The 60,948-nt window shown below is 40.3% G+C and overlaps 4 protein-coding genes across 7 annotated transcripts in view; 1 reads left to right on the forward strand and 3 right to left on the reverse strand.

Annotated features, from left to right (window-relative positions):
- Positions 1-644, reverse strand: part of cdc6 (cell division cycle 6 homolog (S. cerevisiae)) — an 11,297-nt gene extending 10,653 nt beyond the window's left edge. Inside the window, exon 1 of the mRNA XM_022196519.2 lies at positions 502-644. The gene's annotated coding sequence lies outside the window, so the exon portion shown is untranslated. The remainder of the gene's footprint in view (positions 1-501) is intronic.
- A 20,101-nt stretch (positions 645-20,745) lies between these two features.
- wipf2a (WAS/WASL interacting protein family, member 2a) lies at positions 20,746-49,757 on the reverse strand. The gene is made up of 8 exons (XM_022196542.2): positions 49,230-49,757; positions 40,036-40,180; positions 37,867-37,999; positions 37,176-37,307; positions 35,097-35,771; positions 32,706-32,951; positions 25,940-26,041; positions 20,746-22,997 (listed from the first exon to the last, which is right to left on the reverse strand). Exons 2-8 carry the CDS (start codon positions 40,096-40,098, stop codon positions 22,954-22,956), a joined length of 1,395 nt encoding a protein of 464 aa, XP_022052234.1. The 5' UTR covers positions 40,099-40,180; positions 49,230-49,757; the 3' UTR covers positions 20,746-22,953.
- A 2,953-nt stretch (positions 49,758-52,710) lies between these two features.
- mrpl21 (mitochondrial ribosomal protein L21) lies at positions 52,711-53,548 on the forward strand. The gene is given in 2 exon segments (XM_022196538.2): positions 52,711-53,135; positions 53,138-53,548. Coding segments are annotated over 2 exon segments (585 nt in total). The 5' UTR covers positions 52,711-52,756; the 3' UTR covers positions 53,344-53,548.
- A 691-nt stretch (positions 53,549-54,239) lies between these two features.
- On the reverse strand, positions 54,240-60,583 carry c3h6orf120 (chromosome 3 C6orf120 homolog). Of its 4 annotated transcripts, none has more exons than XM_022196539.2 (2): positions 60,488-60,583; positions 54,240-57,140 (listed from the first exon to the last, which is right to left on the reverse strand). In XM_022196539.2, the coding sequence occupies exon 2, from the start codon at positions 57,104-57,106 to the stop codon at positions 56,558-56,560; it is 549 nt and encodes a 182-aa protein (XP_022052231.1). In that variant the 5' UTR covers positions 57,107-57,140; positions 60,488-60,583; the 3' UTR covers positions 54,240-56,557. The 4 variants fall into 4 exon arrangements, with proteins under 4 accessions (XP_022052231.1, XP_051801657.1, XP_051801658.1 ...); XM_051945697.1 differs by lacking the exon at positions 60,488-60,583 and adding an exon at positions 59,290-60,471; XM_051945698.1 differs by lacking the exon at positions 60,488-60,583 and adding an exon at positions 58,256-59,283.
- Positions 60,584-60,948: the final 365 nt, after the last annotated feature.

Genomic DNA, 60,948 nt, shown 5'->3' on the forward strand with positions numbered 1-60,948 from the left:
ACCGAAAAAATACTTTTAATGAGTCCTTTTTTAGAACGGGGCCAACGTGGTCCTCAACAGAACAGGAAGGTTCTTATCTTACATGACCAACTGCTCTGGGAGCTCGAAGGTTTGCAAATTAAACACGTAAATCAGTCGCATTAAACATGAAAGCAGCCTAACGGAGTGCCACGGCTCTCTGGGATGGAACTAAAGAGTTTAAAGTTTGATTTATTCCGGATTTCCTTCAGTTTCCTTCATTTTAAACAGCAAACAATACAGTGTGCTCCAGTAATGGCGCCAAGCACCAGACTTCTGCATCGATGCGCCACAATCTGCGCATTTAAACGACTGGAGCTGAAGGACAAACATGTCTGGTCAACGTTAGAATATATTTTTGTCGATACATACATGAAAAACAAGCTACTTGTGGTATTTCAGACGATAAACATCAACCAGCAGAGGAGGCCCAGCAGCTCAACTCTCTGCCGTCCGTCGCTAACAAACTATTTCAGGTCTTACCGCTTTAATGCAGCGCGTTGAAGAAGGAGGTTCGTTGGTAAAAAGTTTTTTAAAGTCTTCTGAGCTCAGAAAGCAGCGGCTCCTCGTCTCTTCTGTCCTCTCCGGTCCGAAACTGAAGCCAAACTTGCGCCAAAACGTTTCGCGCCTCCTCCTCGATCAGCTGTGTTCCCGCCGCTGCTTGCTGATTGGTCGAGGCAGCAGCTTCCGCAACGCTCATTGGCTCAGCCTGCCACGCACGGATGTTACGTCACTGTTGTTGTGCCTCCGGTGGCGGGAGTTTGAACAGAGCTGTATTCACGGTGTGGTGATTTAATCACACGTGATTTAATCAATTAAAGACGTGAAGGGTGAAGAATGAAAGCTGATTTTACAAAGTGTTGTGTGTCTGAGTTTATAGTAATATCTGCTAAAATCTAAACTTGCAATAAAACTATTTAATACTCGATTACAAGTGGATTCAAATGGATTAACTTCACTGAGAACTTCCCTTTATATTAAAAAAAATCTCAAATAGATGTAAAATTTAAGTACTCACACATGCTCAAATACAAAATAAGTATTTGCATACCTTTAACGCTGTAATCATCTAAATAACACTAAAATACATAGTAGTATGAGATAAAGAGCTCAAATGGATCCTTTCACTTTTCCTTCATTTATTTCATTAGAATCTGAATTTTCCACACATCACAACCCACTTTTCCTAAAGGTTTCATCTGTTTGCTATCTAGTAACTTGCTCTCCCTTCACGTCAGTTTCTCACAACATTGGAATTATTCTCGTTGATCCAAAACTAAACTTTCAGAATGACCAAATCTGAAATCCCAGTGCTCTAAATGGACTGCATATCCATGTAGACAACGAGCTACGTACAGAGAAACAGGCAGAACAAGCAGCACAGAGTCAGTTCAAGTGTTTTTATTTGAAAAGATAGAAAAAGGCACAATAAAAACATTTTGTTTCAGTTAAATAGACTTCATAAGAAATAAAAATAAATAAATACAAACAATCAAACATGCACAATTATATATATTAACATGATTTAAATCATCGAAAGGCTTTCTACTCTATAAATATACAGTAATAAGTTTCAATTCCATATGTTAGCATTATTTTTCAATTCTGTCCAATCCCACCAGGTTAGTATCAGTAAACTTATCTGTGATATAAATAAGGCTCAGACCAGCTGACAGACTTACAGAGAATAAGTAGAAATTTTCCTGAATATATTGTCACAACTGGAAAAACTAATGTGAAGAGAGGACGAGGCAGACAGAATGAAATGACCGAAGGACTGAGATCATGGCTTCACATGGAACGATCAACCGTCACAATTCAGAAAGAAAAAGATCAGATTAGATGAGAGAAATGATCGCCTATGGAATGAAACATGATTGACTAAAAGTCAGAGCAGTGATCTAAAAACAACAGCGCTGTTTCCTTCTCAGCGTTTGTCTGATGGTTTTACTGTGGAGCTGAGCATCCCATAATTTAAGGCTGGAGGATGACTGATGCTATGGAGACTAAAAGTGTTGCTTTTAAAATTATTCTGTTTGTTTACATAAAACCGATTTAAAACACTTTGGACATCCACTCAGAAGACGGAGGATTTGAGCTGCAGGTTTTCTCCACAGCGTTTGTTGTTCTAACTAAAACTGTACTTAAAGCTCAGATGCACAGAAACATGTTTGTTGTGTTTGTAGATCAGGACGGTTGTGATCATGACGCTCTTCCTTTCATTCATCACTTCTCTGCTGGAGCTTTCTCTGCTCGTTTGCTGCACCATCGACCGTTTCATCACTTTCTGCTGCTTCGGTCCTCAGAGTTTCCATTTCACGAGGATCTTCTTCATCCCTCCTTCCTCGGAGCTTCTCACAGAGCCCTGTGAGAACATGAAAACCAGTCACACACTCAGTTTATAGTGTTCACGTGTTTATTAGATGCTGACGACAAAATGACATCGTCATCACAAAGTTCTAAACAATACTGTGTAAAAACACTTCAGTGTTTGTAAAACGACCAAACTGATGTTCAGAGAGGTAAAATGTGCTCCACCGTCTTCAATTACACCACGCCAAACTCCTCCATCCTTAAATAAAAGTGATCTAAATCAGTAAAACTGAAATCCTAAAGCAAAGCAGTGATTCTGCATGTGATTGAAATGTTGTGAGTCACAAGTGGCTGTTTAACCATTCCATCATCTGTACACCACTTAGTCCTCATTAGGGTCATGGGGGGCTGGAGTCTATCCCAGGTGACTGAGGGTGAAGACAGAGGACACCTGGACAGGTAACGGTCTGTCACAGGGCTACACAGAGACAAACAATCACACCTACAGACAGTTTAGAATCACCAGTTAACCTCAGCATGTTTCTGGACTGTGGGAGGAAGCCGGAGAAGCAGAGAAAACCCACGCATGCACAGAAAGAACGTGCAAACTCCATGCAGAAAGATCCCAGGAAGGCCGGGATGCGAACCAGGAATGTTTTAGCTGCAAGGCGACCAGTAATCTAACCAGTAATCCACTGGATAGATTACAGCATTTTCTAAACATTTTGTCAATACCAAAAAAAAACTCCTTTATTTTTGTATCCAGACAGATCACACAGCATCACTCTAGCTTAGCAGAATGATTACGAGCAAGCACTAACTCATGTGTGGATCATGTGACTAAAACAGACAGAAAAAAACATGGAATCCATAAAAGCTGTTTTTGGCAGAACAATGCCATAACTAGTGATGGAAGAACTGAAGTGATTTTGGTTATCAGGAAAATCATGAAAAATGTCTAAATATCAGCTCTTAAATTAAACTCTTATGAGCTATTTTTGTTGTTATCATTATAATTGTCTAAACAAATGTACAATTACTGGGACCAGGCATTAAAATGGAAAACAAAGGTGGTCTAAAACTACAAAACAAGACATGAAATAACTCACCACAATTCAAGAAGATTGAAAGTCACTGGTTTAACTTTTAAACCTTCAAATGCACAGTATTTTTATGAGTTTTTATAAGCTTGTGTCTTAATGAGGATGGATTCTTCCTGTTATTAAAGCTGTCAAATGCAGTGGAGTACAACTATTAGGCATCATAAAATGAAAATACTCAGTTCAGCTTCAAAACTCTTCCCAGGTGAAACATTTGAGTCCATGCGCAGTGTTTTTTAAAGAATGAAAACGTAACTCACTCTTGTTTTTGAGTTTCCACAGAACTCTGATGGCAACGACCACGAGAACAACAGCAGCAGCAGCAGCAGCAGCAGCAGCAGCAGCGATGACAAACAGAATGACAGCGATCTGTCCAGGAGGTTTCTCTGTTCCTTCATCTGTAGGAAAAACGGTACACTGCTCATGACTTCAGCACATTTTATCCTGTACTCAAACAAAGCGGTCTGTTGTGTACCAAAGTCATTTTTCTGGAGAAAACAGAAAATCAGCCTCACCTGGATTTGTTGTTTCTTCCACCAAAGCCGTCGTCATGACAACAACAACTGTCCAGTTCCATTTGATTACTGTTTGAAATGAAAAAGAAATGTTTTATTATTATTTAGATTTTTTCTTCATTTCTGACAATTTCCTCGTCTGTTATGGAACTTCACATGCATCCCACACTCAAACTTCCTGTAAAAATCAATAACAGCATCAAATTCATTACACTCACCTGTAACAGTATAATAGCAGGTGATCCTCAGCTTTGGTATAAAACATTTGTACTGTCCACTGTCATTCAGCTGCACTGAGGAGATCTGTAGAGTCAGGAAACCTTTGCTCAGGTTTTCAAGGACCAGATGTGTTCGGTTTCTGTATTGCTCTGTCTGTGGTTCTGGATTTTCCTCTCCATATCGACGGGAGTAGACAAATCGGTTGGAGTCATTGAAGTTGCCATCAGTCCTCTTACAAGTCAGTAGATAACTCTTCAAGTCGGTCGGGGAATCGGTGCGGCACTGAAGAGTGACTTTATCACCTTCTTGTGCTTCAATAATCTCAGTCTGTGGAGCAGCTTTTCCTGTTGAAACAAATAAACCATAAATAGTTGGAACACTTCTAAAACACTAAACTGTTATTACATCATGCTCAGTCATCGTGGCAGGTTGTAAAATGTTTGTCTGTTTGGCTCCGGTGGTGTCTCTGACTTTAACATCAGTGATCCTGGTTAAATGGAACCACAAATGTGATCAACAACAGGCTCAGTGAACTCTGGGTAAATTTACTCCAGCAGCTCAGAGGTTCATCACATCCAGGGGTTAAAATGGTTTAATATAACCACACTAGTTAAGCAGATAAGAGCCATGCAAACCGTACACAATGTGCCATTTATCACTGGACTTTATAAAAACTGCATTTTCAACATGTGCTTCATGTATGGTTGCATATTATGATCACTTTCACTGTCAGATCATTTTGAGATAATTACTCTGCCAAGGAACACGATGGAGTTAAGTGACGATCAGCGTTGGTTTGTCCGTCTGTTGGCAACATTACTCAACATCACTTTGGAGGAAATTTTCAGGGAAGATCAGAAATGACATAAAGACCAAGTGATTAGATTTTGGCAGTGATGCGGCTTATAGTCTGGATCCACAGATTTGTTAGAGATTTCTGCGTCATTGTGAGATAGCAGCACTGCATCACTGTAACCATGACAACAAGTGAACACTACATCAGCTGCCGGCTGCGATCCTACTACAAATCCACTGTTGCGGACCACAATTTTTTTTTTAAATTTCATCCATCAGAAATGATACGTCTGAGCAGCCCTGGTGGAGTGCTGCACTCAGAGGGCTTCTCTTGTTTACTTACTGCGTTTTATGTAACTATAGCCACATGTTAATGATACATTTATAAAACATGTCCAGTAGTAAAAAAGTTAAACTACAGGCTGTGTCCTCCAACATATTTTCTGGTTTACCAAAAGTCCAAACCACCAAAACAAAGTACTACAACTGATGGAAAAGAAAATGCACAAGTCTGAAATGAAAAGCTGGAAATTGTCCCATTCTTGTGATCATCTCTTACAAATATAGACTAACAATAAAAGCAAAAAGATTGCCCCAAAGTTTCCATGGAGGGCAATTGGACTTCCTCTATTCGGTCTTTGGCTTCAAGAGGCCTCAGTTCTTGTAATGAACTACAGTAATAATCTGGATGAGAGGTGAAATATCTTCAAGAACCAGAAACAGAAGCCCAGGTGTTTTTTCTGACGAGGACTACCATGACTGGATGACTGACAATCTACACAGATAAACAGTTAAAGTTAACAAAAGACTAGTATAAAACTGCTCCTGCAGAAGAAACAGGAAGTAGAAAAGATGGGATCAAAATGTCACATCTGGGAGATCAGTGTCTGGATGGTTTAATCTGAAAAAAGCACCTAATGCTGTCATTGTGTATTTCTTGCGGTTTCCTTACTAATCAGTGTAAACAGTAAGGTGTGTTTTAACAGTAAGGTTGTGTGTTTTAATCTAACATAACTTTGATTTAAATTAAACGCAGAGAAGTCCAGGATTGTTTTCAAATGATGGCGAGGGCTTCCTGCCGAGTCCAGGTGGAAATATTTTCCACGAAGGTTACACAAGTTAAAGAAACAAAATACGGAAGCATCCAACTCCCAGAATGAAACAGATGTACAGCAGGAGTACGTACTCTACATTCTGTCTCTAGAAGAGAAAACTGTTGTCGGACGAAGCAAAACCCTCCAAAAATAAGTTTGTCCCGTTGGCAGCCATCTTAGCGTCACGTACCATTTGTTGCACCAACTACAAAATGTGGAACCATTTCCACCTTGTCAGAACCTAATATCCAGTACAAGGTAATCTAAGTAATGTTATATTTCGTTGTCTGTCGTCAGTGACGTTATTCTTGAAATAATATATACATCATGACAACGATACGGAAAAAACAAGGCAAACATCAGAAAAAAATAGTTGACGGCGCGTCGAAATGGAAACTTACCGGCTCCGACAGTCGACAAAATGCCGAAGAAAACAAACAGAGTGAACTTCATTATTCCACCGAGCAGAAAAGAAAACGTTACCGGAAGTTTTGTGAGCTGTCTAATGGCTAGATGTCAAACGTGCGCGGCTGACGCAGCTGACAGAGGGTTTAACAACACAAACACGACTTTTCTACAACTTCGCGCCAGTTCAGCCCATATATGCTTCAGCCAATCAAAACGGCGGATCGAAAGACATTTGACCATAGACTGTAAGTGACAGAGCTGTAGGGGAGGACCAGCTGTTGTTAAAGACCTGTGTTAGAGTGCCCTCATCAAACAGCTCAATCTTTAAATTCACTGCGTGTTTATTCAGGAAACAACGACAACTGTAAGTATTTAATATGGAATTCTTTGTGTTATAACACCGCACTCGGCTTGGAGAAGTCACGAAAACACCCCTACAAGCCAGAATGGTTTCGTCTATGCTGTTCACGTTTCGCGCAGAAGCTTCCAAAGAATTCCCCTCATTCACAGAAAAGCTGGAACCTCAAATAGACGAATCACTCCAGCTCTGGTCTGCTGAGAGTTCCGTTACTCCGTGAATGAAGATTATAGTAAAAAAAAAAAATCCACCGAAAAGTAGATTATTTCTGCAGCAGAGCGGAAAACAGACATGAAATTGATCCTTGATGGGGATTATTTCACCAAAATGTTAAACGAATCTTTTGCTGGGAGAGGATTTAGTCTGCATTGTTCCTCCTAATAAAAGTCTGTCTTATGTTATTCAGAGCTGGACTGAAAGTACAATTTAATCATTTTTGGATTATCTATGATCCTGCCATCAGGGAGTCATTTATCTGCATCTCCTCAACAGTTTTGCTGTAGACATTCAGTAGAGCATCTCCAACAGGAGGAACGTTCACTTAAGAAATTCCTCAAGAACTTATTTTCCAACAGAAGAACCAAAAGTAAGCAGACTTTTGTGAAGCAGCAGATCCTGATAAAATGCCACCTACAAACACAAAATGTCTTCAGATGATAGTTTTCCTTCAAAACACTGCAATGCAGCATTAAGTCACATTAAATACTTTCCCCACCATTCAGTGCACATGCATGACCACCACTCCCTAAAGTACGTTACTGTTTTCAGCATTAATTAATCACATTAGATTGTCTAAAAATGCTCTGATCAGCATTTCTAACATTCATTAAACTGATTAAAGCCACAATGATGCAGCCACTTTTCACCAGACAAAGGAGTTTGTAAGTTTATACTTTTACCTGGTCTGCAAGAAGTTTTTTCCAACAGTCCAACAGATCACTCTCACAGAATCTGATCAGCTCTTCTTCTTCTTCTTCTTTTTGTTTAATGGCAGTTGGCACGCAACTTTTAGGTGCATTCTCTGATCGGCTCTGTCTGGTGTGCAAGGCAATAGCGCGCGAGAAGTGGCCACGTGGTGCCGTTGTCCGCCTCTTTCAGCAAGATTTCCCGCCGTTTGGGGGCTCATTGACTAAGAGCAACGCTCATTGGTTCAGCCAGCTACGCACGGATGTTACGTCACTGTTGTTGTGCCCCCGGTGGCGGGAGTTCGAACAGAGCTGTATTTTGGCGGAATGTAAATTTTCTGGGTTGTCTTGCTGCGTCATCTTCAAATGCGGCAAAGTTTTCCTGTTTTCAATATCAGAGTTTCTCCGAATGATTCACTGTGTGATGATTTAACGACATTTTATTTAATCAATTAAAGACATGAAGGGTTAAGAATGAAAGCTAATTTTACAAAATGGGTCTGAGTTTCTAGTGATATCTGCTAAAATCTAAACTTGCAATAAAACTATTTAATACTCGATTACAAGTGGATTCAAATGGATTAACTTCACTGAGAACTTCCCTTTATATTAAAAAAAATCTCAAATAGATGTAAAATTTAAGTACTCACACATGCTCAAATACAAAATAAGTATTTGCGTACCTTTAACGCTGTAATCATCTAAATAACACTAAAATACATAGTAGTATGAGATAAAGAGCTCAAATGGATCCTTTCACTTTTCCTTCATTTATTTCATTAGAATCTGAATTTTCCACACATCACAACCCACTTTTCCTAAAGGTTTCATCTGTTTGCTATCTAGTAACTTGCTCTCCCTTCACGTCAGTTTCTCACAACATTGGAATTATTCTCGTTGATCCAAAAGTAAACTTTCAGAATGACCAAATCTGAAATCCCAGTGCTCTAAATGGACTGCATATCCATGTAGACAACGAGCTACGTACAGAGAAACAGGCAGAACAAGCAGCACAGAGTCAGTTCAAGTGTTTTTATTTGAAAAGATAGAAAAAGGCACAATAAAAACATTTTGTTTCAGTTAAATAGACTTCATAAGAAATAAAAATAAATAAATACAAACAATCAAACATGCACAATTATATATATTAACATGATTTAAATCATCGAAAGGCTTCCTACTCTATAAATATACAGTAATAAGCTTCAATTCCATATGTTAGCATTATTTTTCAATTCTGTCCAATCCCACCAGGTTAGTATCAGTAAACTTATCTGTGATATAAATAAGGCTCAGACCAGCTGACAGACTTACAGAGAATAAGTAGAAATTTTCCTGAATATATCCTCACAACTGGAAAAACTAATGTGAAGAGAGGACGAGGCAGACAGAATGAAATGACCGAAGGACTGAGATCATGGCTTCACATGGAACGATCAACCGTCACAATTCAGAAAGAAAAAGATCAGATGAGAGAAATGATCGCCTATGGAATGAAACATGATTGACTAAAAGTCAGAGCAGTGATCTAAAAACAACAGCGCTGTTTCCTTCTCAGCGTTTGTCTGATGGTTTTACTGTGGAGCTGAGCATCCCATAATTTAAGGCTGGAGGATGACTGATGCTATGGAGACTAAAAGTGTTGCTTTTAAAATTATTCTGTTTGTTTACATAAAACCGATTTAAAACACTTTGGACATCCACTCAGAAGACGGAGGATTTGAGCTGCAGGTTTTCTCCACAGCGTTTGTTGTTCTAACTAAAACTGTACTTAAAGCTCAGATGCACAGAAACATGTTTGTTGTGTTTGTAGATCAGGACGGTTGTGATCATGACGCTCTTCCTTTCATTCATCACTTCTCTGCTGGAGCTTTCTCTGCTCGTTTGCTGCACCATCGACCGTTTCATCACTTTCTGCTGCTTCGGTCCTCAGAGTTTCCATTTCACGAGGATCTTCTTCATCCCTCCTTCCTCGGAGCTTCTCACAGAGCCCTGTGAGAACATGAAAACCAGTCACACACTCAGTTTATAGTGTTCACGTGTTTATTAGACGCTGACGACAAAATGACATCGTCATCACAAAGTTCTAAACAATACTGTGTAAAAACACTTCAGTGTTTGTAAAACGACCAAACTGATGTTCAGAGAGGTAAAATGTGCTCCACCGTCTTCAATTACACCACGCCAAACTCCTCCATCCTTAAATAAAAGTGAGCTAAATCAGTAAAACTGAAATCCTAAAGCAAAGCAGTGATTCTGCATGTGATTGAAATGTTGTGAGTCACAAGTGGCTGTTTAACCATTCCATCATCTGTACACCACTTAGTCCTCATTAGGGTCATGGGGGGCTGGAGTCTATCCCAGGTGACTGAGGGTGAAGACAGAGGACACCTGGACAGGTAACGGTCTGTCACAGGGCTACACAGAGACAAACAATCACACCTACAGACAGTTTAGAATCACCAGTTAACCTCAGCATGTTTCTGGACTGTGGGAGGAAGCCGGAGAAGCAGAGAAAACCCACGCATGCACAGAAAGAACGTGCAAACTCCATGCAGAAAGATCCCAGGAAGGTCGGGATGCGAACCAGGAATGTTTTAGCTGCAAGGCGACCAGTAATCTAACCAGTAATCCACTGGATAGATTACAGCATTTTCTAAACATTTTGTCAATACCAAAAAAAAAACTCCTTTATTTTTGTATCCAGACAGATCACACAGCATCACTCTAGCTTAGCAGAATGATTACGAGCAAGCACTAACTCATGTGTGGATCATGTGACTAAAACAGACAGAAAAAAAACATGGAATCCATAAAAGCTGTTTTTGGCAGAACAATGCCATAACTAGTGATGGAAGAACTGAAGTGATTTTGGTTATCAGGAAAATCATGAAAAATGTCTAAATATCAGCTCTTAAATTAAACTCTTATGAGCTATTTTTGTTGTTATCATTATAATTGTCTAAACAAATGTACAATTACTGGGACCAGGCATTAAAATGGAAAACAAAGGTGGTCTAAAACTACAAAACAAGACATGAAATAACTCACCACAATTCAAGAAGATTGAAAGTCACTGGTTTAACTTTTAAACCTTCAAATGCACAGTATTTTTATGAGTTTTTATAAGCTTGTGTCTTAATGAGGATGGATTCTTCCTGTTATTAAAGCTGTCAAATGCAGTGGAGTACAACTATTAGGCATCATAAAATGAAAATACTCAGTTCAGCTTCAAAACTCTTCCCAGGTGAAACATTTGAGTCCATGCGCAGTGTTTTTTAAAGAATGAAAACGTAACTCACTCTTGTTTTTGAGTTTCCACAGAACTCTGATGGCAACGACCACGAGAACAACAGCAGCAGCAGCAGCAGCAGCAGCAGCAGCAGCAGCAGCGATGACAAACAGAATGACAGCGATCTGTCCAGGAGGTTTCTCTGTTCCTTCATCTGTAGGAAAAACGGTACACTGCTCATGACTTCAGCACATTTTATCCTGTACTCAAACAAAGCGGTCTGTTGTGTACCAAAGTCATTTTTCTGGAGAAAACAGAAAATCAGCCTCACCTGGATTTGTTGTTTCTTCCACCAAAGCCGTCGTCATGACAACAACAACTGTCCAGTTCCATTTGATTACTGTTTGAAATGAAAAAGAAATGTTTTATTATTATTTAGATTTTTTTCTTCATTTCTGACAATTTCCTCGTCTGTTATGGAACTTCACATGCATCCCACACTCAAACTTCCTGTAAAAATCAATAACAGCATCAAATTCATTACACTCACCTGTAACAGTATAATAGCAGGTGATCCTCAGCTTTGGTATAAAACATTTGTACTGTCCACTGTCATTCAGCTGCACTGAGGAGATCTGTAGAGTCAGGAAACCTTTGCTCAGGTTTTCAAGGACCAGATGTGTTCGGTTTCTGTATTGCTCTGTCTGTGGTTCTGGATTTTCCTCTCCATATCGACGGGAGTAGACAAATCGGTTGGAGTCATTGAAGTTGCCATCAGTCCTCTTACAAGTCAGTAGATAACTCTTCAAGTCGGTCGGGGAATCGGTGCGGCACTGAAGAGTGACTTTATCACCTTCTTGTGCTTCAATAATCTCAGTCTGTGGAGCAGCTTTTCCTGTTGAAACAAATAAACCATAAATAGTTGGAACACTTCTAAAACACTAAACTGTTATTACATCATGCTCAGTCATCGTGGCAGGTTGTAAAATGTTTGTCTGTTTGGCTCCGGTGGTGTCTCTGACTTTAACATCAGTGATCCTGGTTAAATGGAACCACAAATGTGATCAACAACAGGCTCAGTGAACTCTGGGTAAATTTACTCCAGCAGCTCAGAGGTTCATCACATCCAGGGGTTAAAATGGTTTAATATAACCACACTAGTTAAGCAGATAAGAGCCATGCAAACCGTACACAATGTGCCATTTATCACTGGACTTTATAAAAACTGCATTTTCAACATGTGCTTCATGTATGGTTGCATATTATGATCACTTTCACTGTCAGATCATTTTGAGATTATTACTCTGGAGGAGCTCCGGAGGATAAATAATCAAGGAACACAGCAGAGTTATGCGACAATCAGTGTTGGTTTGTCTGTTGGCAGTATTACTTCAGCATCACTCTGGACGAAGTGTTCATCTGCGTCTAATAAACAGCAGTGAACACAGCCTTTCTTATCAGTTCCTAGACTAACCAATAAAGGTTTCCATCGACTCACTCTCTGTGGTGTATGACTTCAAGAGCCTCAGTTCTTGTAATGAACTGCAGTAATCATCTGGATGAGAGATGAAATGTCTTCAAGAACCAAAACAGAAGCACAAATGTTTTGTGGGTTTTTTTCTGAGGAGGACTACCATGACTGGATGACTGACCAGATGGTCACAGCTAAAGTTAATAGAAGACTCGAAAAAACAGCTAAAGTTAATAGAATACTAATGTAAAACCTGAAAGCAGAAAGTAGATAAGATGAGACAAAATGTTATATTCTGGGAGATCGCAGTGTCTGGATGGTTTAATCGAAAAAAGGACCTGTTACTGCCATTGTGTATTTCTTGCGGTTTCCTTACTAATCAATGTAAACATTAAGGTTGTGTGTTTTAATCTAACATACTTTGATTTAAATGAAACACAGAAGTGCAGTATGCTTTCAAATGATGGTGAGGACTTCCTATCAAGTCCAGCAAGGATGAGGACGAGGCATCTTGGTGTACACTTACCGACGGTGACGGTGGACAAAACGCCTGAAAAAAACTAACAGTGGCAACCCCATTTTTCCAGAAGAAGAAAGAAAAATGTATCGAGAGTCTTGTGAGCTGCCTAATAGATAAATTTTGTCAAATATTGCGCGACTGATGCAGCTGACAGAAGTTTAAAAATCCCAGCACTGATCAACGCGAGAACGACCCGCCAACAACTCTCTCAACTTTCGAGCGGCAGGCTGCCGGCAGGATCCAACCCCCTTCGGCTCTGTTGTCATGTGACAGAGCCGTAGGGGAGGAAGAGATGTGGTTAAAGACCTGTGTTGGAATGGCGCGATCAAACAGCTCCATCGTTAAATTCACTGCGTGTTTATTCAGGAAACAACGACAACTTTAAGCATTCAATACTGAATTATTCCTGTTATAACACCGCACTCGACTGGAAGAAATCCCCCTACCAGTCAGATTGGTTCCGTCCATTGTGACGCTTCAGACACGTTTAGTGCAGCAGCTACCATTCGTGTTTCTGCCTCCGTGTTATTTTACTACAGATAAACGCAAAATGACTTAATTTCCGAAAGAATTTACCTCATTCACCCAAGGCTGGAACCTTAAATAGACTTATCACTTCAGCTTTGTTCTGCTGAGAGTTTATTTGCTCCATGAATCAAGATTATAATAGTTTTTAAAAATACATCCACAGAAAGTAGCAAAGCAGAAAACAGACATTAAGTTGATTCTTGATGAGGTTTATTTCACCAAAACGTTACTGAAATCTTTTCCTGGGAGATGATTTAGTCTGCATTGTTCCTCCTAATTCAGAGCTGGTTTGAAAGTACAATTTAATCATTTTTGGTTTATCTATGATCCTGCCATCAGGGAGTCATTTATCTGCATCTCCTCAGCAGTTTTGCTGTAGACATTCAGTAATGAAGCTCCGACAGGAGGAACGTTCACTTAAGAAACTCCTCAAGAACTTATTTTCCAACAGAAGAACCAAAAGTAAGCAGACTTTTGTGAAGCAGCAGATCCTGATAAAATGCCACCTACAAACACAAAATGTCTTCAGATGATAGTTTTCCTTCAAAACACTGCAATGCAGCATTACGTCACATTAAATACTTTCCCCACCATTCAGTGCACATGCATGACCACCACTCCCTAAAGTACATTACTGTTTCCAGCATTAATTAATCACATTAGATTGTCTAAAAATGCTCTGATCAGCATTTCTAACATTCATTAAACTGATTAAAGGCACAATGAAGCAGCCACTTTTCACCAGACAAAGGAGTTTGTAAGTTTATACTTTTACCTGGTCTGCAAGAAGCTTTTTCCAACAGTCCAACAGATCACTCTCACAGAATCTGATCAGCTCTGTCTGGCGTGCAAGGCAATAGCGCGCGAGAAGTGGCCACGTGGTGTCGTTGTCCCGCCTCTTTCAGCAAGATTTCCCGCCTTCCGGGGCTCATTGACTGAGGGCTGTAGTCTAGACTTGCTGCAATAAAATATCCAGTGTCTTTAAATGTGCAGCCATCAGAGTCTCTCTGGATGCTGTTATGAAAATGATGCTTTGATTGACAGAAAAAGGGGAAAACAGATGCAGCTACAGAGAGAATACTGGAATATGGAGACAGCATAGAAGGAGAAGATCTTTAGATTCTGTAGATCAGCTGGACTTGCAATGTAGCCGCAAGGGGACACAATGCCAGTGTCTTATTATGCCGGTCCCAAGCCCTGATAAATACAGAGGGTTGTGTCAGGAAGGGCATCTAACGTAAAACTTTGGCCAAATAAAACATTTGAATCAAATGTATGACTTCCATACCGGATCGGTTGAGGTCTGGGTTAACAACGACTGCCATTGCTGCTGTCGACCTACAGGGTGCCAGTGGAAAATGGACGACTGTTGTCGAAGAAGGAGGGGAGGAAGGTGTGTTCGTAGGAAGAGAGAGAGGAGGCACACCAAGAGTCTAGGACTGAGAGTAGGGACTTTGAATGTTGGAACTATGACAGGAAAAGGTAGAGAGCTGGTTGACATGATGCAGAGGAGGAAGGTGGACATACTGTGTGTCCAGGAGACCAGGTGGAAAGGTAGTAAAGCTAGAAGTTTAGGAGCAGGGTTCAAGTTGTTCTATCATGGTGTAGATAGGAAGAGAAATGGAGTAGGAGTTATCTTGAAGGAGGAGTTTCTTAGGAATGTCCTGTGGCTATGCTCCACAGGGAGGATGTGAGCTGGAGGAGAAGGAGAAATTCTGGTTGGACCTTGATGAAGTGATGCAGAGCATCCCTAGAAGTAAGAGAGTTGTCACTGGTGCAGACTTTAATGGACATGTTGGTGCAGGAAACAGAGATGATGATGAGGTCATAGGCAGGTTTGGTATCCAGGAGAGGAACGCAGAAGGACAGATGGTGGTTGACTTTGCAAAAAGGATGGAAATGGCTGTAGTGAATACTTCTTCCAGAAGAGGCAGGGACATAGGGTGACCTATAAGAGTGGAGGTAGGAGCAACACAGGTAGACTACATCTTGTGTAGACGGTGTAATCTGAAGGAGATCAGTGACTGCAAAGTAGTGGTAGGTGAGAGTGTAGCCAGACAGCATAGGGATGGCTGGTGTGGTAGGATGACCCTGGTGGTGAAGAAGATGAAGAGGCAAAGGCAGGCAGAGGACCAAATGGTGGATAGGCTGAAAAAGGAAGAGTGGTTGTATGACTTTCAGGAAAGAGGTTGAGGACAGGCTTTGGATTGGTCAGGAGGTGCTTCCAGATGACTGGACAACTTACAGCCAAATGTGATCAGGGGAGACAGTTGTCGGAGAGTACTTGGTGTGTCATCTGGAAGGAAAGGAGATAAGGAGACTTGGTGGTGGAAATGAGGAGTACAGGAGTGGATTCAGAGAAAGAGGTTAGCTAAGAAGCGGGACACTGAGAAGACGAAGAGAGTAGACAGGAGTACAGGGAGATACAGCGTAAGGTGAAAGTAGAGGTGGCAAAGGCCAAACAAGGGGCTTACGATGACTTGTATGCTAGGTTGGACAGTAAGGAGGGAGAGACTGATCTGTACAGGTTGGCAAGGCAGAGAGACAGAGATGGAGGTACGTGCAGCAGGTTAGGGTGATGAAGAATAAGGATGGAAGTGTGTTGACAGGTGCCAATAGTGTGATGAGAAGATAGAAAGAGTACTTTGAAGAGCTGATGAATGAGGGAAATGAGAGAGAACAAAGAGTAGAAGAGGTGACTGTTGTGGACCAGGAAGTAGAAAAGATTAGTAAGGATGAAGTGAGGAGGGCATTGAAGAGGATGAAGAGTGGAAAGCACTTGGTCCTGATGATAACCTGTGGAGGTATGGAAGTGTCTCGGAGAGGTAGCAGTAGAGTTTCTGACTGGGTTGTTCAACAGGATCTACACACGTGGAAATGTGTCCCCTCAGTTAAGAAGGGAAAAACCCACAATTCTCACTGAAATCACTTGAAACTCACAAAAGTAACAATAAATAAAAATTTATTGAAAAATAAATAATCAAAATCAGGCCATCACTTTTTGAATTGTTGATTAACATAATTATTAAAAAAACAAACTAATGAAATAGGCTGGACAAAAATGGATGGTACCCATAACTTAATATTTTGTTGCACAACCTTTTGAGGCAATCACTGCAATTAAACGATTTCTGTATTTGTCAATGAGCGTTCTGCAGCTGTCAACAGGTAATTTTGGCCCACTCCTCATGAGCAAACAGCTCCAGTTGTCTCAGGTTTGATGGGTGTCTTCTCCAAATGGCATGTTTCAGCTCCTTCCACATATGTTCAATGGGATTCAGATCTGGGCTCATAGAAGGCCACTTTTAGAATAGTCCAACGCTTTTCTCTCAGCCATTCTTGGGTGTTTTGGCTGTGTGTTTTGGATCGGTTGTCCTGTTGGAAGACCCCATGACCTGCGACTGAGACCAAGCTTTCTGACACTAGGCAGACATTTCTCTCCAGAATGCCTCGATAGTCTTCAGATTTCATCGTACCTTGTACACTTTCAAGACACCCTGTGCCAGATGCAGCAAAGCAGCCCCAAAACATTTACTGAGCCTCCTCCATGTTTCACCGTAGGGACAGTGTTCTTTTCTTCGTATGCTTGGTTTTGAGTCTATGAACATAGAGTTGATGTGCCTTACCAAAAAGCTTCAGTTTGGTGCTCATCTGTCCAAAGGACATTCTCCCAGAAGCTTTGTGGCTTGTCAAATGCATTTTTTGCAAATCCAGGTCTGGCTTTTTTATGAGTTTTTCAGCAGTGGTGTCCTCCTTGGTCGTCTCCATGAAGTCCACTTTGGCTCAAACGACGACGAATGGTGCGATCTGACCACTGATGTACCTTGGCCTTGGAGTTCACCTTTAATTTCTTTGGAGGTTGCTCTGGGCTCTTTGGATACAATTCGAACGATCCGGTCTTCTTCAATTTGTCATCAATTTTCCTCTTGCGGCCACGTCCAGGGAGGTTGGCTACTGTCCCGTGGTCTTGAACTTCTGAATAATATGAGCCACTGTTGTCACAGGAACTTCAAGCTGTTTAGAGATGGTCTTATAGCCTTTACCTTTAAGATGTTTGTCTATAATTTTTTTTCGGATGTCCTGGGACAATCTCTCCTTCGCTTCTGTTGTCATGTTCAGGTGTGATACACACCTTTTCACCAAACAGCAGGTGACTACTTGTCTCCCTTTAAATAGGCAGACGACTGATTATGAGTTTTGAAACACCTGTGATGTCAATTAAATGACACACCTGAGTTAATCATGTCACTCTGGTCAAATAGTTTTCAATCTTTTATAGAGGTACCATCATTTTTGTCCAGGCCTGTTTCATTAGTTTGTTTTTTTTAATAATTATGTTAATCAACAATTCAAAAGTAATGGCTGTTTGATTATTTAATTTTCAATACATTTTTATTTATTGTTACTTTTGTGAGTTTCAAGTGATTCAGTGAGATTGTGGGTTTTCCTTCTTTAACTGAGAGGGGTACCAACAATTTTGTCCACGTGTGTAGATAGTGAGAGAAGAATGCCCGAGGAATGAAGGAGAAGTGTGCTGGTGCCCATCTTTAAGGAACAAGGGAGATGTGCAGAGTTGTGGCAACTACAGAGGAATAAAGCTGATGAGCCACACGATGAAGCTATGGGAAAGAGTAGTTGAAGCTAGACTAAGGGCAGAGGTGAACATCTGTGAGCAGCAGTATGGTTTCATGCCAAGAAAGAGTACAACAGATGCAATATTTGCTTTGAGGATGTTGATAGGGAAGTACAGAGAAGGTCAGAAGGAGCTGCATTGTGTCTTGTAGATCTAGAGAAAGCTTATGACAGAGTGCCCCAGAGAGGAAACTGTGGTTTTGTATGAGGAAGTCTGGAGTGGCAGAGAAGTATGTAGAGTGGTGCAGGACATGTATGAGGACTGTAAGACAGTGGTGAGGTGTCCTGTAGGTGTGACAGAGGAGTGCAAGGTGGAGGTGGGACTACATCAGGGATCAGCTCTGAGCCCCTTCTTGTTTGCTATGGTGATGGACAGGATGACAGACGAGGTTAGACAGAAGTCTCCATGGACTATGATGTTTGTAGATGTCATTGTGATCTGTAGTGAGAGCAGGGAATAGGTGGAGGAGAAGCTAGAGGCGTGGAGGTTGCCCTGGAAAGGAGAGGAATGAAGGTTAGCAGCAGCAAGATGGAGTATCTGTGTGTGAATGAGAGGGACCCAAGTGGAAGAGTGAGGTTACAGGGAGAAGAGATCAAGAAGGTGGAGGGTTTTAAGTACTTCGGGTCAACAGCCCAGAGCAATGGAGAGTGTGGAAAAGGGGTGAAGAAGCGTGTACAGCAGGCTGGAACGGCTGGAGAAAAGTGTCAGGTGTGATGTGTGATAGAAGAGTTTCAGCTAAAATGAAGGAAAGGTTTACAAAACTGTGGTGAGACCAGCCATGTTGTTTGGTCTGGAGACAGTGTCCCTGAAGAAAAGACAGGAGGCAGAGCTGGAGGTAACAGAACTGAAGATGCTGAGGTTCTCTTTGGGAGTGGCCAGGATGGATAGGATCAGGAATGAGTACATCAGAGGGACAGCTCATGTTAGAGGCTTTGGAGATAAAGTCAGAGAGGCCAGACTGAGATGGTTTGGACATGTCCAGAGGAGAGAGAGTGAATATATTGGTAGAAGGATGCCAAGTTTCCCACTGCCAGGCAGGAGGCCTAGAGGAAGACCAAAGAGGAGGTTTATGGATGTGGTTAAAGAGGGCATGAAGGTAGTTGGTGTGAGAGAAGAGGATGCAGAAGAAAGGGTTAGATGGAGGCAATTAATTCGCTGTGGCGACCCCTGAAGGGAAAAGCCAAAAAGAAAAGAAGATGATCAGCTGGACTGGAGGCCATAAACACTTCAAGATTTCTAATGGAAGATCATGACCAGAGGGAGGCAGCACAACATCAAGACTGCCAACGTGGTTTTTCAAACAGAAACAATCAGTTAAAAAAAAAAAAAAAGTCTGAGTGTATCACTGCAAAAACAACAAAACTGAATTAACTAAAACATGTTAGAATATAGAACATGCACATCAATTTCCTGTTGTAAAAACAGAAATGTTTGAATCGATTTCTTTCCTAAGCTTGGAAAATTACATTTTACTCAGTGCACCTGCAACTTTCAATTTAGCTTTAGTTTTACCAGGCTTTTAATTTAATATTTTACCTCCAGCTGCCCTTCTTTTAGGTGATTTACTTGTTTTTCAAATTAAAATGCTCAATGAATGGTTCAGTATTTACTTTAAGAGGAATGAGCAGACTGTATGATTCAGAACAATAATCATTTAAAGCTTTAATTTCTATTGAGCCATAATCAGCGTATCATGTAAAAAACAAAGGGCACAAAGATCTTCATTTGTATTCTCTCTATGTATGACATTTTATTTGCAGCCACAGTGCAAATAAAGTGCATTAACGGAGCCATCAGTCATTAAGTCTGAATATACTCTGTGTTTCTGTCAATAAATCCCATGAAAAGCCTAAAAAGAATTGGTCTAATGTATCCAAGTGCTGTTTTGGCGTGTCTGAAATGAGATTTATTACGCTCTCCTCTTCAAACTAAATTGTGCCATTTTGGTGGTAAAATACACTGCGTTTTCAATATGGGAGCTTAAAATCTCTAAATTTGTCTTCAGTTCCCTGGTTATGCTGGACAACTCAACATTGGATTTTAATCGTATCCTGTTCTCCGAAAATGCTAGTTTGGTTCACTTAGGACCTTTTTCAGAGCTTTAAGTGTTTTGGCGACAAAAGGACGATAAATCCTGTTCATTAACAAAGGAAAAACAGCAGCACAGGAGTAAATAATCAAGTGAATGATGAGTATTCCCTAAAAGTCAAAGGAACAGCTGTGAAGGAAAACTGAGGTGATCATGAAGACAAACATCAGGTAGTCACTGAACATGTTGAAGTATCAGACATGAGAACCATTCTCCAAGACTGAAGCTCGCTGTCTGTATTTTGTACGGCAATTCTTAGATTTTGTAAGGATCAGTTCAGTCAGATGACAGAAAAACTGTAGAAACTCAAACTATGTTGATTAGATTGTTTAAACTTTTCAAAAGCAACATTAACAAACTATGTATGCTAATGTTGACAAATCAATCTAAAATGAGCTTTACTTCACAGAAAGTAAGGTGAGTTCCAAACGCACAGTAAAAGTTTCACTGTAGCGTCGCTGCAAAAACTTAAGTGACTTTTCTGCTCACTGCTGTTTACAGACTTATTAGAAGACAGAAATCAACAGAAAGCAAAAAACACAGTGCATCGGGTGCCCTTTTCCCCCTACAGGAATATATTTATTTGAAATTATTTCAAATGATAAAAAACATGGTTGATTAACATGAAATGACCACAGGGTTTTGCTCTTGAGCGTGGACAAGGTGAAAACATGAGGAGACAAATGTGTCAGGTCACCTGGTGTCGAGGTGAGTGTGCATCCAGAGAAGGAGGTGTCAGTCCATTTCTTGTATTTGTTGTGTTGTCGCCATCGTCCACCACCTTCACTAAATTACTCGCCCTTTGCGACACAAAACCAGAGCCCCAAACTGTTGGCTTGTTAATAAAACCTCACATACATCCATTAAAGTCATTCACCCTTATGGCCAAACATCCAGAGAAGTGCTACAGAGTCTGCTCTATCAGACCAAAGCTCACCGACTGGAACATTGTTATAACTCTTCATCATTTTTCTTTCCTATATTACAAGCTTTTTACAACATAAAAATAGATCAATAGCTATGATTACCATATTCCTTAATGTAAATATACACTATTTATTGCATTTTCAAATAGACTTGCATCTTATTTACTTTGTTGTCATCTTCTTCCCCCTGAAAACAACAAAAAAAATAAAAGCACTGGTACCGATGACAGTGACAACAGCTTTGTGTAAGGCAAAGACCAGCAGGAGGCGCTGCATCACTGAGAATGGACAATCTGTTTTTTGTTTCCACTTTTTTTTTTTTTATGTGCATGGCACTACAGCCTGAATATGATGCAATTAGTGTTTTAAAGTGAAGCTTAATGATTCATTAAAGGTATAATAAAGAACCTTCATCAGTTTTTAACAGTTCTCTGGCACTTACGTGTTACTGTCTCTTTTTTTCTATTTAATTTTTTTACTTTTTTAGCTAGCTGCTACCATCTACAATCTGTACAAACTGCTCCTTGCATAGCAATTAACCCACGTCTTTCTCTGGGCGTACAGTCCTCCTTTAAAAGGGCCACCAGCAGCAAAAGTAGAGCTTTTAGATCAACTTCCCTGGAAGAAGATTCCTGCCAAAAGTGAGAAACAATCCCTTGTAAACTCCTCCAAGAAAGCTGCAAATCGGCAGCGAAATCATCTGAAGTTGGCCCAGTAAAAAAATAATCATTTAGTGTTGGACTCTGCTGTGGCTGAACACAGGAACCACCATGTGTTTGGAGGAAGATGCTGGCTATATGAACGACAGTCTGGAAGAAACATCAGGGAGAAATTGGGGACGAACCCTCTTAGTTCTGTGTGTGTTACATCAACGTGAATGTAAACCTGATATCTTACGTGCATAAATCAGCATCATGCACAGTGTGTCGGTTTAGCAGTCAAGCTGCTGTGCAACAACGCCCATAGATGAAACTATGAACACCCCCCAAAAACGAAAAAAGAATATAGAGGGTTAAAAAACAAGCTGGAAACTCTCCAAATGTAAGATTTAACAACCAGGCAAGAATCTGCCATAACTTGGCAAACTAGTGTTGAGCTCTACGATCAGAGAAGCGAGTAAAAAAATGTCAGTTAAATAAAGAACATGTATAGAAACTGTTGTCACTCTGCAGTTTGACTCCACCCGCATTTGGCACACTGAGAAAGAGAGTTGGTTTTAACACACCCTTACCTGGCACAGCTGGAACGGCTATTCAAGACAAAAACTAATCAAAATAATCTCCATGAAGCGCTACACGCGTGGAATTATCAGCTTTGTGGGAAAACTTGAGCGGAATTCATCTGCTGAAATAATTTTCATTCATAGTGTTGATTTTTTTATCCACAAATAATGCAAACACCAAAAATAATAATAATAATAAAAAAAGTTGTTAATCAGAATTATGAAAGCACAATTATCATCATTACTATCATGAATATGCATAAAAAAGATGGAATGCAGAGATATGGAAGTGTTCGGAGTTTGGTCCTGATATGTTGTCAAACAGAAACCTCTGCGTCCGTCAGAAGAGGAGAGGTCGAGGTGGTCACAGTCAGAAAGGTGGAGATGGTTTCTCACCTTCAAGTGGTTTCGTTCTCTCGTGCAAAGACAGAAGGTGAGTGCCGACTAGCATCAGACCTGCGTGGTGTCGCAGTGCTTACTTCACCACTGTGCTTCCGGCTGGTGGTTTGGTGTTAGTGTTTGTGTTGTAGTGCGTTTGTGATTCTCGTGCTTCTTCGTCACTCCCTCCTGACCGCCCATCGAGTCCAAGGTCCAAGCTGAGGTCTGTTCACCTCCCCACCGGCGGCGCTGGAGGAGCTCCTCTCATCATGGCTGAGGACACAAAGGTGGAGAGACAAGGGGAGCTACAGGTCAGTCCTCACTTCAAAACACACACTGCTACAAATGAGCAACTGTGAAAAATGGGCCTGAAGTTCCACATGACTGCTGTGGCATAAACAAAAGGAGGATACTCCTTGGCAACTCTGCTAATCTGGTGTGTGGACACTTGGAAGGAATGAGGACTCGTTTATGCTTTATTGATTTCCTGTCAGCTTTTAATTGTGTGCAGCCTTACATTCTAGCTAAGAGGCTCTCAGAAATACTTTGCTTTGACTTTGGAACTATATGTTGGCTGGTCGACTTCCTGACTGTGAGGTCACAAAGAACTCATGCTGATGGCTCCCTGTCTGATGTCAGGACATGCTCTACAGGCTCACCCCAAAGCTGTGTCGTGTCCCCTTTACTGTTTGTGCTGTACACAAATGACTGTCAGAGCACAAATGATTCAAAGTTCATTGTAAGATTTACAGAGGAGTTGGTTACTGTCAGCCAGGAAGAAGGTCACGGCCCTGTGATGGACAACCTCACTGAAGGGTGCAATAATTCAAGCTTACAACTAAACGTCAGTAAAACTAAAGAAATGTTGATCGACTTTCAAAAAAATCCACATTTCCCAAAACCCACTTTCATTAATGGAACAGATGTGGAGACTGGAAGCCAGTACAAGTATTTGGGCACCATCTTGGATGACAAATTGACTTTTGAGGCCAACATGGACTATATCCAACCAGAGGTGGTTCTTTTTAAGGAAGCTGATGGATTTTAATGTTGACAGTTCCCTTTTAAAAATGTTTTATTCATCCTTTTTTGAGTCAATCCTAACTTTTGCAGTGATTTGCTGGTACAGGAACCTTAGCATCACTAATAAAAATCATCTGGGGAGCATCGTCAAACTTAAACCACTGGAACTACCAGCAGCTTCACAACGTTTATCAAGCAAGAGCCATTCAGAGGGAAAGGTCATCTGAGCCGACCCACATCACCCTCTGTTTGCTGAGTTTTGACTTTTGCAATCTGGAAAGAGGTATTCCTTCTCTAAGAGGGTCAAATGAAACGGATACTTCAGATCATTTGTTCCCTCAGCTGTAGGGTTTCTAAACACGTTTAAGGCTTGTGTCCCTGCATGGTCATGATAACTCACCTCATGACATTTATTATTTACATCTATGTTTCTATGCATTGTACTGTAATGTTTTATGATCTGAATTTTGCTGTTGACTACTGTTGCAAATCAAATCGCCCAAATTAGGACAATAAAGACTTTCAAATCTAAGTAGAGATGGGAATAAACAACCAAAATATTCTTTAAGCAGTGAAATAAATCTGAAACTACGGGATCGTCAAAGAATGAATCTTAAAACTTTCAGAACAAAGGAGAAAGTGAAGAGTGGGCAAGATCAGCTGTGTTATATTATTTTACTTCTTTTTTTAACTACTTACTACTTGTGAGTATTTGGTAGCATTTTTGTGCTTTTGCTCAAGACTAGTTGCAAGGCAAAAAACAAAGATGGGAGGGAGATGTGATAAAGGTCCCTGACTGGACTAGACTCACTGCAGTGACAATTATTTGAAGAGCCTACCTCTGTATAAACAGGAAAATGCTAAAGTTTCAGGCACTTAAATGTTTGGGATTCTTGGTCATGAAGCAGTACAATAAAGGCAAAATGTCTTTAGTGCTCTGGCATGACTGCATTATGAAACCAAAGCCAATCAGATCAAATTTTGACAAAAACATGAACCTTGGTTCAGATCTCAATTAGGACTTTTAAGGTGTAAAAAGACTCAGACAGATTCAATCCATAGACCAGACAGGTACCTTTAAAAAATGTGCAACTATTGGATTCAGGTTTTATGTCTTTACTGCCCTCTGTGTAAGTTTCAATATTTTTTGAAGCCATCCTCACTTTACTTGGACTATTTAAACGTGTGAAATGTTTTTTTCTTTTGCTCTTCAACCTTTCAGCGTTAGGGGAAAAAAATGTGTCTTCATTTCAAGAACTGTACATTTATGTAGATTATGTCATGCTCAGAAAAGCTGGATTCTCCTGTAAATCTCATAGCTGAAGCAGCAGTAATGCACAGCAGAGCTGAACTGGAAATGGAGGATAAACAACAGACTTACATATTTTACACAAGTTAGGTAAGAATATTACACACAGTAGCTCACCATTGAACACTGCAACAGGATGGAGGCAACAGAGCAGCAAACAGTGCAAAAGTTATTAAGCATGCATAGAAGTCATTAACTGTGAACCTAAAAAGAAGCCACAGCAGCTTGAGGTTCATCTGCTATTAAACAAACCAGCTCCTAAGGCTGGGCCATAGAGCTAAAAAGACAATCACATTCAAATCTTTAGACCGATCAATATAATCAACAGTTATTATTTATTTTTAAATGAATTATTTTTAGGAAAGCAAAATTTCACCCTGGGGACTTCTGTACCCATCCCTGACTGTAAAAACAATAGAAACTACATATTGATGAGCTGACTTTGCTTCCCGCCTGCACTCATTTTCTCACTCTGCTTCTCTTATTGTACCACACACACAGTGCAGCCGGACAACAACCTGTTAAATGATTGGCTGCCACTTGTAGTGTGCTCCGTTAGCAGGGATATGATTGGATGTTTATGAGGCAGGGAGGCTGCACACTATGCATTTGTTTATGCAATTCCAATATGATTCATGGATTAAATCAGTGTCTCAATAAAACTCACAGATAAAACACCTCCTTTTCTGCTTCTTCATTCTTTGTTGTTCTAATTTTGTAGGTTTTCAACATTGGACATCTATACCTTTATACTGAGCAAATAAAACTAATCTGTTTGAAAACACTGCTCTCTGTAAGCAGAATGGATTTGCAAAAACTGTACACTTCTTAAACAGTCAAGAGGAAGAAAGGATCACTCTGCTGCGTTAAATGACATTCGTACTTTTGTTGTTTTTGCTGGGGTAGACCTTGTTGGAAGGCCTGTAGTCCTCTGGAGGTGGAAGGTCTTCAATGGGATGGAAGTTGAACTTGGATTCAAAATCATCTAAAGGAAGAAAAAAAAAATCAAGTTTACTTCAAGGAATCTTTTTAAAAATTTCAATGCAGTCCAATCACAACAGCAATAAATTCAACCGTTTTAAATCTTTAAAATGTTGTTTATTTTATTTAAATCAGAGTGAGAGAAATAGTAACATTATGATGCCGTTTTACCTGCATTTGTTACTATTAAATCATAAATACGAAAACCACCAATAAAGTTTAGTGAATTATTATTTAACAGCTTTTTTAAACTTAAATATGCCCTAATAGAAGTTACTGATTTATTAAAATAATGTTTGGGTTTTAAGAAACAACTTTTGTTTTGATAACATGAAATCTTTATTTAATGCTTGTTCCGGCTTCTTAAAGAGTGAAAAACGCCGTACGCTCAGTAGACATGAGGTCAAGCATCAACCTTAAAAACCTCCTTGGTTACCTTGTTATGAAGTTCACAGAATTACTGACGTGTACGTGAAGTAAATGAACCTTAGACAGTAATCTAGGAACTGTCCCTGATTTGTCCACTACAACAGGAAACAAAAATGGCTTGTTTGCATAGCTGCAGTAGAATATTTAACCATTAGGGGCCACACACCCATCAACAGCTAGCCCTAGTCCCTGAATTTAAACAAGCATCAACACTTTGTTTCTTTTTTCATTCAGCTCTACATTTGAGGGTGGGATCAGCCAGATTTTAGTCATGGAAGGCGCAAAGTGCTGAAGAGTGAAAAGGTGTCAGGTTGCAGGTTCCTTCTGGATGCGACTGCTTTTGGTATCATTTTACATAAAACTGTTTGCGAGTGGGAAAACCATGATTTTTCTTTCAATTCAATTCAATTCAATTTTATTTTATTTATATAGCGTCAATTACAGTCAAACTGTCTCAAGACGCTTTACAGAACCCATATGCCTGACCCCCAGAGCAAGCCCAAAGGCGACAGTGGCAAGGAAAAACACCCTTTTAACAGGGAAGAAACCTCGAGCAGAACCCGGCTCTATATAGGGGGACCCATCTGCCTGCTGGCCGGGCGGGTTGAGAAGGACAGAGGAGGGCAAGGGGGAGGGATGGGAGGAGAGGGAGGGGTGGGAAAGCAAGGAAAACACAACACACATTTGGATACATGTATGACAGGATATGTGACACAAAAAGTATAAGCTAACATTGAAAACTGACTCATAATTTACTCTTATGATGTACGGCTCTGACATTAAACATAGTCCATATATAGCTAGCAGTAAAATTCAAACAGTATGTAAGTTAGCATAACAAGTATAGTGAAGGCGATGCAGAGTTGACTGGTGGAAAAGGGGAGCTGGAATGACATTTCAGTTTGGACCACTATTGGAGAGGTTTCACCTATCATGTATGCTCAATGCATTTTCAAATATTCATCATAGATGCAAAAAACAGAATTTTAACATTTAATATTTTAACAGAAAAATGGCGGCGCCCTGTCAGGCTGCGGCTGCTGCGGCTCCCAGCTACGACATTTCGTTGCCAAAATTTCACTGCTGTGTTTTTTGTGCAATGACAATAAAAGAAAGTCTAAATTCTTTTCTCAGAAAGCCTCTGACTGGTGACACACTCTACATTTTTAAAGATCACATCAGTGTCAATCACTGAAAAACAAAAAAAATCATCCTCCTGGGGTGAACAATAAAGGTTTTATGGTTGGTGGAATACCAGAGTAAAAAAAACATGAAAAGATTTTTGACCAAATTTGTACAATTCCTTCATTGGTTTGTATCATTCTATAGAAGTAGAGTTGTACCATTAAAGACCATATGTACATATTGACATGTCTACTAACTTTCGGGTCTCTAGATACATTATTTCTCAAGTTATGACACTTCAATCATTGCTGTACAGATTGACTCAAGAAAACAACACAAAAATCCAACCTATCCTAAATATGAGATGCTTCGGTGTGACTCAATTTTTTTAATTTGGTGAATTGAGGTAGAATCACTGCATTAAAGGACACATGATCCTGACATTTTGGGGTATTAGGTGTACAGATGTGCTGGCCCAGTGTCACTGAAATTCTAGAATAATAACCTTTGCAATATTAACTGCAAAGAAATCTATGGTTACATGCTGTTTTTTAAGCTGGAGAAAATCAAAGACAGATCCACAGTCTTATTAGGGTCCGAGCACCGAGGGTGCGAAGGACAGGCGGTGCCAGGGCACCGACTGTCCAAGGCACCAGCGGTGCCAAGGACCCTATTGAAACCCTAGGGTTTATTATTATTATTATTATTATTATTATTATTATTATTTTTTTTTTTCTCCCGTAAAGTAAATTGGCTTTTTGGCGGCCTTATCATACTCCAAAACGCGTGAAATTTGGCATGCACATCAGGACTGGCGAAAAATTTGATATTTTATGGGAGTTGCGCATGTGCGTGGCAAAATGGCTCTATAGCGCCACCTGCAAACTTGAAAAAGTAGTCATTAGGCCAACTGCCACAACGTTTCATGTACAGCTACAATATTTGGTGGGCATATGCAGAACATCTGGACACACCAAAAAGTCAATTACAGCCACGCCCTAAACCCAACAGGAAGTCGGCCACCTTCAATTTGCTGTAAATTTTTCAAACTTAATCGCTCCTCGGGAAATGACTTGCCTTTTTGGCGGCCTTATCATGAACCAAAACGCGTGAAATTTGGCGTGCACATCAGGACTGGCGAAAAATTTGATATTTTATGGGAGTTGCGCATATGTGTGAAAAAATGGCTCTATAGCGCCACCTGCAAAATTGAAACAGTGGTCATTAGGCCAACTTCCACAATGTTTTATTTACAGCTACAATATTTGGTGGGCATATGCACCACATCAGGACACACCAAAAAGTCAATCACAGCCACACCCTAAACCCAACAGGAAGTCGGCCATCTTGAATTTGCTGTACATTTGTCAAAATTTATAGCTCCTAGTGGATAAGTCTGAGAGAACTGAAATTTGGCCAGTACATGCACCAGACCTTTCTGATGAAAAGTTATCAAAAACTCAACCAGAAGCCAAAAGGTGTGGCCATGGCGGAGCCTCAAACAACTGATCCTTCGCCATGAAACAGGAATTGGTGTCTAATTCTTCTCAACATGCTCCAATCTGCCTGAAACTTTACATGTATGATGACAGTCCTGTCCTGATGTCATCCACATAGGGATATTCATTGACAGTCATAGCGCCACCTTGTGGTTTCAGGAAATAGACATCTTTTACACTTTCATGCCCTATTGTCACCCGGTTGATCATATTCACTTCAAATGCGGTGACAACAGGCTGAACACATTGATGATGCATCCCAGTGAAAATGGTGACTTGTCATCAAAGGGCGTGTCTGTGGCGGCCAAACCAATTTCGATGTTTCGCCATGAAAATTTAACAATTCCTATCTCAGCTGAACAACATCCTATCTGCCTCAGACTTCACATGCTGGATACCAGGTCCAGTCTGAACACATCCACACTCATAAATTTTGAAAAAGTCATAGCGCCACCTGTTGGTAATAGTAAGTTTAAGGCCTTATATTTTCAAGTACAATGGCCCCAAACTTGGTGATATCATGCTGGAAATTGGTCAGTCGAGTCTTCACCTCTTGACAATCACACACTGTGAAGGGTGTGACATTTCATGCAACGCTGTTGCCGTAGCAACCAAATATCGCCATGAAAAACAAAGCCCTTTCTGACAGGTTAGGAATACTCCAATGCTCACAAAAATTACCACACACATCACCATTGACCCAAGGAACAACACTGTATGCATCTCGGCACTGCACATGCTATAGCGCCCCCTACAGTATTTTTAACAAACAGCCCCCCCAGCACGTTTCACCTACATCCATGAAATTTGGGAGGCTTATAGAGCACATCAGGACGCACAAAAAAGCCTCTTGGAGCCATGTCCTAAACCCAACAGGAAGTCGGCCATCTTGGATTAATTGTGAGATTTTTGATGATTTTTCTCATTTTTGAGAGTTAATACCTCCTAGGGGATAATTCCAGGAGACCTGAAATTTTGTCAGTCCACACAGCAGGACTTGGTTTGGAAAAGTTATCAAAAGTTTAACCAGAAGCCAAATGGCGTGGCCATGGCGACCATCAGCGTTTTGATGCTTCGCCATGAAACATCAACTGCTGTATAACTCTCCTCTGCATGCTCCAATCTGCCTCAAACTTTCCATGTGTGATCACAATCCAATCCTGATCACATCTACAGGCCAACAGACACTCTCAGTCGCAGCGCCACCTGATGGAGGGACAGTAAATGCTGTATAACTGGCCTCTACATGATCAAATCAGCCTGAAACTTTTCATGAGTGATCAGAGTCCAACCCTCATCACATCCACTGTGTGAAATACACTCTGAGTTACAGCGCCACCTGGTGGATAGACAGGAAATGCTCTATAACTGCTCTGAACATGCTACAGTCTGGCTGAAATTTTAAATGTATGATTGGACTCTGGTCCAGATGCGATTCAGAGGCCGACATACACTCTCAGTCACAGCGCCACCTGGTGGACGTGCGTGGATTCACGACCAGCGTGGATGCGAGGACCCGTCCATCGCTGCTTGCAGCTTTAATTTTTCTTTAAAATAGGAAAGTAGAAAAAGGAGGCCTGCAACAGACTGCCTGACTCCCTGAACTCAAAATCACAGCCAGTCTGGGTCAACACGAAGATCCTGATGACACCTGAACAGTGAACTTATTTCTTTCAGCCTTCAGACTTTTCTGTTCCTGCTAAACCTAAATTATAGGTGAAAAACATCCTCTAGACCACAGTCTGGACCAACAGTCCAACCTTGGTTCAACAAAAAGAGGTTATCTCAAATCAAACTGAACCACGGCTCAGTTTCTTTACACAATGAAAAGTTGTGTTTTTTCAGATGGTTCATAATTTCAGACTAACTACAGGAAGGTACAGCTGACTATACTGAAAATGAAAATTGAAAAACGAGTAGCTGTTGTGTATGGGAAGAGGAGGACACCAAAAGTTTAACTGAAATATGCTCTGATGATGTAATAACAAATTAGCTACAAAAACTGCTAAAATGTAGACACTTTTCAGGTATTTTGGGAGAGGATAAGACAGAGACGAGAAGAGAGGACGCAACAGCAACGATACCTAAACAAACTGCTGTAGAAAAACACAAAGATGTGCCATGCCGTTAAGAAAAACGACTCACTGGCCAATGAGAAGGACAAATTTCCCTCTAGTGACAACCTGGATAGCTTTCTGGACACTTATCCCTATTCTGATCTATTCAGGTGTCATCAACTGATGTGCCTGATGTCACAAAAAACACTGACTAAAGTGGTGAGTAGTGAATGCCTGCTGACTGACGAAATGTCAAGGTAAGGGCAAAAAAATGAAATGTGCATCTTTAGTTTTATTTCCATCTGACACAGAATAAAGAAAGAGTCAAATATTTTGTCTTGGTCCAGAAGCCTGAAAGCTCTCTCATGCTTTTATGGATGTATTAGTATATTTTTATATCTGTTACATTTATTGTTTTTTGTTTACCGTCCTCTCTGTCTTATTGACACTGCTATTTCTATATTACAAGATAATGGTGATACAGTGATATTACCCTCAACCTACTTATGAATACATATATTTCTAATTATATCATTATTTTAAAAAATATATTGTGCCAACTAATTTGCTTATTGCACTTGTATTTTCAGTGTCACTGCTCTTTCTATTGTATTACGCATTGAGTTCTTACTTGTATTATACATGTGGGGCACACCTTATGTTACGCTGTGACTCTATAGGACAGGTAATGTGGGCTGACGTGAAAAAATGACAGCGGGACTGGAAGGGGAAGGGTTGATCCATGGGTTTTGGATAAAAATTCTAAAATGAAAAATATGTTTCTGCAAAGCTGTATTTGTCTGTGAAGTATTTCAAAAATCAAGTTTAAAAGCCAAAAATAATGTTCTCTGTGGTTGTGGAGGGAACTTCCTGAAGTGTATCTCTGGACTCCTCAGTCTTTAAGGAAGTACAACAGCGAGCCACTTAGAACACCATTTAAAGCAAAATGAGATGAAGAAAGGTGGTGACCAGAGTGATGCAGTCAAACATGAAAACGAATCTGAACAGCCATACACTACAGTCACGGATGAAGGTTACAGCTTCCTTGTAATTATTATAACAGTTCTGCATAGTGCTTCAGTGGTTTCCTGCCTTTTTAATCAGACATTTGCCCTCAGCCATATCTACTAGTATCTTATTTATTTAAAGTCATTGGATTGCACACTTGAAAATTTAAGCATTTTTAGCATTTAAGCGTGTAAGTCTCAGCTGATCTCTTTCAAGCAGTTACAGTGTCTAATGTGATGCGTTCATAACAGATTCAGAATGGTGAAAACAGTCCTGTGTAGTTGGCTGGTACATGGCTTAGAGTGCTACCTGTGCTTATTTCCTCCACACATTTTTTAATTGCTAAATTAAAATTTCTTTCTTGCCTTCTGCTAACTGCACAGGTACCTCGAGGGTAAACCAATTTCCCCTCAGCTTGCAGTCCTTCTGTACTCTAAAAGTCCTACTTGCTTAGTAAAACTGATAAATACACAAATAAGTCAGCTGTTATGAAGATTATGAACACGGAGGGAGGAATATGATTGTGCCAAAGCGACCTGTCACAACTCACCTATGATGGACCTAGAGGAGGAGCTGGAGGAGTGACCGTTCCGGATGGGCGGGGGTGGAGGAGGGGGTCCAGCCGGGGTTCGGGAGGATGAAGAGGATGAGATGGAGGAAGAGGAGGGAGGAGGAGGTGGTTTGCCCACTCGGCTGTGGGACTCTGAGGCTGCAGAGCTGTGGCCACGATACGGGGGTGGGGGAGGAGGGGCATCCCGACCACCGTTACGAGACCCGAGAGGGGGCACCTGGGGAGCTGGATGAACAACACACGCATAAACACATGTGCGCATACACACAAACACGATGAAACATGAGGTTATTCTCTGCTTTATGGTCAATACACAATTCAGAGAGAAGTTCACACCGATCACAGAGCACATGGCTAAGTAACATGTTGATTATGCATGCTATAAAATTATTTCTCAACCTTTAACTATAAACATGCTATTTTCACAGACATACAATGTGCCCTCACTGAAAGGTGGTGAAAATGATGTTTAACTAACCTGTATTTCACCGTACAGTTTGACTAACGTACCAGTAGCATCCCTGCAATGAACCGATCTCTCAGCACGATATTTTCAAATATCACCCAAAATAATATAAAACTGCTCACATACAGTCTCCAGCTACTTCTTTCCTTCTGCTATTTTCCTCTGCATTTAGATGCATCTTTAATTGCTATTACAGTGTGTTGCAGGATACACACCACTGTCAGTGTAAATGGAAACATAATACTGGGTTTAGCATCATGACTGTCTTTCAGCCAAACCCCTGTCTAACAATGTAAAAATGTTATTACGCAACTAACTCAGACGTGAAACATCACATTGTGAGCCTCTAACAGCCAAATAACACCACTATAATCAATCATGAGGCTGTTTATAGTAATGTTTTCTATGTACCAGCTACTGATTTGTAGGTTCAGACAATGTAGCTGTACATCACTAGTAAACTATTTCACACTGCTTGGGACCAGAAAACAAATAAAAAGTATAATCCTGAGCAGAGAACAGGAACAATGAAAAAACTGCTGGCACGCTACAATTTAATGCAAAGTATGGGGGAAAGCAGAGAGAGATTTAAAGTAAAGAGGAATGCTGGAATATTCCACAAGGCTACAGGAATGCAGAGAAACCAGGAGACCTTGTGGCGAATCGCTTCATCATCCAATCACAACCCAGAGCTGGAGCTAACAAGTGCCTTCCTGTTTTCTGTGTTCAGCATGATTTCAAATTACAAATATGTTTCCAGTGAGCTATAAATCCACTTGGGAGGACAAGCAATATCTTCAGCTCAAATTTCCAATTTGCAGTGTATTCATTTATTAAAATTAGGGCACTCTGCAAATATGAGCATCTAAATCCTGTAGCACTTAATTCTACATGAACACACACACACAGTTACACACTGAAATACAGATATGTAATAATGTGTGCCATCATCTGCATGGCATCTCCACAATCAAGCCTAAACACGCCTGCCAACAGACAGCATATGTGCTCCACTTTAAAATATGCAATTCATTTGACTGTCAAGGCAATAAGGAAAAAGAAGTTTTAAAAAAAACACAAGGCAGCTGTAAATATAAGACACATTAAACTGCTGTGTGTTCAGTGCCTGTGCAGACACCTGGCCTGAACGCTGCAGTCAGAAGAGAAGCATTTATACACTGCAGAGCCAAACAAATTACATTGCTGTCCTCTGCTCTACTTTCAGATTCATACTGAAGTAGGTGTGATCATGTGGAGGAAATGTTTCAGTATAAAATGCTGCTTTAAGGCTGGACCACGCTTTACAGCTTCAGAGATAACGAGTACAAACTTGCTTTGTCTTTTATATGAACATTCCTCCAGCTGAGAATGGAGACTGATGAGGTCTTCATCACCGGGACAAATGCAGAATCGGGGGAGTCATAATATAGTCATACCCTTAATGTACACAAAAGCGAAACATAATCAACGTTTAAATGATGGGTCGATTAACGGATCAGTCGGTTAACATGAAAAACACATTCCACAGTATTTTGGGGGCATTTTCTGACCTTTACAGAAAGACAACAGAAGAGAGATGACAAGACATAAAAAGAAAGAGATAGTCAGATTAGGAATGCAAGAAGTGGGATTTGTGATCAGTGGTGTGAATCCCTCAGCCCCAGGAGGCAACAAGACAAACAGAAATAATATGTGATTGATTACCAGTCATTTATCAATCAGAGATGTCACATTTTCACCATTTTCTGACTTTTAAAGGGACTAAACAATTAATTCAGTTGGAAAATATAGTAGTTTCTCAACACAAATTAGTGTGTCCTTTTCCTTTAAAAGAACATAATGAAAGTAACTTCTCTGACCTTCAAAAAACATGACAGGTGGCAGCTATGTGTGTTTGCTCGTACCTGCTCTACGTCCAGGTGGCTCTCTGGCAGGTGGTGGCGGTCTGCTGACCTGCTGAGGAGATGGAGATGCTGAAGGAGGAGGCGGTGGAGCATGGCTACGTCCTTGGCTGCCGCCTCCTGATGTATGTTTTTTGTGCAGGGAGTTGTGCCTCTGGGGAAGCTCTGGAGCTCCACCACCGTCGACATGGGATGGCCCGTTGGAGATGCTGCCTGAAGTGTGTGGTCTGTACGGCGGAGGAGGAGGAGGAGCAGATGAGCCACCAGTTGGCGGTCTGCTGGAAGATGGAGGTGGTTTTACAGTGCTAGGAGGGGTGGGGCCTCTGCTGGGCGTCGGTGGCAGGGGTTTCTCCCTGCTGTGAGAGGAAGATTGAGCATGTACTTTCTGGTTCGGGGTCGGAGGAGCATTGCCACGGCCACCTCTGTTAAACGGTGGAGGAGGAGGTGGTGCAGAGGTGCTGTGCTTCATCCCACTGCCTGCTGAGGAGATGCTGCTGTTGCTGGAGGGCCGTGAGATGTCAGGCAGTGAGGGGCGGTGGGAGCGCTGGTGCTCCGGTGGGGAAGGCTTGTTGGGTGGGGAAGGTGAGGTGGAGCGGCCTGAAGGAGGGCGAGGGGCTGAGGACCGGGACCCTGGTGGCCTCAGAGCAGATCTGCCCACCGAACCTCCTGCAGAACCATCTGAATGAAAGACAGAAAGGTGGTGTTGAGTGCATCACTTTTAACACCTCGTTATCAATTAATCTGTAATTATGTTCTTGACTAATGAACAAATTAATCTCTTGGTCTATAAACTCTCAGAGAATTTCACCTATTATAATTTCCTAAAGACAGAGAGGCATTTTCAAAAGGCTTCTTTTCATCCAACCAAAATTACAAATAAAGCAGATATTGGTTTAAGAATCACATTTAACAAACAAAAGCAGCCCCAGAAAGTTACGCAGTGGTCTTTAAAGACAAAAATGTCCTTGTCACGAAAAAAACCCTGACATATTAGTATTATTTTCTACTGTCACTGCGTTACATTTTTGATGTACTGAAAAGACAAAATGGTTGAGGGCCCGTTGTACTTCTTTGTCAAAGTCAGACTCATTTTTTATCTCCTGAAAAACAATGCTGTGACAACCACTTGCACTCAGAATATGTGAAGTTGAGGTTCACAAACAGCTGCATGTAGGTATAAAAATACACCCCTAAAGGTATACACATCCCCACACCAACCCAACCAAACTCACACAAACTTCAAGGCTCAAAAGCCAAAGCAGGAATGTTGTGCTTTGGGGCTGCAATATGTATGTAAACACATTTCCTTCCAACAATCCAGCTCACTGGTTTGGACAACCTATGATGATGTAATGGTCCAAGAGGGAGTCAAAGGGACATTCTGATCTGCATTTGCACTATGCAGATTCTAACAGTTAATATTTAATAGCTGTGTAAAAGAAGCAAGTTTCAGCCTTTCATTCATAATTAATATCCTTTGCCTTACTGCAGTCACACACACGTTTGCTCCACCACAGACAAATGGACGAGGGAAAAATAGGTTCTTTAAGCTGGAAAAATCAGGTCTATATCCACATCTTCTCTGCAGTCATACATGTACTGTGAATTTGTGGGTGTTTAAACATTCTGTGTCAATTATTTATTGCCTACCTGCTCAAGCACTGCAGATAAAAACTGGCTAATAACTAAATCACTTAGAATGCATCTCTTCTCCTATGACACTTATGTTCTTGTACACGGTCCCTGAGAAATAAATCTCTATTGAGGTATTTCTACAAACACAAAATCACAGGTAAAGAACAGATTGCTTCGAACAGACATAAAGTACAAGCTCATTAGGAAAGAAGAAATAGCGTTCTCAGTTTAATGATCAATTATCAAGAATGATCAGAATTTGACTGAAATATTGGCTGTTTCCCATCAGAAGTGGATTTTGACTTCAGATCTCCTCCATGGTCAATTTATTTACACTAATGAAAGAAAATGTGGACAAAATGGTTAAACTGTTATTGTCAACATGCAGCCAACCCAAATACTTCTAATATAAATATACAGTAAAACTAAAACACATAAAACTTTTACCTCCAATTGGACGTAATTTTGGTACACCTCCTTGGAAAAGGCCTGCCATTCCCATTGGTCCTCCACCTCCAAAACCACCACCGCCTCCTCCTCCACCTCCACCTCCACCTCCACCTCCTCCTCCCCCTGATTCTGGTACAAAGACAAGGAAATAAAAAATAAATGTAAATATTTAGAAATCTGGAGAATGTTTGAGTTCTCCGTGGTAGAACTGTCACAATAAGTGTGCACAAGAGAGCCACAGTATTTAATTAACTTATTTTTATTAGTCCAAAATTTAGATGTGAGAAAACTTTGGAATTAGAGCCGTATGTACATTAGAGCTGCAAATCAAATCATCTTTTCATTTACAATTGTGGCTTCAAGCAGTTATGAAAACAAGGTAATTGATAGAAAAGATTGTTGTGCCGTGTTTCATTTAACAATCATGCTCTCTGCTTTGTCTTGTGCTATAAATCAAGTATAGGCCCTTTCCCCCCTCCCTAAGAGCTTATTCTACATCAATTTTGGAGCTATTTCCCAGGTCAAAAAACAACTGCAGCTCTCATATTGTTGAATTAAGCTTTTCATTGCATATAGACATTAAGTAACTATTGCTACTGACATGTCTCTGGACACACTGCTTCATGAGTAGTTTTCAGTTTTAATCAGTTGAGATTTGAGCGTATAAAACAAATTTGTTACAACTCACTCTCTAAAACTGGAGCGCTACGGTCATTGACCACAGTGACCTTCTTCAGCCTGGCGCCTTTGCAGATGTCTGACAGCAGCGCTCCTCTGCCTTTTGCCTCAGACGAGCTCAGTTTGGGAGGAGTTGTGTTCGCCTGTGGAGGAAGGTAACAGATATGCAATCACAACTCTATTTCCTCTTATCTAAAACACAGTGGAAAGCTAGACACTTAAAAAAGAACTGGGCCTTGTAAACAGAAGTCACATGACTCAGTAGCTGGTTTACTGGCCAACTTCTGGTCACGTGTCATCAGGCTACTTTGGGATTTTAGCTGATTTTGACTCTGAAGTTCATGTCAGTCAAAAACAAACATGGAAAACTGATCATTTGCACCGACTTCAGATTAGACTAATTTTCTTATCTTCAGTTTTCCTCAGTTGCTGTTTTTACACAGTGTGTTAACACTCAGCGTTTAACTCAGACCAGTGTAGCCACCAAAAATTTCAGTAGAATTTGAAAACCTGTGTACCAAAATTATGTCCGTTTTCAAAGAAACCAAATTATCCGATTAGTTAAATGAAGACAAAAAGCTCAGTACATTCAAGTCAGTCCCAAACAACAGCCTCAAAAGTTACATACAACACACACAGATAGATATACAGTGCCATAGCTAAAGTATTCGCCCCCTTCTCGAATTCTTGTTTTATTTCTTTAAAAATTGTCCCCATTTAAATGTTTAAGACGATCAAACAAATTTAAATATTAGACAAAGACCAAAGTAATCACAAAATGCAGTGTTTATATAATGATTTAATGTTTGAAGGGAAAAAAGCAATCCAAACCTACCTGGCCCTGTGTGGAAAAATAATCGCCCCCCTTGTTAAATCATGAATTAACTGCAGTTAATCACATCTTTTTGGAAAGCCAGTTCAATTTCACTGACCACACCCAAGCCTCAGTACCTCCAGACCTGTTCCATCAAGAAATTACTTAAATCGAACCTGTCTGACTGAATGAAGTCGATCAGAAAATCTCAACAAAATGCAGCAATCCAGAAAAATTCAAGAACAGATGAGAAATAAAGTAACGGACATCTATCAGTCTGGAAAGGGTTAAAAAGCCTTTTCTAAAGTTATGCGACTCCAGTGAAACACAGTGAGAGCCATTATCCACAAATGCAGAAAACATGGAACAGTGGTGAACCTTCCCAGGAGCGGTCGGCCTACCAAAGTTACCCCAAGAGCACAGCAACGACTCATCCAGGAGTTCACAAAGGAACCCAGGATAACATCTAAAGAACTGCAGAATTCCCTTGTCTCAGTTAGGGTCAGTGTTCATGACTCAACAATAAGGACCAGACCGGGCAGAAATGGCACCCATGACAGAGTTACAAAAACAACACAAAGGCTCAGGTTGGGTTCGACTTGACGACATGAAAGTTGAACTTCTTGGAAGGTGTGTGTCTTGTTAAATCTGCTGTAAAAGTAACACAGCATTTCAGAAAAAGAATGTCATAGCAACAGTCAGACATGGTGGCGGTAGTGTGATGGTTTGAGGACCTGGACGACTTGCTGTGATTGATGGAACCATGAATTCTGCTCTCTACCAGATAATCCTAAAGGAGAACCATCAGTTTGTGACCTCAAGCTGAAGCGCACTTGGATTCTGCAGCAGGACAACGATCCAAAACACACCAGCAAGACTACTTCTGAACGACTTAAAGATAAAATGAAGGTTCTGAAGTGGCCTCAAAGTTCAGACACGAAACTGATTGATATGCTGCGGTTTGACCTTAAAAAGGCTGTTCATGCCCGAAAACCCTCCAGTGTTGCTGAATTAAAACAATTCTGCAAAAAAGAGAGGCCCAAAATATCTCCCCAGAGATGTGAAAGACTCATTACCTGTTATAGAAAACACTTGATTTTAGCTGTTGCTGCTGAGGGTAGCCCGCCAGTTAATAGGTTTAGGAGGCAAATATTGTTTCACACAGGGTCAGGTAGCTTAGAAACCCAAGTAAACTGCATTTTGTGTTTGCTTGGATTATCTTTGTCTGATATTTATATTTGTTTGATGGTCTTAAACGTTAAAGTGGGGAAATATGCAAAAAAAAAGAACTGAAGAAGGTGGGAAATACTTTTACACAGCACTGTACATATGCAGTTTTGCAGTGAATTTAATTTGATCACTAACCTCATTAAAAGTTGGGGGAGGCGGGGGTCCTGGAGGAGGAGGGGGAGGGGGAGGAATAGGCATCTTGTCCCGCTGTTGGCACCTCTCTGTGTGGGGTAAAGGCCGGTGAAATCACTGTCTCCTCTGGGACGACACACACTGACTCCTGGAAAAAGAAAAGAGGCATATTTCATTTCATTACTTATTTTTAAAATGAGACAGTTCGTACTAATGTACATTTTCATGTAAATACGAGAGATTATAGCCATGCGGCTAATTCCCATCTCAAACTTTCAATCGATCAAGCTGCAAATAACCGTTTAAATGTTCCTTCGACCCTGAAACATCGTTGTCTGCGCGGCCTCACTTTGGAGCAGAGTGTTTTGGAACTCAGGTGTGAAAATCTAACTGATGAAGGAGTCATTGGATGGGTGAATAACGAAATGTACATGCTGCTGTATCCAGCAAACAGGAATACTTCCTTTCTAGAGCAGAATGCAAATGAACTCATAACATGAAATATTTCTTTTGCAAATACAGCTCCATGTGTAGGCCATTTTTTTCCACAACAACTTTCTCTAAGAAGCAAGAATCTTTTGAGGAAAACAGTTTGGTTGTACGTACTCCTGCAAGGTCCGGTCTTTAAAACCCTTAGCTTAAAACGGTCAGAGTTATTTTTTTCAGTTAACTGATTGGCCTGTGGAATGCCAGTGGTGCCAAATGTCATCCTTTGTCCAGTTGAGAGAATAAAAATAATCAATACATTTTAAAGGAGAGAACAAAGAGCACCCAATGCTCATAAATGATTAATTTGAAACAGAAAATTAATAAAAATAAATAAATAAAACCATCTGAATAGTCAGCGATTGTTCTTCTCCTGATCAAATAATTATTTCAAGCCTAATATTAAACAAGCACACAGCAGAACGCATAATACTGACCCTATTTAACCATCTACCAGGGGAGGGCTCATTCTCTTCTCTTTATTACTGCCTTAACTGATATTAGTGTAACAGCGCAGACAGAACACCAGCTGTTGCATTACAGAGGCAGAATATAAGAGCTATACTGTGAATTGCATAATATTTACGTGCTTTCATTTTGTACTGTTGAACAGAAGAAAGCGATGAGTTTGTCTGCCTTTGTGTCTGTTAAATTGGCTCTGTCCAAGATGACTCTCAGGGGAATTAGGAGAGTTTCTGAATTAAAGTTGACAAATAACTGATATGAGTGAAAGATCTGAGTGCAAACTACTGAGCTGTCAAAATAGTGAATCAAATGGACGCGTTCTAAAAAAACATTATCCTCTTTGATAGTCTACAAGAACAAACAGTAATCATAATTCTTGATTTCAATTCATATTGTGGTTTTTGGTTTTCATGTCCCATGTCTCGCTTGTGAATTTCAATCAATCTGTAACGGTTTAACAAATAAATGGGATGTGTCCCAACATGATGATTACTCATTTTTCAAACATTGTCATTGTTTTAAAAGGCTCAAGGTGAAGAAATGGACTCCACCTATTTGTAGGACAGAAGTGAACTAACATGAAACTGCCAGGATTAGTACAGCTGTGGGATTTTTCTACTACTTTCATGCTGTGTTAAAGAGAAAACAAGACGACGAGCTAAATGACTGTGATTCTGCTCCTTCACAGTCAAAACATAACAGTTCCTACTTAGCTGTCTAGAAGACATTCCTGGTAGAAAGAAGCAGGTGCTGAAGCTGCTCCTGGGATACACGAGGGTAGCGCATAGCGAGAAAGAACATTTCGACAAGAATCTCAGTAAAACAACAAGGACCAAGACAAAGAATTAGTGGCTTAAGTGTTTTAAATCCCAACTTTAAACCCGTTTGTAGCCACACTAGCAGCACGGTTCTAGGGAGGTCAGTGCGTCAGTCCAGAATGAAACATCTTAGCAAACTACTGGACTGATGGCCAAAATCTATGGTTCACAACTTCAGTAATAAAATGCTACATGAATAAACACTAGAGCCTCACACCTACACACAGAAAACTACAAATGAAATATCAGAGAGTGACGAAATTATTAACAAATTTACCCGTGGTATTCATATTTTTCAAAGAATAAAGGAAGTTAAAGGTTTTTGTGTCTGCTTCCTGGTGCAAACCACTCAAACAGTTCTGATGAAATGCTGCCTATCAGAGACAGGCGTACGTACCTGTCCAACCCATGAGCTGCTCACAGGTGAAGGGCTGTACAGCAACAAAGAGGATAACTGCTGTTTCTTGGTGAGCACTCATTTTAAACATCATAGTAGCACCACAAAACAAACATGGCACAGTTTTTCATGACCCTTGTTGTATATTTTGGCAGTTTTGTCAAACTTTCATTTGAAATATGTCAAATTAAGATTTGCATTTCTACAGCATGGCCCAAATCCCGGGATTTTTAAAGAAATACGTTCTTGATGTAGCAAAAGCACAAGTCTCAAATTCTTTCTAAATGGTGTCTTTTGAACTATTGGACCCACTACTGCTTGTAAAAACTCTGAACTTTTCCATCCTGACCAGCACAGCAACAGGTTTCCAGCTGCAGGGTAGATACACCAGTAACGTTAGCATAACCTGCTAGTACGGTGTAGGTCTGCCTTGTGCTCCACAACTATTTTGACCCACTAAGGCATGCACGTTCACAAAACCTCTTAAAGTGTCCTGTGTATCAAGCACAAAGACATTATTAAATTCTGAGGAAATTGGAGAGAACACCTTGAATTTGTTATGTTCCTCAAACCATCCATCCATCCATCATCTATACACCGTTTAATCCTCAATTAGGGTCATGGAGGGCCTAGACTCTGTCCCAGCTGGAGAGAGACACCTGGACACATAGCCAGTCGATCACAGAGACAAACAATCACACTCACATTCACACCTACGGGCAGTTTAGAATTATCACCTCAGCATGTTTTTGGACTGTGGGAGGAAGCTGTAGAAATCCTACACATCCACAGGGAACACATGCAAACTCCATGCTCTTTAGCTGCGACGCGACAGTGCTAACCACCGATGCACTGTGCAGCCGCCTCCTCAAACCACTTCTGACTATTATTCATAGAGTGGCAGGGGGCAAAATCCTGCTGAAGGAGACCACTGCTATGAGGGAATACGACTGCCATGTAGGGAAATGTGTGGTCAGCAGCAATACTCAGGTAGGAGCTACGTGTTGTGATTAATCAGACCAACTATCGTCCATTGCTCCAATCCACCGCAGGGACTTTTAGGTGGCAAAATGGAGCAAAATGTGTTCTAGCCCACAATGATGATCACCTACTAAACTGATTTCCTTCTTTTTTTAATTGTCAGCAGGTTTGGCACAGAAACTGCATTGCTGCCTCCCACTGCTTTAAATAACACATCTGGTCTAAGCAAATGGAAATGATACACGTTTATTTGTATAGAGCAGGGAAGGAGATCCGGTAACAACTGGTCACTCAAGATGCAGGTGAAAATGCATTTTAATTACCAGGAGGGAACATTTCCCCAGAAGGTTCCTGTTGCCTGGGGAAAGTTCCAGTAGTGGAAAAATACCTCAACACGTTTTGGTCTGTATAATGTTGTACTGATTTTAATTTTTGCAATGATACAGATACTTCCTCGCTCTTTCCTTCTTGTATCATCATTGACATTTATCACTTTGTCTCTATTTTGCATTTTTTAATTTACATGTGGTTAATTATGATCATTTCCCCCTTTCTGTGACAAGCTGCCATAAACACATACCAGAATTCACACCCCTAACAATTATTAACAAAAGAATGCTTCTGGGGACATTTTATGGTACAATACAATGTAAACAAGACTTACTACTGAATTTATATTTACCAAAATCAAAAACCACCTAAAAAAATCGGCTAATCCAAAAACACCTAAATGTGATGCACCTGTACCTAAAAAGCTCTAAATGTGTCAGCTCTGCACACAATGAGGGCCTGAGGTGAGTGGATCTTCCCAAACCAGTTAGCTGCCTGGTCCCGTTGCTGGCTCCTCACCCCACCCTCACCCTCTGCGGCTCCATTCCTCAGCAGCCTGGTTGAGTGCTGGGGCAGGTTTTCAGAGGGAAACCAAAGGAATCTCACCGAGCAAGCTCGCCAGTCAGTCAGTGACGTGGTTTAAACAGAAACGCACAGCAGCGAACTAAACTGAGAGTGGGGCGATAAAGAAATGTTTCAACATCTGCTCAATGCATGCACGTCACGATGCTTCTGAAAATCAGAAGAATTATTTCAAAACAGTAGGATAAATGGTCCCATTCTGTTTGAAATGAAGGCGTAGAAGTATTTAAATCCACATTTGACATATATAGATGCATAATGTCTATATGCGTCTGTATATGTTTTAGGTTGCTTTATAATAGTCAACATATCAATCACTGTTTCCCCTGGGTTGAAATGGCTGTGAGGTGGTGGGTGTAGGCAAGGGCCAAAGGCCCTTGCATGGGCGAGCGCCGCTGGCGCGAAGCAACTCGGGGGGTCCGGGGGCATGTCCCCCCCGGAAAAATTTTGAAAATCAAGATGCAAAATGGTAGCCTAGCCACACTAGACCCATGCTCTGATGACACAAGGGTCTAGGCACGCTTGACAGGGAGGGAGGCGGGCTAAAAGGTTGTCTATCAAATCACTCTGCAGCAATTGGGTAGGTATACAACCAATCAGCGCAACGAATAGGCTCCTAGAGCGCCGGAAATCAGAGGATGCGGTAGTTCGGTGAAGCCTTATTTATACAGTCAATGGGTGAAGCTCAAGTATATTACAGACATGTTAACAGAAAGATTATTCAGAGTCGGTACTAATGGAGCTCAATGACTGTTGTCGTTTGTGTTGTCGACCCTGGCAGAGAATTAAATTCGTTGCTGTGGGTTGTCTAGCGTGGCTAGGCTAGTTGTTTCCGGTTGTTTCGGTCAGAATCGTCGCGCCTCTGTCGTCACTTAGTTACGCCCGCCTTCTGACTCTACACTTCATGGTGATTCGTCCGGCCAGTTGTAGGAGCCTCCAACCTCGAGCCTTATGGAGGGTAACTAGACCCACCCTGGCAGAGAATTAAATTTGTTGCCGTGGGTTGTCTAGCGCAGCTAGGCTAGCAAAATGGGGCATTCTGTCACAATTTGGAGCACATTTTGTTGTATTTGTAGCCATTTCCAAAAACTAAATTAAATAAAATTTTCATGTTTCTTTTCTAAAAATTAGTGATAGGGAGAAAATCTGACAAATATAAACCCACTTGTCCTTGCGATCAAAACATGTCAACTCGTCCAGTCTATTATATTCTGGTCAGATTTCCACAAGCCATTCCAAAATGCCACATCAGTTCTTATTACAAATTTGAAAAAGATGACAAAGGACTTGAATCTGGAATCAAGTGGTGACTTTTACTTTTTTTCTGAAAACAACTACATGTTAGGTACCAAATTCCCACTTCCTTTTTATTTATAATAAAAAGGTTATGTCATGACCTTCATTTTACTTAAAAATGTGAAAAAACTTCAACTCTGGGTTAACAACTGGTTTTCTGAAGGAGTTAGTTCTGTTTTCAAAACTGTTACCTTTTTGAACACAGAACTAAAATTTGAACACAGAATTTCTTTTGCCATTGAATGATATAATTTCGGGCACTCTATAAATCATTTTATCAAAAGAAACTAGGAACTTTATATTCTGTTGAAATCATTTGTCTCGTTCGTGAGAACGGGTTTTGTCGTGCCTAAATGTTTTAACGGGAGCCATTTTTGCAGTCACTGTCAATTCGTATCGCCGCGGACAACAAAACGGTAAGCAAACTCAGTAAAGGAAGCGAGATCGATGCCTACACTGCGTTGCTTACTTTATTTTGATGACATGCGATAGTTTTGATACTTAATTTGACATATGTCTGTGATACACACCTGCTTTTAGCCCCGAAAAACGAAACCATGGAGCGCTGCCGCTTCTTGTCCGCAACGGGGATGTGCCTTGCTGTCTTCAGTCACGGCGAGAAAAGGCTGCCATTCTGACTTGTTGATTTCAGCGGCGAATATACCGGACTTATGTGTCAATGCTTTCTAATATTTAGCATTACTTTTTTCTTTTTTTTTTTTGGTGCGGACCAGTGAGGCAGCAATGTCGGCAAAATTGTAATGAGGCGGTGGCTTATACCAGCGAGGCGGCCCGCCTCGTCGGTCATATAGGAGGGGAAACACTGTCAATGTCGGCTTTTCTAGTCTATATTTTATCACTCGCCTTCAAAACAGAGCTGTAACTGTCATTTTACATGAGCTGTTTATTCTGTCAGCTGAAAATTATTAAAAAGACAATGCAGTCCATCATTCATTTTTTAAAAAGTATTTTGAAAGCAAAAACACCCCCAAAACTTGTGTGTTACAACTCTGGCAGTAAGAACATTTTCAATTCTTTCCCATCATTGTAAATTGAATACAGTTTGGTTTTCAACATAACCAAAGTTTATGACTTTAGTTTGGACTTTGTAGCATCTGATGAGAATTTTCCATCACGAAGACATCTTCAAGACTAAATGGATTAGTAAATTTTAAAAATAATGGCTTGTTGCAGCTGGCATAGCTTTCTATGTTTGGAATAACTGCATTCTTCTATTCTGAACTACAATTGATACCAAACAAATATTGGTTTTTGCTTACACAAGCATTTAGTAAAGCAGTAACAGATGTAGGAATTGTTGAGTTGACAAAACAAAAACAAAATCAATGTGACTTCATACAAAAGAGAGTTCAGTTTGTGCTAAGCTTGTGCTCTCTTCTTTCGCAAAGGTAGTGCTAAATTTGATATTTTAATAAAACTATTATTTTAGTGAACCAATAATGGAGCTAAACTTTACTTTGTGGTGAGGTGCTGGATGCATGGGTCAACAGGGCTTCTTCTGAACACGTTACTGAAATGTTTAAATCAACAGTCATGTAACATGTTTGTGGGACACAGAGATGTTTCCATTTTCACAAAGATAAAAATCTCTAGTTCTAACAGCTTGCGTAATTCTAAATAGGGAGACTTAGAATTGCCCACAAATACATAATGTCAAATACTCTGCTTGAAATTTGTTCAATTCATTTGTCAACCTCAAAAACATCGAACAAAAAAATACTTTTAAAAAAAATCCCCCTTCATGGTTCTCAGTGCTTGTCATCTCTAACCAAGTAAACGAGTTGTACAGGTCCATTCTAGAAAAGCTAGAAAGTTTGGCACATTTATATTTACAAGGACACATTCATAATGATTAAATGGTGTCAATCAATTCTAATTCAGTAGATTTACTCATTAAATGCTTCAGCTACACCTCCAATCAGAGAAAAAATTAACAACTTGAACAGAATAAAATACCATGGAAAATGCTAGGCATGAGATTAAATAATGCTCATACAAATCCTTTTATAAGCCAAAATCAAATAAGTAGAGGAGCTCCTCCAAACATAAACGGTGGGATCACAAATCAGACCTATGACAGACCTAATATAATTAAGTATAGTATAATGTACACTGTATTGGCAGCACAAATGTGACTACTAAGAATTGAAATCGACAACAGCTAAGAACTGAAAACTGAAACAGATTACATCCATTATATAGCATATATATTTTAGGCAAATGTGTCTTACAGTTTTATAGTCCCTCTCTGGTCACTGATTAAACCTCTAAACACTCATTTCTGTATATCAAAACTACATAGTTGAAAGGTTTTTTTCCAACAAAATAATCTCCTCCTGCCTTAAAATGCCTTAGATGTAACTACACTGTTAGTCTCTATAGAATGTGCAGCGCTATAAAGTCCCTTCCTCTCTCTTTTCACCCACCAATCTATTACTTGGGGCATCTTGAGCACACCAGCTCACCTCAGATCTGCTCAGACACTATTAAAGTATTCTACACTATGCAATGGAAGGCTGTAATACTGGTGTTAGGGTTAGTAATTCAGTCATATATGTTCAAACTGAAAGCAGATTCCTCCAGGTATAATACACAGTGCCAATCTGCAACTTTTGGTTCTTGGTTCCTCATGTTTGTTATGTACGAAACCCCAGAAATCTCAATCTGAGATTCTCAGTAAATATAGTATTGTAGAATTGTTAAAAAATGTGCATCACGTTGTTACATATGTCTTTTATAAGAGTCAACTGAAGCATTTTTCCTATTATGTGATGTTCATCTGTCTTATTTACTAAACACACATTAAACTGGCTGCCTTATCCTGAAGAAAACATAAAGGTCCCGGCCTCTGACCTCCACAATCTAATTTAGTAACCCTGCAACTGAAGACCAAAGTAAAGTAAGGGCTAAAGTAGGTCATGGTCGCTGGTTTGCTGTCCATTTAACCCAAGCAAGTTGGTAAACAGCCATTCAATGGAAAATAATAAAAAAAAAGTTTCTCTGCATCAACAGTGTGACGCTGCGCAGAGAAACAGTCGGGGAGGGAGAGCTGTATGAGGAAGTTGGATGCTTTTGTGGTCAAGGAAATACACAGAGATAAAGGCCTGTAGCTCTGTGTGCGTCTTTCTAGGCTTTGGGGGGAACTGACAGCCCAAGACTACAAAACAGGACCAGAACACTCCCAGGACAGATTCTGTAATAAAAGTCTCCTCATTAAAATCTAATACAAATTTTATGATGAGTATGGAGCTTTAACAATTAGCCAAGTAGTCATCCAGTACTTTGGGATTGAAATAACTATTTTAATAGCAAAAAATGTTGTCTGTTTCTACTTTCTCAATTGCGTTGATTTAATGTTTTCCTTTGTCCTAATTTGACAGGAAGTTGAAAATCTTTGAGATTTGGGACTCAGATGTAAACGTTTAACAGTTACAAGAACCATTTCTCTGCATTAAGTGCTTATAGTATTGACACTTAAAGCGAATTTTCTGACATAACTTACTTAGGTCCAAGTTAAAAACGACAGAAGTAATTGTTCATAAAATTGTGTATTTGTATGGCGCCGTATTGGTACTTCTACTCAAGTAAATATTCTAAGACTTCGTAAACAGGTTAATATTTTTTTTATCTTGTTGGACAAATTTAAGAGTTTCTAGCTAGCAGAAACATAAAACTGTGTCAGAAAACTCAGTAAACATGACTGCTCCGGCCTGGGCAGGTTGTACAGCCTCTCCCAGGTACAGGAACAAACATACCTGGCAGTAGCTAGCTTAAACTTAGGTGGAGTTCAGTTAGCTTCCACATCCTCGGAATTTACTCACCCTGGCTCGAACAACAGGAGGTTTGGCAGCGTCGTACTTCCAAACAACATGAATGGAAAGTGTCGTTGTGGCAATCCGTCGCCGGAGCAGTTTGACAAAAAATTAGGACGGGAGGGTGCTGGCAAGTCGCAGTGATGTAACTTAACGCCACCAAAGATACTCGCAGGTTAGCCGGCTAACGTTAGCTGGTTGTCGACGGTTTACCAGCTCGGCTAGCGGCGGTTATAGTGGAGCTAGCCGCAGTTAGCTGGCTAGCATCGGGCTGTTTACTTTCCTGCTGTCAGTGTCAACGCAGTCCGACTGCCTGCAAACTCTGTCCGCCACAGCTCTTTGAGATAACGTAGCACTTAAATCGAACTGTGGGACACGTTTAAGGGCTACTTTTTTCTTTAGCTGTTTCTGGTTGCTACGGAAAACTTTACCCGCACTCCTGACCTGCGAGCAGAGCCATACTCCCCGCTGACACCGTTTTATCGGTCCCTTCTCGGAAACCCGGAAACGGGCAGACCGACACAAAATGGAGGCGCATCAGCGGTGCGTTGAAGTGCTGCAGGAAATTCCAACTTTCAGTCTACAAAGTCGCGATGGCATACTAGTATATACCCAGAACCGAGGGCAAAAAAGAATCATTCATTGTAACTTTTAAGATTTTCCAGAACCTCCACTGTGGTGGACAACATAACGAAAACAAAACAAAACAAAACAAAACAAAACAAAACAAAACAAAACAAAACAAAACAAAACAAAACAAAACAAAACAGTGACTCTTCTAAATCAAAACAAGCCCACAAGAAAACAAGAATGTCAATCAAATTTACCCTTCTGTTACATTACGGGACAAATGGACTCATTTTAGTAAAAAATTAAATTAAATTGAAAACATCTAAAACAAATTGTTAAGATAATTTTTCAGTCAGAAATTTCTTCTGTTTGGCTTAATAAGTGTAATCAGCATATAAAATGAAAATCGTTCATTTCACATATTTGCAAACGCACCCTGAACAGAAGAGGTGTATTGTGTTAATTTATCAACTCCATGAAAAGAAAAAGAATCAAAGGCAAAATGTCATTTATAAAAAGTCAATGTCATGTAAAATTATTGTGTAGGTATTTTCAATATACTTTTAAAAAAGTTTCGACATGCGTTTTTCCAGAAAAACTAGTGAATTATCCTCATTGAACCATGATGTGTGAGAGCTAAACAACACTGCTGCACTAAATATTGATAGAAATGTTTGATAATAGGATGAATAATAAGAAATACACAGTGTTTATGGGGTTTCTTGATTTCTGACCCTTTTGGATAAGTAAACATGACCCAGGAACATTTTTTGCTGCTCCTGAGAAATGAACCTACCAGCAAGATGAGGAAACTTAATTAAACTGAACATGAACATAAATTAAACTCTCAACAGTCAGAAGGCTTGTCTCAGCATGAAAACAAAGTTCTCTTTCATCCCACTCAATCACAACATATGATTGGAAATACTGGGATGTCCTCTACGGTGCACATCACGATTTAATAGGGTAGCTCAAATGAGTCAGAAGATATCGATCAAAAACTAATGTCCACTACAGAGACATGAATGAATGAATGAATGAACGAATGAATGGGCCAGGTCTCAGGAGGATACTGTTGATCTCTCAACAAAACTCAGTCCCTCAACGCCTGATTCAAGGGGAGGTTTAAATTTCAAGTTAAATGTGCATATAAAATGTGACAATCTCTAGTCTTTATAAAAAAGCACCACTAACTTGTGTTTTTCCAAAATTGTTTTTACATTTGGGATAATAGATGAATATTCCTCTTACACCAATAGATCTTTATTTGATTAAAAATAGTTCCTCAGTGGTATTATGCTGTTATTTTGTTATTAAGGTTCCACAGCTTCTTAAAGCAGATGCTTACTTGTTCAATTTTTATTTGAGTATTTGAAGAGTTCATTTGCCAAAACAGGTAACTCCGTTTTCAGAAAAATCTTTTTTTATTGTTTACTTGAGATACCACCAATACACACTAATAATTTATTTTTTCTCTATTTTGTCATGTATTTTTCTACTGAGTCAAATCCACTCAACTTCAGTTTGATTGACATTATCTCAAGTAAACAATAAAAAAAAGTTTTCTGAAAATGTATCAAAACAGAGTTATCTGTTTTTGCAAATGAACTCTTCATTTATTATTTGAATGTGTAAGTCACAGCAAAACAATTTACTGTGATGTTGACTCTTTGCCGAAAAATGTATAGAAACTCCAAAACCAATAGTTTAGTTGTCAATATATACTGACCTCATAATCAAGTAAGAGAGGTTCATAGATGGCAGACGCACAACGCAGCTGTTGTAGGGGTTTTGACTTTATATGTAATATTCATGTGAATTTTGTGATATTAAGGGGATACAATAAATATTCGATAAGAAGGAGAAAAAAACTCAAAATCAACTTTTGTGCACAAAAAATGATCTGATAGAGCACAACAGCTGGATATGCTATGAAAACAAGGATTCTCATTGTGAAACATTTTAAATAGCGTCGAATATTTTATATTTTGCATTGCGTACTTGCTCATTTTTTCATTTTGGTTTCACTGGGACAAGTATTTTGTATTTATTTATTTTACCATGTATTTTTATGGGGTTTTCAGCATTACATACATTCTCTTCAAGGTACACGAACCCATTTTCAAATTACACACACACACACATATAGATGAAGAACATTATCGGCAACAAAAGCACATTGACAGCATTGACAATAGAAGCAAGACAAAACAAAATTTAACAAAAATATATCAGACAAATAAGTAAAGAAAATAAAGTGAAACCAGTGAAAATACAATTTAAAAAAATGTATTAAAAATATGTAAATATGCAAACCTTGGTGTCAAAAAGGATTACAGTGTGTTCCAAGTTAGTCTGTGTAACCTATTAACATCCTGCCCTATGAAACTGTCAAATATATAATGTTAGTCTTTGAAAGATGACATAGTATTGACTAAGGATGGAAAAGGGCCCCAAGCCTTATTAAAATTGTCTGGAAAATCTTTAATATTGAACTTAATTTTCTCTAAATGAATGAAGGACATTAGAGTTTCCAACCAGCAATTAGAAGATGGAGCTTTTTGATCCTTCCAGTGAAGCAAGATTCGTCTGCGGGCCACAAGAGAGGAAAAAAGTAATAACATAAATATATAATTTTTTAGGAGATAAAAGTTTGTTGTTGGGCACCTCCAATGTTTATGGTAGTTTGATTATTTATTTGATTATAAATGTGTCCCAATGAAAACAAAGAGACAAATATGTAAAAATTATATATTTGTTTTGTGATATATATAAAATAACAAACTGAGACGAACATATAAAAATTAAACGAACGGGAACGTTTAATCCCATGACTTTGTCATGTTGAGTCCTTTGTCCACAGACTGTGGTGGTGTTCACACTCCAGCCGGTAGGTGGCGGACACACAGTTAACAGTGGATGTCTGTAGACAAACAGGAAGAAGAAGAAGCTTCGTCGCTGTGAAGATGGCGGTGAGCAGAGGGCTTCCAGGACTGTGGAGGACATGCAGCTTCTTGTTACCCAGACACCCTCTTCTGTTCCCTGGCGCCACCCGAACACAGAACTCTGTTAGCGGGGAGCTGGTGCCGCGGACCTCGCTGTCCAGGCCTCCGTGGGCGGAGCAGACGAGCCTGGTTCCGGCGGAGGAGGAGCAGAGCCGACACGCCGCGGTGGTGAGCGCCGTCAACCAGCGGATCAGCCGGCAGGACTTCGGCCGGCTGTTCGCGGTGGTGCAGTTCGCCGGCCGTCAGTGGAAGGTCACCGACGAAGACCTGATCCTGATCGAGAACCACATCGAGGCGGAGTGCGGGGAGCGGATCCGGATGGAGAAGGTGCTGCTGGTGGGGGGGAGGAGTTCACCCTGGTCGGCAGGCCTCTGCTGGGGAAGGAGCTGGTCAGGGTCGAGGCCACCGTGATCGAGAAGACCGAGTCCTGGCCCAAAGTCCACATGCGTTTCTGGAAGAGACACCGGTTCCAGCGTAAGAAGATCATCATCCAGCCGCAGACAGTCCTGCGGATCAACAGCATCGAGCTGGCGCCCAGACTCGCATGATGATGTTTCACACCGGGACTGTGGGTTCGTTCGTCCTTGGTGACAGTCTGTCTCTTAAGACGTCCGCGGTTGCTTTAAACAGAAACAAACCTGAACAGCTGGAACTGAGAGAAAACTTTCTGAGCTGAACTGGGTTTTCTCCTGTAAATACACTTGCACTCTGTAGAGATGTGGATCAGATATAATAAAGTTTGTGTTTTCAATATGTGCTGAGGGATTTGGTCTAATTTTGAATTTAAAACAGTGAAACAAAGTAATTTAAAAAAAATGGCTTTTAGTGGCATGGCCGGATTGTCCACTTACAGGACAGCTGGACCCTGATGAAGTTTATGGCACAAGTTTTTCCACAGGCACCCAAAAATGTGTACAAACTACGCCATGGCTTTCCAAGGATCTCACTATTTCATGATTTGTCTCTGACTGATGTTAAATCTAATTTAGCAGTTTAAGGATAGCTTCAGGTCAAAACGTGGACATGGACTGAGTGATTCACACCGTGTGGATGAAGCTTTTCAGAGAATTCAGCTAAAAATTCTTTGTAACTATAACGTACCTCAGTGTGATGGATACCTACTAGACACAGCTGAGTCGGTACGTTATTCTCTGGTCAGTCATGACCAACAGTTACAGCAGCCTATATGGTCAGTGTTAAAAGAAAACTGGTAATACTAATGGGTTGGTTGTTGTAGTGTTACTGTAGAAAGGTCTCATCTTCACACCATCTGTTACTGCCACAAGTTTGTATCAAGACATAAAATCATTTGACTTATGTCAGATTACTGTAGATTTAAAGTTATGTACAGGTTTTGATGCAAACCACTTAAACCAACAAGACTTGGTTTTAGTGGTCCCAAGGTCGCTATCGATTCGGAACAAAAGATTCACAACACAAAAGCTGCAAAACAATATTTTGCTTTATTTTAAACCTGAATAAATCGTCTCTGGGAACAGGAAAGCTGCTTGGCTGCTCCAAGGACTGATCTGAAGGCACTGTTGAACATTTCTGCTCAGTGGTAACAAGTTTACTCATAACCGAACTCCAGCGCTGGAGGTGATGTTAAAATCAGGAGCTTGTCCAACAGGCAAAAACAAATCAAACAAATGTTGCTACTCAGGCTAACCGCTTGTTGGCAATCTTTTAACAAACCGGATGTTCCCATTTGGAGTCAAAATTAAAGAGACAGCCCAAAAAAAAAAATCTGCTTTGGTGAAAATCATCCTTGTACTTCTAAAACCTGTTCAGGTCTTCCTTTATATCCAACAATAAACCCATCCTGTAGGAACCTCTTATCTCAAAACCACCAACAATAAGTGTATTGCTAAGTTTGTTTGGACACTGAGACCCACACAGATCCCATGTGGTGTGGATAAGCAGCGTTAAGACAGACAGGTGGTTTCATTCATTCACAGGCTGAGGAGAGACTCAGTCATGTTAGTAACCTGTTTGAAGGTCTGTGAAAAGTTGAAGACAGGTTCAGATTTTTAGGTCTATCCTAATCCACCAATAACACAACATGTGAATGTTGAAAGTTTGTCATCACTGCGACCCTTCTTCAACCAGCCGTTACCTCAAAGCATGAATACACTGTCAAAGATAAGCAGGTACAGTCCTCGTTCTGTGAAAAACAATGTATTGTCGAGTTCAGCTGAAGCTTTTAAGATCCTCTGACAAACCCTGTGTGTGTCTTAATGCTGGCATACAGCTGAATGTGTCCGTCCATCAGGGCTCAAAGATGAACCACAGTTTGGCTGCAGGCCTCTGTTGGCCTCAAATCAAGCCCTAAACCAACTTTCTTTTCACCTGGAGGAAAACCAGCTTTTATATTTGCCTCCTTCACTGTGGCCAGGATTTGAATTTATTCAACACTACGGTTTATGGGATGTGTCACAACAGTTTTACACCAGCGTCCCCTATGCTTCAAGCAGAGCACAGACTACATAACTGTTCATCCGAGCTGTACTGGCCTGAGTGAGAAGAACCATAACTGCTTGAGTAATAAATCAATTGACTTATAAGGAATGTAAATAAAGAGGGAGACCAAACTGCAAACATCTGCTGGGTAACATACAAGCTCTCACCCTGAGTTTCAAGACTTGCCACAAAAAATGAAGTTCAAAGCAAAGCAGATCTTTGATCAGAGGAGATTCTACAAATTGTAAATCGATAGAAGCCAATGAGTTAGCTTAGCTCAGACTCCTTTCACGACGTCTGCACAGTGCAAAGAGGAAAAACGAGCAGAGCAGCGTCACTCTTACACAACAATTAGAATACAGCTTGATGTGTCTTATCCCTTTCTGTCAGCTGAATCAGGGAGGCTGCATTCCACCATGTTTGTAACTTCCCAAATCAAAATTCCAAAACTGTGCCTACTTTAACATGGTGAGAAGCCAGAGGGGCAGAGGCAGCGTTTGAACTTCTCTCCAGCTCTCTTTTTAAACATAGATAATGTGCTGCGGTTCTTTTTGAACAGACAACTCAAAAATAAATGCATAAAGGCCTGAAGTTCTTCTGAAACTGTGCTATATCAATACACCTTAACCTTGTGTGTGCATTCATTCAAACACAGCAGTGGAACTATGTCTGCTGTGGTTATTTACTGAAAAGTGAGCAGGTGGTTGTTTACACTGAACTGCTGTCAGGTTAACTGAAAACGGGTTCATGTCTGAGGGGAGTCTATGGCAGTATAAGTTGCCTAATGGCCTAAAATGAACCTCAGCTGAAATTGAAAACATGTTTGTACCCAGAACGAGGATTTCAGATTTGTACAGCAAACTTTTACAGTGTAATCACTTTACAGTTCTGTGGCTGCTTCAGGACAGGACAGGGAATGGTTACAGTGACAAACATGCGAGTGCTGCATTAAGAGGAACTTCAAAATCCAGATCTATCTTTTTAGACTTCAAAACTAGCTTTACCTCACACCATTTCATTCTCTCTTGAGAGGACAACAAAGCAAAGCAACACCACGGCCAGTCTAACAGGGTGACAGTTACTTGCTTATGACCAAACATATGACTTGGTGAAACATTCTTTGATTGGTAAATTCAGAGATCCATCAAGCTTCAGAATCTGATTTGTATTATGAGGACAAATTACTTAAATGAAAGAATTCCCCCGTGGTTAGGTACACTTTCTTATCCATTAACAATGAAAGGCTGGCTGAGCTAAGAACAGAATCCTCTCGCTGTCACAGCAGCACAAAAGAACCTCTTCTTATACTAGAATCTCAAGTATAATCTTCAAAATACCAATCAGTATAGTCCAAACGATTGACTCTTCCTCCTCAAAGTCCTCGGTTGTCTGAGTGGATTTCTTTCCCTTTTGTTCATCTTCTGATGAGTATGAGCCCTTATCAAACGGGTCCTGAGGCACCGTCTGATCATAAAAAACTCGCATTTCAAACTCGCTCTCTTGATGGGATGGGTGGCCATAAATGCCGATGCCCACAGGTCTGGTGAAGTCTCCCGGCACCACCACCACGTCATGGCCGCATGTGGCCGACTGCAGCTTGTACGTGTCGAAGCTCGGATGCAGGGTTTTATCCGACACGTAGAGGTCTGCGTCTCCTTTGAGGCTTTGCATGTGCAAGATGATTCTGCCATCGTGATTGAGGCGCAGGTAGCTGTAGTTTCCAGCCCCGATGTGGCCCTGAACCACATGAAGCAGCACCCACTCTTCAGGGATGCTGTCGTCCTCTGACAGGAAGCTTGTGGCCTGGGACAGGAAGAGGGCGACGACCAGCGCGCTGCAGCTCAGCATCATGGTGAAGGCATCTGTCAGTCAGTCAACAGACAGCCTGAAAAAGAGCACGACAGCGGATCAGAAAGAGGGATTCACCTGCTACACCCAAACACAGAGGGAAGCTAAAACTTTGACGCTTTCAGTGCAACAAGCATTAAAGGAAGGATGCAACTCACTGGGAATCCACTTTAAAAGTAAGAGAGCTGCGTACATGCTACTGAAATGAAATCTGTTCAATCCACACCAGAACTCTGCTGCTGCTCTCTGTTTTCACAACCAGCTGTTTGTCCTTCAGCTGCACAGAGGAGCTGAAAGGAGGACGGCCAGACAGATGAAGAGCAGAAACCTTCTGGACAAATGCTGTCTTCATGCAGGCTCAGCAGGCAGAAATCAGGTTTTATCTACCAATCAACCACTTGCAAAAGAGGATAGGAAAGTACATATAAGCTGCTGTCATCAAAATTAAAAGAAATATATGCTTAAAATATTTCAGTTTATGTGCAATGAGTCTAGAATATACAGTCTTCACTTTGAACAATGTCTGATGAAAAATATTTTTTCACCGTATTCTAATTACATGGGACTCATCTGGAGTCTGAAATATCAGAAAATTCATGATGTTCTATGATGATGAAAATGCAAATCAAATTTGGAGGTGTCTGAAATTACTAGCAAAGAAAAAAAATCATAATATTCATAGAAACCAGTTAAAGTTTGTTTTTTGCTTAAAGACTAAAACTGCTGTGGGTCAACTAATAGATTACAGCCTTGATTTAGTTTCAAAACTGCAAATAATGTTATTTCAAACCATTTTTGCAGCTAAATTATTTGAGAATAATTATTTAGCCAATAGGTTGATATTGTTTTTTGTTATTTGGGACCTTGAAAACAAATCTTTGTCCTTGGGTTCGTTTGGAGGCTCTAGTTTGGGGAGTTTCCATACAGTACAACCCAAGTAAAAACTGACACACTACAGAGTTACAAATGCATTTTCCCAGTCTGACCCAATGCTTCAGCTTTGAACGGGAATAATGAAAACATGAAAACAGCAGCATGTTGCAATGAGATCACACCAGCTGGGATGTGAAGACTCTCCAACCCATGAGGACCCAGCAGTAGTCGGGTCACACACGTTTGAACTCTGGCTTCATTTTGATCTCAACCACTCACCTGTAGACCTTTGTACTGTTACGACACAAACGCGCTGATAAAAACTTGTCCTCAAACTGCCTTTCTAGTAGATTCCTCTCCCTAACACACAGACTGACAGAGTGAAATCAATACTAGCTACACCATCACATCAGTGATAAAGAAGTCTGACAAAGCATCATTTATTCTGATATCAGGGTTCTTGGATACAATGAGTTTTAGTTTTTACTTTAATGAAAAGATACCTACTGATCTACAAGCTACACATGTGCACGGCAAAATGAGCGAGGAAAAGCAGATTAACTGAAAATGGAGGATTTGGCTACAAAAACAAAAACAACATCAGTTGTTAAGAAATGTTTCAGCAATCGAAAGGACGATAACATTGACCAAAATCACACACTTGGTCTGCAGTGTCAGGAACTGTTAGCCACTCCATGAGACAACATGACTAATGAACACTGCAAAGCTTCAACAAACAGAACTATTCAAAGCATCTGGTGAAGTTATTTTTAGATTGCAATATATATACACTACTGTTCAGAAGTTTGGGGTCATCACTGAGCCTTTCAACACCATTAGCTAACACAATGTAGCATTAGAACACAGGAGTGATGGTTGCTGGAAATGTTCCTCTGTACCCCTATGGAGATATTCCATTAAAAATCAGCCGTTTCCAGCTACAGTAGTCATTTACCACATTAACAATGTCTACACTGGATTTATCATTCATTTAATGTTGTCTTCACTGAAAAAAATGCTTTTTTTGTCTCAATTTGAAAAGTCAGCTTCTTTAAAAACAACATGCCTCAGTTCAAAATGTTTTCTTAAAACAGAACTTATCATTTCTCTGGAATGATTTCAGCATCTGACAGTTTGTTATTGCTCTGCTTCGTAGAGAGAAATTAACATCTTATCTGTTCAGGATTTAAATGAATGTCTCTGTAGTAAATAAGAGTGTCCTTGGAATGTATAAAAATAAGACATATCTACCTGATTCATCTAAAAATTTGCCTTTTACCGAGACATTTGTAGCTTTCTGTGGTACATCTTACCTTATACGGGGGTTTCTTTTCCTTCTTTCTTCTCATAAACATGCTACAATTTTCAAATAACTTGCCCTAAAAGCTAAAACAGAGCTGTTTATGACACCTTCAAAAAATACAAGAAATTTTAGAACAATAAAATGTAAAACTTTCATTAGCCCCTTAAAACAGGTCTAAAATAATGCTTAAATATCATGTTTATAGTAAACAGCATCTCATTCCTCAAGAAATCTACAAACGTGCCACACACGGACTCATGTGTGAAACATGGGTTTGTTTCTATTCCTAAGTGAACCTAAACTTTGAACTGAAGTGTACATTTAGCAGTAAAGCAACACATTGCAATTTCAATTTTTCTCCCATATCCTGCAGTCCTAATTGTATCTGACTGTATGTTAACCTACAATAGGCAATGGGTATAGCATAGTTAATAACAAAATTAAATAAGTTTGCAAGGATGAATATAACAAGGCAAAGCAAATCCCGTTTTACGGAATAGAAAGGACACCTGCAGAGGAAAGACACCCACCGGTGGAAAACGGACCTCTGACTGCCACAGCTCAGTGAAAGCTGACTCTAAAACAAACCTTACGACTGAAAGCCCCTCAGCAGAGTTAAAAATAAACTGCCAGGTCCGATATTTCCCGATGAGTCTGACCTTTGATACGAAGGGAAACAGACGGCAGTGGTTAACATTTCACTAAAGAAAGCTTCGCCTTAAAATTTATTTTAATACTGTAGCATTTACAGCTTTCGAACCAGATGACAGCGACAACTTAAACACATTGAAACAATCGCATTAAGAACAATTACACTTAAAAGAGTCTCGATAAACTGACACTGTTTGGGCGTCTGTGCTAACACAGCACTTGTTCCTGCGTGTAATGTGATAGCAAAATAGCCATAATAATGAATATAGATAAGTGTTCTGTTAAATAAAATGTTCAGGAATATACCTGTTAGCTCACACGGTGCTAGTTAGAAATAGCCTGAGCTAACAGTTAGCTACTTACTTAGCTAATTGATTAGCTTCTTAAAACTGCTGGTTAGCTATCACGCAGCTAACGTTGCTGCTAGCTAGCTGGGTCTGAGCTAAATCTTTCTTTCTTTATATTTTTACAGAAGATGGAGCTGTGGGGTAACTTAGAACTTTAAGTTGTGTTAAAGACGATAACAAGCAGTTTAATGATGCACCGAGTTTACTTACACAGCTGTCATTTCCTAAGCAGCATCCTCGACTAAACACAGCAGCGACCAAGTTCGCTTCTTCACTGATTCCTCCTTCGACTGACCACCAGCTGAAAGACGCACTGTCGACCCCTACCGACCAACCACTGCATCACATCCTGCTGCTCCACATCCGCCTGTTGTAGGACAGTGTGCTAACATGACGGATTTAAACATATTTTGATTACTGAAAACCCGGACACTCGGCCCGGCAATGAGATACTCAAATATGCTCAAAGTTTACTCAAAGATGCCTTGTAATTTCAATACATTTGACGTATGGATATAAAATTATTATTTTGCCAAGTACTAACCAAACACAGGCTTCTCAGAGATTACTCAGCATGTTTTATTAAGACAAGATTCAAAAATATAGAATAAAACAATGATCGAAAAAATGTCTCTTCTGTATTAGAAAAAAATACCTCTGTTGTATTAACA

The sequence above is a fragment of the Acanthochromis polyacanthus genome, chromosome 3, assembly GCF_021347895.1.
Source record: "Acanthochromis polyacanthus isolate Apoly-LR-REF ecotype Palm Island chromosome 3, KAUST_Apoly_ChrSc, whole genome shotgun sequence".
In the NCBI taxonomy this organism is placed as follows: Eukaryota; Metazoa; Chordata; class Actinopteri; family Pomacentridae; genus Acanthochromis; species Acanthochromis polyacanthus.

Bases quoted from the DNA above. Each gene is read 5' to 3' on its own strand.
- wipf2a (XM_022196542.2), bottom strand. From the start codon at position 40,098: ATGCCTATTCCTCCCCCTCCCCCTCCTCCTCCAGGACCCCCGCCTCCC. The intron at 38,000-40,035 runs GTTAGTGATCAA...CTTCCTCCACAG, and splicing joins CTCCCCCAACTTTTAATGAG to GCGAACACAACTCCTCCCAA. The intron at 32,952-35,096 runs GTACGAGCAAAC...TTGTTCATCCAG, and splicing joins GCCACCTGGACGTAGAGCAG to CTCCCCAGGTGCCCCCTCTC.
- c3h6orf120 (XM_022196539.2), bottom strand. From the start codon at position 57,106: ATGATGCTGAGCTGCAGCGCGCTGGTCGTCGCCCTCTTCCTGTCCCAG.